Raw genomic sequence first — 72,089 nt, 5'->3', positions numbered from 1 at the left:
GTTCTCAAACCACTTTATTAATTTAAAAAGTATCAAAGGTTTGAATGAGTCAAAATTTTCTTTGAAAAGTACATCTTTAAATGAAAGGAAATCAGAGTATTTTGTGTTTAGGTGGGCATCCGTAATATTTGTTAACATATCTGATTCTGTGGCTCTGGAGATGAAAGTAGCATCACATATCATTAAAATCATAGCTTGGAACATTTGTATATAATGTCATAAAGTCTCAGCTTACACTACTGGACTATATCTTGTTTACTACTATAAATTTCATCAGCTTCATTAGAGCCGAGACTGAATTAGTTTCTGTATCAAAGATGTTGCTTTTTACAAAATGGGAGCAGAACATGTCATGTCTATGTGTAGAAATTTCCTAGATTTCCAGAGTAAAAGCCTTAAAGAACTTGATTGAATTTCAAGTAGAAGTTATATTTTTTATTGTGAGAAAAAAAAAAAGAAATTCCCTCTTAGAACAATTTGATGAGAAGGAGTTCTTTTATGGCAAGGTTTAATTAGAAGATTGTTTACTTAGACCAATGGGTTTTCAGTTGTAGTGTACAACAGAATCACCTGAGGGGCTTGTTAAAACATAGACTCTGGGTTCCACTCCCAGAGTTTTTGCTTCAGTAAGTTGGGGTGAGACCCAAGAATTAGCACTTTGATACCCACTGACTTTAGGCTATGTTTTGATTACATGAATAATGTATTCTTTATTTAAAACTCTGCATTCAGGTTTATGGATGGTGCTGATAAACTTAAGAGCTCTTTGACTGAAATACTACTCTGCAAAAGGAGATAAAATATTCCAGTGTTAGGGATACACCCTAGGATACACCAGGTTTGACAGTGATAACAGTCTTATCAATGCCTTTGGCAGGCAGAGAATTGCAGACACCTGAAAACGTCTTCCATTTTGTTAAGGTTACATTAAAATCAAATATGGAGTTAGCATAGAAAAGAGGCAAGCCTTGCCATAGGTGACCTCGCCGTTGACCTGAGGACAGAAAGCTATATGGCAAGTTAAAGCGACATGGCTTCAACTTGCAGTCTTGCTGAATTTTAGAAATAATATTACGCTTACATTGCAGAGTGAACTGAGAGAGGTTTCTCTGATCACATTTGCTCCTCAATATGTTTGAAACCAGTGTTTTCACCAGTGTTGGTAAAATTGAGAATGTTTTTCTGATTATACTGAAAAGATGATATGTGTACTGCCATTCAACTCTTTATTCAGTTCAAATAAATACAATTTCGTTAATCATTTTGAGCAAAATTAAATTATAATTTTTATTTGCCAATTTTGACTTTCTGGAGTATTTTCATCACTGGTTATTAATTTTTCATTTAAACATAAGATCAAGAGAATAAGTCTTTGTTTAGTTACTTCTTTGTATATATATTTTAATGATCTATTTATAGCTAGTAGAGACTTAAAAACTTGATATACGAATAGGCATATACATTTTATTTTTCTAACACTCTTTTTTTTTTTTTGCGGTACGCTGGCCTCTCACCGTTGTGGCCTCTCCCGTTGCGGAGCACAGGCTCTGGACGCGCAGGGCCAGCGGCCATGGCTCACGGGCCCAGCCGCTCCGCGGCATGTGGGATCTTTCCGGACCAGGGCACAAACCCGTGTCCCCTGCATCGGCAGGCGGACTCTCAACCACTGCGCCACCAGGGAAGCCCTCTAATACTCCTTTTGATCTCCTCAATTTCCTCAACGGCAACCAGTCCAAAATCTATCCTTGTATCTTGCCCCTTTCTTCCCACCTCAGTTTTTTCACAAAACTCTCAGATGTTTATGGTGTTCAGCTCCTACATCCCAGAAAGTTACAGAGCTACTTTCCATACCCTTTCTGCCAGTATTCCTCATGAGCCATGGACTCACTACTAAAGACTGTTCCTACATAGCAAAGGTTTTTATCACTGCTGAGGTGACTCCTTAGTGTCTAAATCTCAGCGTGGCTTGGCGTTTCTTCATAGAATGATCATTCTACTTCCTCAGTGATGCCCCATGCTTGGTGACTATGGCTCTACTCCTTAGCCCTCGCTGATTTTGGTTCACATGTTCTTCTCAGGGTAGAAGATACCTGCAAAAGGGCTGGACAAGATTGGTTCAACCAATTTCTTTCTTTTTTTTTTTTGACCAGTTGTTTTTTTTTTTAAATAGATCTTTATTGGACTATAATTTGTTCACAATACTGTGTTAGTTTCTGTTGCACAACAAAGCAGGTCAGCCATATGCATACTCATGTCCCCATATCCCCTCCCTCTTGAGCCACCCTCCAGTCCTCCGTATCCCACCCCTCTAGGTCATCGCAAAACACCGAGCTGATCTCCCTGTGCTATGCTGCTGCTTCCCACCAGCCAACTATTTTACAGTCGGTAGTGTATGTATGTCGATGGTACTCTCATTTCGCGCCAGCTTCGCCCTCCCACCCCATGTCCTCACGTCCATTCTCTATGTCTACCTCTTTATTCCTGCTCTGCCACTAGGTTCATCAGTACCATTTTTTTTTTTTAAGATTCCATATATATATGCGTTAGCATATGGCATTTATTTTTCTCTTTCTGACTTACTTCACTCTGTATGACAGACTCTAGGTCCATCCACCTCACTACAAATAACTCAATTTCATCTCTTTTTAGGGATGAGTAATATTCCATTGTATATATGTGCCACATCTTCTTTATCCATTCATCTGTCGATGGACACTTAGGTTGCTTCCATGTCCTGGCTATTGTAAATAGAGCTGCAATGAACATTGTGATACGTGACTCTTTGAATTATGGTTTTCCCAGGGTGTATGCGCAGTAGTGGGATTGCTGGGTCATATGGTAGTTTCATGGACATTTTTAAAGGGGAGGTTGCTCATACACTTGTTTTCTCAGATTTTCAAAGAGATCCATGACCAATAAGAAATTTATAACCAGTTGGTTAGATGGGTGTAACTTTAGAGACAGACATGTAATGGCAAGTTTTAGAAAGGAGTCAACAAAGAATAGCGAGGGTGTGTCAGAGATACAGGAAAAGAACAAGAGAAACTGACATCATGGAAGTCAGGGAAGAAGAGGGTTGAATGCCCGGATGAATCCAGGTAGGTGAAGAACACTGTGACCGCTGCTATTGGGGACATTTCCTGAGTGTTGCTGTTAAGGTTGTCACTTTCAGTGTGAATTACCTCCATCTATGCTGTCAATGAACACAGCCTCCAGGGAGAACCTCAGCAGCAGCAGTGGAGGAAGATGATAACTGAAAGGAAGCAGCAGGGGGTACAGAAACTCTCACTCACTCCTCATGGCTAATAAATAATTGAGAAGCAGCCCAACCATTCAGGCACACTTATGTGGTCTTATGCTACCTTGTCACTTCTACACATCCTCATTTATCACTTGTCACATGCTACTTTTCACCACAGCAGTTCTTTTCAAATTATTCATGGTTAAGAGGGGAATGGTGCTTTTCTCCCAGGTCTATTGTGGACCCATCTTTTTGTAAAATGCAATTAAAATAAATTAGAAAAATTTAATATAAAATGCAAACACCATTTTTTATTATTAGAATTCCAAAAGTTAACATACTGTAGGATTACATTTATAAAACCTGCCTATAGGGACAAAAATGGAGAACAAATTAGTAGTTGCCAGGGGTTAAGGAGAAGGCAGGGACAAGAGGGAAGTGGGTGTGAATAAATTTTTCTAATTTATATTTATTTTTCTCTACGCACCATTCAGAATGGTCTCCTTAAGTCACTAATCAGATATTATCCTTCTTTTTGAAAACTCTTTCCTCTTTTTTAAATTTTACTTTATTATTTTAAATTAATTTTTATTGGAGTACAGTTGCTTCACAATGTTGTTAGTTTCTACTGTACAGCAAAATGAATCAGCCATACATATACATGTATCCCCTCCCTTTTGGATTTCCTTCCCATTTGGGTCACCACAGTGCATTGACTTCCCTGTGCTAGACAGCATGTTCTCATTAGTTAAATAAGTATCCTCCTAAGTTTAAAAGGAAAGAGTTTTATACATACTATGTATCTTGGTCTATTTATCTTGTTCTGCAAGCCCTTTAATTGTCTGGCTCTCTTCTTCCAATTTACGTAGGGCCATGCTCCCTTCTCACCCCACTGCTTTGGTCAGAATTGTCCTTATTTGGTGCCTCAAACACGAAAGCCACAGGGATTTTGGAACATTTAATTCCACTCACTCCAACTTTCACCTGGAAAAAGTGAACATTGTGAACATTGTGTGGGTGTGAATATAAAAAGGCACCATGTGGGAACCTTTTGTGATGGACATGTTCTGTATTTTGACTACCAATTTCATTATTCTGGTTATGACATTGTATTATAGTTTTATAAGTTATTATGGCTGGGTTGGGTAATGTACACGTGGGATTTCACTCTATTATTTCTTACAACTGTATGCAAATGTATAATTATCTCAAATAAAACGTTTATTTAGTAAAAAAGAATAGACATAATACTCTATCAAGTACTACAGAGGTTTTTAAATACTTACTCTCATTTTCCATTTTTTGTCTCATTGAATGGTAAAATCCACTCAATCCACACTGGTCCACAGACCACACTTGGACTAACTGGCACTTTTTTTTTTTCCTATGTTTCAGTTCAAATTACTTCTGTATAAGCTCCCTTTAACTATTCTTCTGAAAACAGACTGCTCCTTCACATCACTCTAACTCCTCAGCCTCATTACACAGCTCCTTACTTTAGGCCGCCCGCCCTCAGTTTACCATGGGCCTCTGTATCTCTCTCCTTTGCTTAACTTCCTTATGCCTATTCTCTTCTCTGCTAAATCATATCTGCTTTCCCAAATCCATCTATCTTTTATGTGCCAGGATGACTCTCTTCATTCATAACCTTTCTCTAGATTCCACCACTCAGAATTAATATCTCCTGTTGCAGTTTTCTGAGAAGGTAAGGAGAACATTATACCCAGAAGTCACATAATAATTGTTGAAATACGTTAAACCAAATAGGAAGAATTACCAACATCTAGTTGGTGCCTGAGGAGGTCTCTGTCTGATGGAACATGTTCCCTAAAGTCAGTATGAGAAGCAGTGGCGGGTGACTTCAACTCACGGGATCTTTTGAATGTGTTGTATTTCAAGTTGGTTCTTTCTTGATAGTTCAGAGGAGGATTATCTGGAGGGAAAATAGCAAATCCCTATTAAGGATCATGGTGGGGTCGTAATTCTAGAAATTTAGGAGTTTGGGGACTTGAGACTACTGTAGTGACTTTATAGTAATTGAATATCTTAGCCCTCAAAATTCTGCTTGAGAATATCACTCAGGAAAAACATGCCACATTAACCTAGCAGAGCTACAGAAAATAGCAGGTTGGTAAAGAAAGCAATTACAATGAAAAATCCAACTGCTGATTAGGCAGCTTGATTTCTTATTTTCATTACGTATGCATGCATATAATCAATGTGATAACTGTAGTGATATAATTGGAAATAGCATCACAACCATTGCTTTAGCAAATGCTTTTTATTGATTTTAGTGTTTAGTTACATGTGATCCAAATAGCTTTCCTATTCCCCTAAAACCCATGAAAGCTTTTCACTTATTTATATGTACTGAATATTTACAGACTATTTATTAAAAGTAGTTTTCTGAAGGGTTAGAGCTTCAGGGGTGAAAACATGGCCCAGCTTGGCTCCCTCTTCTGTATTTCGTTTACCTGAGTTCAGGTTTCCATTTCTGTGATTAGTGCACACTGCCAGACTAACGGCTGTGCAAGTTGCCCTTCATCTTCCATAATAAATTTAGCTCCCCACGAAGATATATAATTACACTGGCCAGTGCAATCTGATTATCTGTCAAATATAAATGAGTCACCTTTCTACCTTCAAATACTAGTTCTCTGTGTCTACAATGAATTAAAACACCTCCGTCCTGGATGCGAAAGTGACAATAAAATCTCCATTCACTACACATTTACTGAATACCTGCTGTGAGCCAAGCAATCGTATGTGAAGAGCAGTTTTCAGATAAATTTTGTATAATTTTTTAACTGATCCTCAGAACAGCTCTCTATTCTGTAGAAGCAGAAACACTGGTCTCAATTTACAGATGAGGAAACAGTGCTTCAGAGAGGGAAGGTGATTTCTTGGGACTCACATGGTTTTAAATGGTATAGTTAAGAAAAAAAGTTGGGACTTCTGAGTCATCACCATTTAGTCCTTTTCACGTAGCACGCTTTGTTTCCAAGTATAAGGTGCTCTGTGCATGATAATGGAGGTCTGGTATCCTTTATGTGAATGTCTTTATTGTCAAATTGCTTATAATTATGAAAAATCTATTTTCCACTCCAAAAATATTAGCCCTGTGGGAGTCCAGCGAGAGTCATGTATCACAGATCTTTAAAATGAAATAAAAAGAAGTTGCAAACATTTCTGCAGGGAATAGCCCACTTGAACCTATGACAAAAAGATTTTTAATGATAGAAATAATCATGTTTTCACTGAATCCATAATGTTCTTCAGTATTAGCTCAAAAAATAATGTCTATCAAGATAAGCAAGTCCTTGCACACATAGTAAATGTACACACATTTCTTTATAATTAACCTTTCAAATGTCCCTTATATAATGTAACATTCTTCATTTTATAGCTAAGAATACCTAATCTAAGAAAAGCTGCCAGGATGAACAAGTGATTGCTTCAGATCTCGTGTGTTTGCTGTCATAGTACTGTCCTTTAATAAATATAGTTAAGACAGATAAAGTTCACTGGGATATAAACTACAAGAGGCAGAATTTTTGTCTGTTTAGTTCATTGCTATGTCTCCAACCCTAGAATAGTACCTGGCATATAGCGTGCAGTTAATAAATATTTGTTAAATGTATGCAAGACTTTGAAAAGAAGTCTGTTTTCATCTTGAGGCTTACCTGTTACATATATGTCTGTGATATTAGAGGTGTCTCAGAATAGTTTAAGTTTAATATGTGGTTAAGTGAAGTCAAAGCAGCATATTGATGGTCCTGTGACACCCAGTTAATTCACATTGTACCTCAGCCACAGTTTGCACCTGCTGTTCCAACAGCCATCTTTAAATAGAACAATAAACACTCCCCAATGGCACCAACAGAACTGAAAGCTTATGTTCCATTAACCATTGGCCAGGATTTCGCAGATACACAGAATAAAAGACAGCATATATTAAAGTTTCTAGCCCAGTGCTGGTCACAAGGGATGTGCAGTAAACATTAGGTGAACCTCCACTTGATTTTGTATCTCAGTAAACGAGAACTTGTCTGTGTATAATATAATACGGTCTTATATAATTCACATGATGGTAAGACTAAAACTCCTTATGATTTCATGTATGTATTTAATAATGTTTGAGGGACCTCTTTAGTATAGTAGTTAAGCTAAAAGAATTTTGAGATAGGAAGACCTTGGCTCATAGCTTGACTTTGTAAATTGCTAGCTTTCTAAAATTTGGCAAGTTATTCAGTTTTTCCAAGCTTAAATTTCCTTATCTTCAAAGCAAGGATAATAATAGTAACACCTTTATAAGGTGGTAGTGTGTAATAATTGAGGTACCTGCATTCAGGGGCCACAGGGAGTGTTGGGTCAATGAAAAGAGGGCAGGTCCAAACCTGCAATGATGGCTCAGGTGATTCTATTTATGTAAATCAGATACCAGTGAGGCCCATCTTGCTCCTGTAGATTTATATTTGATATTGGCTTGAATCCAGGTTCTACAATCCATAGAAATCCAAATTCCTCTTCAAGGTTATTAAGAATTCCGAAAGGTCACATTTTCATGGTGACCCCTTTACCTAGAGTGGTACTCCCATGCTTTTTAAAATTTTTTTGACTAAATGTTTTTATTGACAAAGATGAGAAAATGAGGCTCTTCCTAAAATTCTACCCACTTGCAAAAATACACATTCATACAAGGTATTAATGAAAAGACTTTAGTGAAGATCTTAGAATCAGAGGAAAGGGATCACATTAAAATAGCAAAACAGAATTAAAGTGTATATTACATATTGTTGTTTTTATTTCTATTTATTTTTTAGCTACCAAACATTTTGGGGTGCTCCTGGCCTTTCACACTGCATGTTTACCTAATTTCCTAAGATGTCATTTGCCCAACCTCCTCCCTTCTGTACTTTCCTCTCTCCCACCCACTTCTAAAAAAGTTTCTCATTACTCAAGCAAAACAGATTTACTATTTGTCTATTAATTTTGATGAAGATTTCCGTAGTAGTCATGATTTCAAGGTTTCACATTTTATTCCACGGAATTTAAGACTCCCCCCACCAATAAAAGGCAGTTCCTTTTCAAAGGGGAATATTGTACAAATGTTACAATAATGTGTCTCTCAGATCATTACGCTCCAGGCTAACTGCCAATGCCTCTTGTCAGGAGAACGACCAGATGTCTAGAACGACCAGATGTCTCTTGTTTGCTCGCTTTCTACTACAACTGTACTATATTTACTCCAGTTACTGCCACTAATTGGCCATGTAAAATAGTGACTTTACGTCTTATACTGGACCATTCTTCCAGACCGAAGTTGATATCTACAGGTAATGATTTTCTCCTCCGATGACAGTCAAAATTAAATTAAAAATATATTTATGCTTGTGTGTGTGTCTTTTGGGACTCCTGAGTTCTCCTCATGATGCTGAGCATATTTCCAATGATCCCGTTCTTCTAAAGGTGCTCTCTACGTCCTACAAACGTTTGTTTTCTTTTAAGCATTACTGGTCTCACCACCAAGTACCATGCGCTTTTCCTTTGGTATCATATTCCATCTTCCTAGTAAATCTTTTCACTCTTTGAGGGCTTTAATACTTTCCCGCTATTGCTCTCTCCCTCATAACTCCTGATTTCCTTTCACGTGAACATCACTTTTAGCAATCTGACACATCCCCTTGGTTAGTCTAAGGATTATTTTTTTCATCAAATTATACAGAAGCTTCTTTAAAATCACTACTGAAAACATTCCTTATTTTGACCGTGTCCTACTATCTATCCATACTCCAGTTCCTCTAATCTAATTGTTCATAACTCATTAAGATTGTCAACTAATTAAATATCCATTATCAATCGTTTGCCTTTAGTTCCCCTTTCCCAGCGTAGTTTTCATGATTTTATTTGCAATTAGTCTGTTAAAAATACCTTAAACTTTCTATTTTCCTATGGATTCTATATGGTTAAACATTAACATTAGATTATGTTATGATAGGCAACAGCTGCTGTATTAGTTAAGGTAGAACAATTCCTGTTTAAAAAAAACACCAGATCTCATTGGTTAATCACAATTAAATTTTATTACGTTCTCATCTCTGTCCCATGCAGTCTGATGGAAGAAGGAGAATAAAGACTTTCTCTCATGCAGTCTTTTCAGAGACTAATCAAACTCCTTCCGTTCAGGTTGCTAACAGCATGTGTGCTTTCTCCGAAGCACGTCTTTTCTTAACTGCTTTGTACCCCAAATAATATATTACTTCTTCTCACATTTAATTTGTGAGAACTGGTTGCATGGCCCCAACTTGATGCAGAGAATATTAAAAATGCAGTTTATCTGTGAGTCCAGAAACAGGAAAAATATTCGGCAATGCCAGACTAGGCCATGCTTGTATGGCCTCATCCAAGAAGCTGAGTTCTAATAATGAAAAACAAAAAGGCAAAATAGTAACTGGTATACGTATAGCCCTATAAATCTTTGACCCGCTCAGCAATTTTTCTGCTTTTCTCTAGTTTACTCTTCTTTTTTTGTGCTATTTATCTTTCATATGTTCTTTACTCTCTTCCAATTTCTGATCTTTATTTCTTCTTTTGTTTAATTATCATAGAGAAAAAAAAAAACTCCAAGTAGAAATTTTATCTATCTCTTGCTATCATATCTAAAAGCATTCCTGTATCTGAATCTTTCTCACTTCTGGCTTTATTTCATTGAAGGAATTGCCCATCTCCCATTTCAAAGACAATCCTCCAATGTACAGTATGCTACATCATTATACCTCTTGGTAAATAGACATTTCCCACTAACTTTTAACCATGCCAGTGACTCCCATCTTTAAGTCTCTTTGCAGTGATTTCAGCTATCCTCAACTCCTCTCATCTCTCTTCTCCCGTCCATACTGTAATAAAGCATCTGGAAAGGGTTTTCTGTATTGTGGCCTCTGCTTCTTGATACCTCAGGTACTCTTCAACCCACTTCAATCTGCCTTCTGCCCACAACACTTGATGGAAGTTACTCTTTCCAAGATTCCATTGACTTCTGTCCCAAAATCCAATAGTGACTTTTCATTTCATTTGTTATTTTACGCTTTATCAACCTTCAATACACTTGAAAATCCAGTCCTGTTTTAAACACTCTTTCCTTGTCTCACATTACCCTCCTTATCTTCCCCTTTCCTTCCAGCGCCGTGTTCAGGTCATCTTTTTTTGCTGGAACTTTAAATAGTGCAGCTCTTAAGACTCACCTTTAGTTCCTATTCAACCTTCTCCTTAAATGCAACTCAAACTGAATATATCCAAAAGCCAAATTTATGATTTCTTCATTTTCCTCTAAATCTACACTTCCTCCATATTCTCCCGTCTTGGTACCTCACTCACTAGGTCACATCAGATCTCTGAGAATCATGAGGATTTCTTCTCTGTCAGTCACCACATCAGATTAGTTATGAAGTCCCTTTTGTGGTAAAGTGATCTTTCCATTGTTTTCATCCTAACAAAAGCGACCACAACTTTCTCAACAACACTGCAAAAGCATAAAATTCTTCTAATTTTATTGAATGTATTATTAACTGCCATCTTTTTTTCTCTACGCACCATTCAGAATGGTCTCAAGTCACTAATCAGATATTATCCTTCTTTTTGAAAACTCTTTCCTCTTTTTTAAATTTTACTTTATTTTTTTAAATTAATTTTTATTGGAGTACAGTTGCTTCACAATATTGTTAGTTTCTACCGTACAGCAAAATGAATCAGCCATACATATACCTATACCCTTCCCTTTTGGATTTCCTTCCCGTTTGGGTCACCACAGTGCATTGACTTCCCTGTGCTAGACAGCATGTTCTCGTTAGTTAAATAAGTATCCTCCTAAGTTTAAAAGGAAAGAGCTTTATACATGCTATGTATCTTGGTCTATTTATCTTGTTCTGCAAGCCCTTTAATTGTCTGGCTCTCTCTTCTTCCAATTTATGTAGGGCCATGCTCCCTTCTCACCCCACTGCTTTAGTCAGAATTGTCCTTATTTGGTGCCTCAAACACGAAAGCCACAGGGATTTTGGAACATTTAATTCCACTCGCTCCAACTTTCACCTGGAAAATTTATCATAATTTTCTAGTTCTCAGTTCAATTTTAACTTTTCTAATGAAAAGCATGGCACATTCCATTTTATTAATTGATTTTAAAATCTCAGGATCAGCATCAAATACTTGCATTTATTCATAGTTTTAAAAACACATGTATATTATGTGATTTAGAGCTACTGTGGGTGTAGTGATCTACTATGAGCTTATGGTATTGTGTTCTTTCTGTTGAAGGGAACTGTCCTTGAACAGTAAAATTTTAGTCTTGTTGCAAGATTTCTACATGTGTCCCTTTTTCTCAGTTGTTACAGCTCTCTGTTCTTCTGTCCAATGCCATTACATTTTTCTCATGACTCTAGATTAAACAAAGTATTTCTTATCAAATATTTACATTTTTAAATTAGCAGGTTACATTAACATTGGAAATGCATTTTACATTCTAACACTTTAAACTACAATTCTTTTATAAAATTTTATTTTTTCCTCTTAAGGTAGTTTCCATGAGATGGGGTTTGAAGGAAATGAAATCACAGGGCATTTATTAGTCTGATTTTCTCATATAAAAGGAGTACTCTTGAGAGAACAATTGGAAAGTTCAGTAGCATTTTCTACAGATTATGTGTCAGCAGTTATTGCTTTACTTCAAGCTCTTTTAGTGCATTTTGCCAACAATAGAAGATAAAATCTATTGAGTGCTCAGGCCTCTCCACATGTGACTTCATTTCAACCTGAACGAACCTTAGAGTAGGTACTTTTAATACCATCTAATAAAGAAAATAAAGGTTAAAGAGAATATCTGCCCTGCTTAAAGTCATACAGCTCGTAAATGGGGCTGAGATAGGAAGCTAGACTCTGTGGCCGCAGGACTCTTACTTCTAATCAAGCTATGATATTTTGTTTTACTGTATAGCATACTCAGATGATATCATCTAGATGTTCTGTAGATGGGAAATTTTACCTTTCTCTATGCATGTCACTTAATCTTAATTGTAAAGTGTGAAGGAGGTTCAGCCCCCAGGGATCTAAAGATAACAATATCTAAAAAGGGTTGGGTTTTTTTTACTTCGAATTTTATAAAAATACCTATAAGATTTATTGAAATTTCACAAACTTCTTCTCAATAGGGAAAGTGTACAAAATGTATTATATATTTAGGGGAGCACTCTAAAGCTTATGAAGTTGCTTGTGCTATCAAAGTCCAGGGTACCCTCATTAAGAGCCCCTCCAGATCTTGCTTATGACTCAAGCCTATTTCTCCTCCCTACTCAAACTTTTTTGTTTGTTTGTTTCCTGGCCTGTATTATTCACCCCAGATAGTTACTAGTAATCGTTTATCTTTCGAATCTGGAAATTCTACAGGATATATCAGGATGTTATATACTCTCCAGGAGTTTGGGGTTCCCATGGAAAAGGGAGAATGTTTAGTATCCTGCTAGTGGAAAAAAATCTTCATGTCTTAGGCTTTAAAACTAAAACTCTACCAATTATATCATGTCATTTTTCATTACCTATGTGGTAGATCGTTGTAGTAATAGCCTCCAAGTTTGTCTTGCTTCCCTGCATTCTTCCTTGGGTCAGTCCTCCCTTACTCATTCTAGTCTTTTTTTTTTTTTTTTTTTTAACAACACACATTCATTTGTCACACTTCTGGAGACTGTGAAGTCCAAGATCAAGGCATCAAGATTTGATACCTGGTGAGGGCTTGCCTCCAGATTAATAGATGGCATCTTCTTGCTGTGTCCTAATGTGGTGGAAGGGGCAAGGGAGCTCTTTGAGGTCTTTTTTATAAGGGCACTAATCCCATTAGTGAGGGTTCCACCCTCATGACCTAATCACCTCTTAAAGGACCCACTTCCAAATAACATCATATTAGGGATTAGATGTCAACATATGAATTTGTGGAGAGACACAAACATTCAATCTATAACCATCTTTATAGTCTTTGGATAGGTCCTCCCTCTTTTATCCTAGTGTTCATAATGCAACTTACTTTGGTTAATGAAAAAAACCTAACATACGTGACACAGAAACTTGAAAAATGCTGATGTTTTAGGACTTGATTTGTCCTGTTGCTCTTGTAACTTTGAGTTTCCCATGGGAAAGCCCAGGCTAGCCTGCAGTGTGGCTCATGGCCCAGTTTCTCCAGTCTCCATGGCTAATCATCACTCAAATAGAGAAGCAGAGCCGCTTTATCTGATGACAGATAGAGAGCTGAGCCTAGCAGAGACTGAAGAAGCACTGCGCATCTAAGCCTAGCCCACCTGCTGATCAACAGAATTTTGAGTTTAGTGTTTTAAGCGGCTAAGTTTTGGTGTTTTGTTATACAGTAAAAGCTAACTGATGCAAGCATTCTCTCATTTACACTCACTACAGAGTTTACTGTTTAATTACTATTGGCCCTAGGGCATGTGAATTATACTACTACATTTTCATGATAGTAATATTCATTTTTATAGACATCACAGCTGGAGGAAGAATAGTACTTAGACAAGAAAGAGTAAAGAAAAACACATTAAAATTTAGTGCTCAGTCACTGCCAAGGGTCGTATTACGGCCTATACCCATATCATAAAACATATGTGTTTGTTCGGGGTAGCTCAGATGCCAGCAGGAGTCCAAGCATCAGTTATCTGGGTATGAAAAGAATGCAACTTTCTCCTTGGTTCCTCAGTTAAGGGACTTAACACCAAGTGTTTGGAATAATCGGCCTACACAATAGATATATGTCTGGATGAATAAGCAGAAAAGGAAAAGCTAGAAAGAGGTAAAAGGAGTCAGACTTAAAATCATACTTATCAGGAAAACAGTGTAGTTACTTTTGTTTAGTGCTAAAATGTCCCTGGATTTATACCAAAGGCGATGTAACGTTTAAGTATTTCTTTAGATTTTAAACACAAAGACTATGTGGTAATTGAAAGCAACCTAATGATAATTTCAAAGTAATAATTCTCTTTTGAAGAGTTCTATGATGTGTTAAATTAACACCTCATCATCCAATGTACAGCATGATGGATAGAAATACTTCTCTCCCACCTCTTACATACTAGGAAATTAAGTCTTGCAATGGACTAAAATTTCACAAATCCACTTATGTTCAAACTGTTCCCTTAAAGTCATTGATACCGTAGGAAGTTTCTCTTTCATGTGTCACCCTGCTGTGGGAGGTTTTTCGCCTACTTGTCAGACAGACAGTACCCTGAGCAGAAGGGATAGCAGCTAAAATAGAAAAGTTGCTAAGGCTAGTTCTTAAATAAACAGAATAATGAAACTTTGTAGATCATAATAAACTTAGGAAACTGAAAACATCATAATTTTTGATATTTTGATAACATTTCCTCTTTTTTTCTCCCTTATATGGTAAGTGGAAGTTTTCCAATATAAAGCAACTGATAAGGGTTTTCTCAGATGTTCATATTGTATAACTTTAAGAGAGTAAATCCTGAAATATTAAATTATTTGATTTGGTGAATTAGAATGTGAGGTTATATATTAGTTATAAATGGAGAGAATGGGATTAGTTGGTAATTAATGTAAAAAATTGGGCTGTCCATACTTTTTAATAGAGAATGAGAGTAACTTCACAATTGATGAAATTAGATTTGTTAATGTACCAGAAAGTAAGAGAGAGTTTTCAGTCTATTAGCATAAATCAAAGATTGTCCTTTTAAACTGTATCCAAAATATAACAATGAATGTTAAATATTTAATTTTAGCAAGTAGATGAGATACTTTAAATTGTCTAGCATCTGTACATATGAATACAAAATATTACTGCATATTTAAAGTTAATTTTGGAAGCAGGCATACTTTTACACTGCTTGTATAGCCTTGATTAGTTTCTTACTTCTTAAGATATTTTAAAATTTTCCTTCAGAATTCATTTTTCCCCAGAAAGCATGTTGTATAAATTATCCTGGTTTCTTTATATCACCTATTCTCCAGAAAGTTGCAGATTTTTATGAGGCAAAATTTCATCAAGTGATTTCTCACTTACCAGTATTTCTGTAGTAAAACATTTTTCATGTGTTGAGATTAAGTGAAGACATGGGACAATGTTCCAGAATATCTCCTTCCTCTAATGCAAGAAGATGATTAAAAGCTGAAACATGGGGTGGGGGGAAATGTGTCAGTATTATTACTTATTTAGCAATTATCAAAAGTCTATAGCTCTATATATGACTTTGTAAAAGTTTTTACATAGAAACCCTATATAGTTATTCATTTTAAAATACATAAGTACAGTGATTTACACAGTTATCTTACAGAAATTTTGGTAGAATAATATGTATTAAGGTTATAAAATAAAAGAATTTTTTTCATCTATCATTTAGGAACTAAAAAGATATAGAATTATAAATGATGAGAGTAGCACGATTTTAGGCTTGAAAAACATAAGTTTTACATTTGATTTTTGATTCTCAAGAGAGTAAAGACATACCACTGGTTTGAGTAAAAGAACAAGTGATGTGATTGAGGGGAATGACAACTCTTCTCTTGTCCAAATTGGTAATACTTAATCTGTAGCTAAAGTTTAAATGGTAAATAAATATGTAATAGAGTCCTAACTTCCCAAAGAAGATCAGTCTTGATATCACAGACAACGAGGAGGTGGTTATTGAGTACAGTTATGATATTGCTATTTAATACAGGTTATTCTTGCCTCATCATAAAGAATCAACTGAAACAATAGAGAAAGCTAATAGAGTAATGCTTGCATGAGAAGAGGAGTGCCTGGAATAAGGTGATAGCTATGGATATACAAATGAGGAGTTAAGTCTTAAAGATGTAGGAATAGATAAAACATGATTTAGTAGCTGAATGGAGGAAGGACGGTACCCTTAAAGCACTGAGGAACAGAAAACAGAAAAATCCAAAGCACCCACTGTGTGCTGAGTATGAGGCATGCTAATGAAGATAAAGAAATTCAGATGGATCATTAATTTGGATGAAAAAGATAATAAATATATTTCCAAGCAGAGAAGTTAGTTCGGTAAGAAACAGACAAAAAAGCCAGGGATACTGTGCTGGAGATTCAAATATCGGGAGTTACCTACTAACTAGTATCAGCAGAGGTTCCTAAAAAACCAAAACAGAGAGATGCCAGACACTGACAAAGGGAAGAAAGAGAGAGAGAGATGGAGAAAAATGCAAACAGTATCACAGAAAGCAAGAAAGGTGATTCAAGAAGGACAATAGTCAGGAATGGCAAATTTCAAAGATGAAATAAAGCAAGGCAGTTATCTTGTGGGAGAAAATTACAGGCAAAGTTATAGTTTGAATGTTGTTATTAGGAAGGAAACTAAATTCTAAAGGACTATGGAGGGAATATTCAATGAGAAGTTGGAGCTGACAGTAAAGAAAACTTATTTAAGAAGCTTAGATATAAAAAGAAATAACACAATATTTTCGTATCAAATGAAAGCTACTCTCCTCCTATTTCTCTGTCTCATTTTCCAATATAAGAAAAAAAAACCAAAAACTGTTTTGTTTCTTCTGTTATGGAGCGAAAAATACTTCTAAAAAGTGTGGGGAAAATTTAAGAGGAAGTATTGGAGGATAGGCAGAAGGAAAAGAGTGCAGGGAAGAGGAGGAGAAAGAAGAGAATCGGAGATGTTACGTATGAAAAAAGATAATGACTGCAAGAACTTTTCACCTCTTCTCAAGATGTGTAGTCAAATCAAAGCAAGGACTGAAAGCTGCTTGGGCTTAACAGAAAAACATTTCAAAAATCAAAGAGATGGGTTAGAGAATAGACTAACAATTGCTTGAAGGGACAGTGGTTGACTCAGCCTGGCCTTGGCTGGAGAAGAATTATCACTATTCATTCTGAAGCAGCTGTGAGTGAGGGCTAATGGATTGGCAGACTTCCTGTTGCATTATTGTCTAACATAGGTATAATAAATATGATGAAAATGTTGAATCTGTCTAGAATTGAGGTCCATGTCGTAGCATACGCTGAAGTCTATTGTTCTAAAACAGAGGGCAAGACATCAAGGAGTAAACAGGAAAGAATTGACATGTATACACTATCAAATGTAAAATAGATAGCTAGTGGGAAGCAGCCGCATAGCGCAGGGAGATCAGCTCCGTGCGTTGTGTCCACTTGGAGGGGTGGGATAGGGAGAGTGGAAGGGGGGAGACGCAAGAGGGAGGATATATGGGGATGTATGTGTATGTATAGCTGATACACTTTGTTATACAGCAGAAACTAACACACCATTGTAAAGCAATTATACTCCAATAAAGATGTTAAAAATAAATAAATAAAAAGAGAAAAAAAGAATGCATGTATCCTGGCTAGAAGGAGTGTTAGAAATCAGAATTTCATGGATAGAGTGATAATGACAAAGTGAGAATTATTAAGCTGGAGAATTGGGAGGAAATAAAGTTCATGACAAAAACTATAGAAAGCTTTAGGCCATGAAGGAAAATCTTATTTGGGGGGGTGATCCAGTGGAGAGGAAAAAAAGTTACATAGCAGAAATGCATGCAGGGTGTGGGGATAGCCAAAAGAAGAAAAAAATAAAAGAAATATTACATAAACACATATGCTCTAGTAAATATGTATAAAAAATTACATTAATATGCCTTTATGGATATTAACATACAGGTTTTATGAGAAGGATGTTCTCTGGGGTTAAAGTTATTAAATACTACAGACTTTTAAACACTGTATGTTATTAGCTTCTGCATCTTTTGTCCTTCTACATCAATATTTCTTCTAATGATAAAATTTGCTTCAGTTGGAGGTTTGAATAACAAATACCACTAAATATGCAAAATTTTACCTCACTAACCGTGGTGTCTATTTAGCACATGTATCTGTAAAAATATAAACAGCATCACTTGGAAATACAACTAAATCAATACTTCTTCAATAAATATTCTCCTTACTGCTTTCTGTCAATATATTTTTCCTACATTGACAATATTTTCTCAAATCAAAAACTACATGTTATTGCAAACTAATTTTATTAGATTATTTATTCCAGGCATAAACTGAACCATAATTATGCCAATAGGTTTATAGCATATCATATACAGTTTTAATAATGTGGCATATTGCCACTTTCACACCTAATACTGAGTCTTATTTTTCTTCTTCAAAAAAGTTAATATCTCAGGCTTTTAGATGGAGAGGGTATGAGGTGTAATCTGCAGAACAAAATATAACCAGATTTTGTTGGGAGGAGGAGAACTTCATAAAAACCTATTTTTGATTTATTATATTTCTATAAAAAAGCTATAATGAATATATATCATTACTTTGTTACATTATATCAATACATATAATATCCATGTATAACTGTAATGATATCAAAGTGGTAGCTCTCTCATGCTTCAGATAGTAGACATATTTGCCCATTGCATTTCTTCTTCTTGCCTGGAACACGTACCTGATACTGGGAGATAGAGTAACATCCTGTAACATTGGAGAAGCAAGCCATAAATTAAGAAAAAATAGAGAACCAGAGTAGGGGGGAGCTGGCTTGTGAGTAGTTGTGCCAGCCATAGCTGCTCATCCGCAAACTGTAAGTGACCTAAGAAAGGGCATCTGTGATACACAGCCAAAGATGATCACAATTGATATTTAGCTTTTGTTCTGAATCAATTATATTTTGGAAGACTTATACATCCAAATATTAAGATATGATATTAACGTAATATCAATTATTATTAAAGTGTGATAATGTAATATTAATTATTAGCCTATTATCAAACATGTTTATAGGTTTAAAAGAAGCCACTAAAACTAAAGTACAACCTGGCCAATATTCTCAAAAGAAAGATAATACCTTTTCTGACAGTTTTCAAAAGTTTCTCTACCTAAACTACTTGAAAGCACTCTGTATTTTGTTGCAGGGTCATTGGGCAAGACACATAGAAAGTTGAATTTTTTTTTTTTAAAAAGGTAGCAGTCTTAGATATTGACTGTTAAAAGTGTATTAGATGGAAAAGATAACTGAATTTCTCTTTTCAAACACCTCAGCACAGAATAAGCTCTAAAAATCATTAGCTCTCAGAGCCTTCTCGCTGGTTCCAAGACCTTCTTTGACTCCCTAAAGCCATAGATACTAAATTCATATTAGAGTCAGAATCTCAGGAGACCAGCTCATCCACTGAGGAGTTTCCTGGTGCTTCTACTACATCATAAATTAAATGACCGTTTTTTCACCCTTTTCATGGGGGGGGGCGTCTTATGAATATGGAATTGAGTATATACAAAGATGCATAACATACTTGGAGAAAATTTTGTTGGGTTATTTCTGGAACTCTCTCGATTTGCTTAGTGTTTAAGGTGAAATCCATGACTTTGACAATTATATAAATTCCACCATGCTCAGCTGATGCAGAACATGGTTTAAAGCCATTTTCCAAAGGCTTTAGGTACTTTAAAGTGAACAGTCTTTACTTCACAGCATGACTTCCTTATTGAAGAATAAAATAGAACTTGCAGAGCAGCAATAAAAATGATACCAAATAAAAGCTTGTGCTTTGTCGAGTGGGGTAAGAGCTCCGAGCAATACTTTAATTCAAGCAGAAAAGCAAAAGTTTCACATTATTGGTCTGACATACCACTTCATGCTCAAAGAGGCACATCTCTCCTGTGATGAATATATGCATAGCAAAGAGGCATCTCTCTCACGTCTTAGCCTCTGAGGAGGATTTTTAAAGACAGTGAGACTTCGAACATATAGGTTCTCTACTAAAAGAGAGAAAAGGAGGCACAGGATCGAAAAATTTGAGAAATACCAAAATGATATTCTTTTTAGTCACCAGTAAATAAACTCAGGGGGGGCTCAGATATTGGTGTGTCTTCATAGGTTTAACCTCACAAGCTTATACTGTTTCTGTCATATTATTTCTGTGTGTCAGGGCAGGTATTTTGTTTACTTACAAAATATTTATTTCTTGGGCAATGACAAGGAATTTCTAGCAGATGGGTATAATACCGTACTGAGGCATTAGAAAAGTTCTACTCATAGCCAGACTCTAGCTATAAATAATTACCTAAAATGTAAGAAAAAATTCTGAGGGAAAAGGAAAAAATTTAGAATGAATCATTTGATATATGGAGCATTGCAAATCAATTATTAGAATAATTTCATAGTGTTACTAGCTTCCTGAAAGTCAGAAAAATATGGAAAAGTCTAAAACTAGTATATCTCAAGAAGTAAAAGCTTTTCTTGCCTGTGCTTTTGGTACCATACCCACAAAATCATTGCCAAGACCAATGTTATAAAAAATTTCCTTGTGTTTTCTTCAAGAAATTTTAGTTTCAAGTCTTAAATTTAATTCTTTAATCCATTCTGTCAGGATGACTGTTATAAAACAAAACAAAACAAAAAAGTGTTGGCAAGGATGTGGGGAAATTGGAATTCTTGTTTCATTTTTAAGTTATCGTTCCAACCTAAAACAATCTCAGAACAATGAATGTGCAGTTAATATATCTGAAATGTGCGGCTAGCTGTGTTTGCAACCATAAATCTAGGATTTATTTGGCTGGGGGTTGAATTTTGTATTTATTTTTAATTCCTGAATTTATATTCTATTCCAAATTATGAAAGCTGAACAATTTAGATAGTCTGGAGAGACCATGGATGGTCACAGATAAGTCAGGCAAACTAGAGGATTGTCTTTTTCACTGTCTTTGTTTGTCCACATATCCTACTTAACTTTCTGTCTTAAAAATCCCAGAGTCAAATGGTGATCTTCAAACCTTCTAGTTGTGTACTATATAAATAAATTCTGAAATTTAACCCTGCTACATCCATACGAAAGATAGTCAAATCTATAATTCTAGCCCTATTCTCTAGAATTTTTTCTATCAACTTTAGAGTGGCCTACTTGACAACCAATAAAATTCAACAATATTTAGCATAAATGTTGATGCATTTGGACAGATGTATACAATCATGCAGTCATATAATCATTACCAAAATTATGAAAGGACATTTCTATCACTAAAAATATTCACTTCCATCTCTTTGCAGTCAATCTTCTTTCTATATCTCTCCCTGGATGCCTGATTTCCATTCTGTCACCATAGTTTTCCTTTACTAAAGTAAAAATGGAATTGTACAGTATGTGGTTGTCTATGCTTGTCCCTTTTCACTTAGCATGATGCTTTTTAGTTACATTCATGTGTTGGTGCAGCTGTAATCTATTCCTTTTTGTTATAGCGTTGTGTTCCATTGAACGGATAAATACATTTTTTAAAATTCATACACAAATTGATAGTCATTTGGGTTGTTTCCAGTTCTTATTACAAATGAAGCTGCTGTGAATATTTGAGTAAAAGTCTTTGTGTGGGCATAGGTTTTTATTTTTCTTTGGTATATACTTAGGAGTGGAATTACTAGGTCATATGGTAGATGTATTCTTAATTTTATAAAAATAAAGCAAAAATAAAATCTGTTCTCCAAAGTAGCTGTATCATTTTGACTTTCAACTAGGAATGTATAAGAGTTCCAGTTTCTCTACATTGTCTCCAACACTAGTTATTTTCATTATAGCCATTCTGGTAGGCTTGTAGTAGTGTCTCATTGCAGTTTTAGTTTGTACTGATGCATATATTTTTGACTCAAAAAAAATGCTCCACTCTACTCTCAAGGATGTGGATTGATGAATATGACAAGGTTACTCTTTGCAACAATATTTACAATAGAAAAATATTGGAAATAATGGTGTTAATCAGTAGTGTAGTAGTTAAATAACTTATGGCACATGTATTTGATGGAATACTTTGCACACAGTTAGCAAAAAAGAATGAAAACTCCTCAAGGACTGGTCAAAAATAAATTCTGATATAACTTGTTAAGGAAAAAAAGAGGTGTGACTGGCAGAAAAATAACACCTATATGGTGGAGGGAGGGGGTGAAAGAGACCCTTTTAAGTCTTCTCCACAAAATCCATGTGAGAAAATATTAATATAATTTTGTAAAACAATTTGAGGAAATTTTGACCCTTCCTAAAATTATACTCATTGAGCATAATCAATAGTTGTGCTTGCTAAATATTTCTGCAAATATTTGACAAAAAATTCTCTCCCATTCATGTCAAATAGTAGCAATGAACTTATTAACTCCCTTGGGTTTGAGTGGAGCCATGTGACTTGTTCTGGCCAATCACTTGAGAGTAAAAGTACCTGCATCACTCCCACATGAGTGCTCAAGTCAGATCCTCCAGTAGAACATTATCCAATGAAACTCTCCATGATGAGGGACACGTGCTTTCTACCACAGTAGTCATTAGCCACACGTGGCTATTGAACACTTGGGGTGTGGCTAGTGTGGCTCAGGAACTGAATTTTAATTTTAGGTAGCTTAAAATTAATAGTTGCATGTGGCTAGTGGCTGCTTTTTTAGACATTGCAGCTCTAGAACCTTCTTTTCCCTGTACTGTACTGATAAACCTCAGTTTGTCAGCCTTGGGCTTAGAATTGAGTACAATAAAAATAACACACTGCTGATCTGTTATGGACAATTATGGTGAGCTGAATTAAGGTTTGCTGTTTTAAGTAGCTGAGAATTTTTTCCTGGTTTCATTACAGAACAACCTGTCCTGATTTAGTGACCCAGGTAAGATCATTTTAATTTAACAGACAAAAATTCACACAATTGAATGAAGTCATTTTATATTAATAATATATTCTTCCTGAAGGAAAAAATAAAAGTCTGCCTGAAGGTTACATCTAGAAAAGCATAGGTTAAATCAAAGTAAAGAATGTAAAAGATTGACAAAAAGTCCTACTGATAAGCACTAATCAGCTAATATATAGACTATAATATATAGTATTAATATATATGATGTGTCTTTATGTGTATATTTATATTTTTCAATATATACCCTCATTAAGTCATCGAATCTTAATATTTATTAATATAGAAACCTAGAGAACTAGGAGAATAAAACGTTGTTAGAAAGATTGTAAACACAAAAAATAAATGCTACAAGCAACAAAAATGAGGATATGAGAATCGAGAACTATATAAACCTAAAATTGGTATTCATTTAAAAATTCTGAGCATAGGAGTTGGGTTTCTACCATATACAATTGAAGCATGTAATTACAAGGAATATAATGACAATAATACTTTTAAAATGTTTCCACCTTCCACATTTTTCATCTTCTGGTTCATCTCATAGTCTCCAGTTTTGGTTTTTTTGTGTTTTTTTTTTGCGGTACGCGGGCCTCTCAATGCTGTGGCCTCTCCCGTTGTGGAGCACAGGCTCCGGACGCGCAGGCTCAGCGGCCATGGCTCAAGGGCCCAGCCGCTCCGCGGCACGTGGGATCTTCCCGCACCGGGGCACGAACCCACGTTCCCTGCATCGGCAGGCGGACTCGCAACCACTCCAGTTTTTATATTACTGTCGTTGACACCTCAAATGTCTTAATCTCCAGATTTAAACATTTACTACTGTCTTTCATCTGTTTCTATTGCTAACATTCATTTCCAAAGTAAGTGATCCTGCCATTGTTTTCTCAGAAAATTTCTAATATTTTTGTCTTTAATTTCCATCTCACTCATATTATTAGGGCTGCATTCACTTATTCTTCTCATAATTGCCTGACATCGAAAGTGGATCCATAATTGTCATGGGGATTAATGTTAAATGATAAACACAGATAGCCTCCTCCTGCTTTCAGTAGTTTTTATCACACTTTTATTTTCAACAACCAGACAATAGGTTTCAAATAATCTTCTTAATGTTACAGCCATTCTTCAGGTCTAACATAGATCACATTTCTCTGCAAGAATTTGCAATTCACCTATCCTAATCTCATCCTTCTGGGTCATCCTTGAATGAGTCTCCATTCTACCGGTTTTATAAGATAATCATTTTTATCCTCACTTAACCTATGAGAAGACAGGAGATTAGAAAAATCTCAATGCTTGTCACACAGCTAATGCATGGTAAACCCAACCTTTAAATCCAGGTGAGCCAGCCACAGAGCCTCCAATAAGCAAATTGTTAATAAAGACTATAAATGAATAAGTGATAAATTTGCTTTATAGGACTCTCCCTCGAGGCAGGGAATCAGGAAGCATATGTCTAAAAAGACAAATAGAAACACGAAATAGGATGCTTCTAATTCAGACAACAGAGGACCACCTTTCACTACAAGCCCCCAAATGTGCTGGACAAAATATGACAAGGAAAAAGTGCACCCAGCCAGGTGCACAAGAAATAGAGGAAATCTGTTACTAGGAGCAAAAAGAAAATGGAAAGCTGAGGGAGAAAATCCCCAAGTAAATAGTACATTGACCCTGCGTGTTTAAGGGAAAAGGATGAAAGATGCAGAAATTAATTGCTAAGTGATTGGAGTTATTTTTTATTTTAGTTTTTTATAAATTTTAATTTTGAAATCATCTAAATTTATAGAAAGTTTACAGAAACAAATATTTGCCAATTATCAACATTTTTGGCTATTTTATTATTTTCTATTTATCTATACACATATATGTAAATCTATGAAAATCTATACATATGTGTGGTTTTTGAAACTTTTGAGAATAACACAGTTTTTATACCCCTTTATTCATAAATATTTTAGTGTGCATTTCTTAAGAACAGGGTATATTTTTTATGACTAAAATACAATTAGCAAAATCAGGAAATTTAATATTGGTTAATACTGATAACAGTAATCCACAACCCGAATTCAAACTTTGCCAATTGTCCTACTAATGTTCTCAGTAGGATTTTCCTCCCTGCAATAGGAGCCAATTCAGGATCATTAATTGGATTTAATTGTCATGTCTTTCCAGCCTTCTTTAATTTAGAATATTTCTTTAACTGTTTTTTTATTTTCATGGTCTTGACATTTTCAAAAGTACTAGCAGGTTATTTTGTAGCTGATCCCTCAATATCAGTTTGTCTGATGTTTTCTTATTATATTTGGATTATATATTTTCAAAATTATTTTTCACAAGAATATCACAGATGGGAAGTGATCTACTCAGTGCACCATAAACAGGAAACATGTGAAGTCAGTTTGCCTAATGATTGGTGATATTCAATTTAATCACTTAAGTTTTTGAAAGCCACATTCCTCCACTGTAAAGTTATAATTTTCCCTTTACAATTCATAATTTACAGGGAGATACTTTTGAGACTCTGTGATATCTTGTTCATCACATTTTCCCTATTTTTAGCATCCATCCACTGATAATTTTTGTCTTAACCAGTTATGACTATATTGCTGAAGAATAGGATTTTCAAATTCCATCATTTCTTCTGTGTTATTAGTTAGATTTTACTATAAAAGATCTCTCTTCTACCCCATTTATGTGTATGTATAAATGCATTTATGTATTATTGATTGACTGGATTTTAGTATCCTTTCTAGGATTGGGCAAGAGGCTTTAGAAATGTGCAAAGTTTTGTCATTGGAACTGAAAATCCCTGTATTCTGAGATTCTCCAAGCACTGAATCTTTAACTTAAGGAAAACCAGAAAACCTGAACATCAGCTAGGCAAGACCGTCAAAAGATTTTCTCTGCCCAGGGCTCCACATAAATAAATGAGCTTCCTGTAATAAGTAATAAGAATTAAAAATATGCATGCTTGGGGCTTCCCTGGTGGCGCAGTGGTTGAGAGTCTGCCTGCCGATGCAGGAGACGCGGGTTCGTGCCCTGGTCCGGGAGGATCCCCCATGCAGCGGAGCGGCTGGGCCTGTGAGCCATGGCCGCTGGGCCTGCGCGCCCAGAGCCTGTGCTCCGCGGTGGGAGAGGCCACGGCAGTGGGAGGCCCGCGTACTGCAAAAAAAAAAAAAAAAAAAAAAAAAAAAAATGCATGCTTGTGTTAGCTACAGATTTTGGATCTGACTTTGTATAAATCTGCATGGTGCAGAAATATCGAAACTTCAAAAGTAACATAAAATTGTCATTAGTCTAATGAAATCCCTGAATACATGGAAGAAGCCAGCAGATGCCATCCTTTCATAACTATGGAAGCTGAGTATTCTTAAAGAAAAACAATAACAATTTCATAACAAACAGTGAAAATTAAACATAATGGAGTCAGAAAATACAGCCAAACAGGAGTGGTATTAATAACCCGCAAGAACCCCTTATAGTCAATAAATGTGTTTAAAGTAACTAAAGAAATAAAAGAAAAAATGGAGATGACGAGCAAAGAATTTTATAGTATGCAAAATGCAGTCAGTATGGAAAAACTTCAAAAAAAATGAAAACCAGAGCCATTTGAAATTAATAGGCAGAGGACTGATTGGAAAATACATCATGCACCTAGAAGGCAACTGGAAGATAGATCAGAGGACATTAACCTTAATGAGCAGAGATTGAAATGAGTTTAAAGCGTGAAAGAAAGAGTTCAAGGGCCAAAAAAAAAGAACAGTGAAAGAGATTAGACAAACATGGAGAAGGGAGTGTGTTAAACATTCAGGTTAAACTAGAAATACATGTATAACTTTGTCAAATAAAACAAATGTGGACTTAGGTAAGGAGAGACTTTAATGGAAAGAATAATTACAATGGGGCAAAAGGACTAATACAATAAGGGAAAGGAGACTACTGCAATAGAAGAATGCTCCAACCCTAAGGTCTGCAAGCATCTCTTTTCTTTGACAAGCAGGAGTCAAGAACACTAGAAAGAACCAGGTGTGAGGGAGTAGGTGGTATGACCAGACAGTTAGCAGGGAAGGCTTGTGGGCAGCCAGTTTGTGCTGGATCAGGCTGAGCATGGGTCCAAACTCAGGGGCCAAGAAGCTTAATCAAAGTTTGGTCTAGTCAGTTATTTTGTGCAGATTGGTCAGTGGATACAAATACATTAATTCATCATTGATGATGCTGAGAACGGAATTTGGAGGATATGTGTTTAGCTTTGTCACAGGTAAACAAGGAAGTATCTCTGATTCTTACCTAAATCATATTGGGAACATAAAGGGTGAGGGCATTTCTTTAATCATCACTGTTTTCTAGGATCACAGGACTCCAATAAAGTTCAATACTGTCAACTTTTAAACCAATATAAGCAAAAAACCCAAAAAGAAAATGGAGAAATATACAGCTACAGCAGTTTATGCTTAAGGGCAGAGTGAGCGATACAGGCAAACATAATGCACAATTTCCTATTCAATAAACTTCTATCAGCTGGCGGTTATGTACAGTGTAACACTGCAAGTCCATGAGTGAAATGGATAATGTCCATGACTTCGAAGTGAGCCCATCTAATTTTTTGAGGCCTATAGCATAACTTCTATAATTTAGATCTAAACTAAAAGCTTTTGTAGCCCAGAGGGGAAAATAGATTCTTCTTAGATGTGGGATTCAGAAATACTTCCTAAATGAGTTATATTTGAGTTGGCTCAATCTAATTGCTCTTTACAAATTGCTTTCATATATGTAATCTCGCTTGAAAATCACAAAACATCATGAGTTAATTACAGCAGGTATTGTTTTCCTCATTTTCCAACTGGGAAAATACAGCCAATAAATGATGGAATTAATTCTCTAGGCTTTGGTTTGATTGACTGAAAGTACCACGTTTTCCCTCTTCTGTATTATACTTTAAGGGCAGTCGAGGTTAGGGTGTACCTAAAAGAAGTAGAGCTTACTCAGTATGGAAAGGAAAGTTAAAAAGAGGAAAAAGAGAATAAATAAACTAGTAAAGGTGGAAATATATACCATTGAACATAGGATTTAGAAAGAAAACTAATGAAGAAATCTGGGAGGATAGATGGGAATACCACTGATTATGGCCTTACATGACATAATAGAATTTACCACTATGCAATAGAGTATCTGAAAATTTCTGGAAATACTTATACAATCTCTTTCTTTTTTATCAAATCTAGCCCGAAATCAATTTCTCTTTAGAAACCTTGTTTTTCAGCCTTGTTGGTCTCCTGTATTTCTCTTTCAGTAACTCATTAAATTTTCTTCTGTAAAACAAATTTTCATTTTTTCCTGTTTTTCATGAACTTGCGTTTTATTTTCCTTTCCAGGTTTATTGAGGTATAAGTGACAAAATCTATATATTTAAGGTGTGTCATGTAATGATTTGATATACCTATACATTATGAAATTATTACTACTATCAAGTTAACACATCCGTCACTTCACAGAGTTACTTTTATTTATTGTTTTGTCATGTGTGGTGAGAACACTTAAGATCTATTCTCTTAGTAAATTTCAAGTATACAATACTGTATTATTAACTATAGTCATCGTGCTGTCCTTTAGATCCCAGAACTTATTCATCTTATAACTGAAAATTTGTATCCTTTGACCAACATCTTCCCATTTCCCCCAACACCCCAAAAGGACTTGAGTGTGTGTTTGTGCATATGTATGTACTTGTATACATGTATGTATAGCTACAAAATAATTATACTGAGAAATATTGCAAAAAAAAAAACCTGAAGAAGGGCTTACAGCTGATACTGAAACAATATTATATTGAGGACTATCTTGCAGTTTTAGCAGTTTGTCACAATAATCTACTAATAAAGACAAATAAATATAAATGTAACATTACTGATATAAAACAAAACACTGAGGATTTTTACAGGGAATGAGTCTATTGCCTTTTTAAAAGAATTATTAAGTTTCATGTAATAATGGAATGATCTTCAGTGAATTGTAAAATAAATTATTCAAGCTTGTGGTGAGAACATCTCATCATTTACATGATTGCACCTTAAGGAAACACATTTGATTAGTAATATTCAAGGCTGGGCTGTGTCATTAGATGAAAAAGAATCACTTTTTGAAAACGTAATCTAGATTATTTATTTGTGTTTATTGGAGTATTCTTTATTCAAGAAGGTAAGTTAGACATAAATTAATCATGTATTGATAAAGATAGAATTGCAATAAAAAAATGAAACGTTTGCTCACAAATGTTCCTTTTTTTTCCTTGCTAAATATCAAACTCACTACACCCTCACTATAGCTACAGTAACTATGGTAAAAGCCAGAAGAAAAAAAAATTATTTTGCTATAAAAATCTATAGTGTCACATACAAAAAATTAAAACAATATGCATAAGTTTAGTCTTCACCATGTGAAGAACTTGAAGGAGCTATAATTAAAATATCCTGAAAAAGAATTGACATTTTCATTTGCCAGTACCTTGTGGCAGACACACTGGCTGGCAGAGACAGAATATAAGTATTAAGGAACACACATAAAGGGGAGAGCTTAAGTGATCCAAGAAAAGAAGCTGCTGAAGAGAGCCAAATACTTTATATAGTAAGTTGAAAATCTTGGCAATTATATTCCTATAGAAGTCATAGGTTTCTTATATATAAGTGGGAAAATGAAACCCAAATGGGCAAATAATAATGTTTTCTCATTTTGCACAATACTAAAATAACTTTAAAAACCTATAATCTAACCTATAACCTAAGTATGATATCATGTAAAAGATAAGTGCTAATTAATTTGAAATATGAATTAACAAATATGGACTAAGCAATGACTATGTTCAGTGCTTGCTACCGAGCAGGCACCAAAAGACACAGTATGTGAACCAGCCCCGCTGTTCAGAACCTTGTCATCTATTGAAACAGAGAAGGAATAAGTGCATTAAATGGTTAACAGCTTTGCAATTATTAAAATGACACATGTAGTAGAGATCTTGGTTGCTTTGTCCAGAGCCAAAGTGATCTCTTTTAAAGTCTGTATGTCTGTCCTTCACCTTTTGAGAGCCTGTTTCTACTGTCTGACCTGTACCATCTTGGAAGATTACCACTGTGCTGTTGAAGCTACATGACTCAGAGAAGCCTGCCCAACCCCAGCCCAGCCCAGCCCACCTGAGTCCTCAGAGTGGCCAGGGGTTACTAAACACTGAATGACTGCTATAGTGTTATGGACCATCTCATTCACCTGGAGATGAGATAAACTCTGCTGTAGATTTTATACACTAGACTTCCCCAGGAACTTTAAGAGAAGCTGGGTTTTCATCTCAAATAATGCCTTTGCTCGATTTCTTCCATTTGCACACAAATCCTTGTCTCAGAAGCTGGCCTAAGAAAATAAATCCAAGAGATATTGTATGATAGTACATTATTAATTGAAAATAACAAGTAAAAAAATACATATATATTTTGACATATCAGAAGAGAGAGACACCATTGTGTGCTGGAATAGGCTAGTTTTTTCTATGGAGAGTCTTTGGAGTTTGAAACAAGGATAGGGTTGGACAGGTGGAAGAAATGAACTATTCTGGCACAGGAAACAATGTAAAAAAGTCTTCCAGACAGAGTGCTTAAGTTTTTTTTCAGGGTGAGGAGAGCCATTCTGCTAGAGTAAAAACCTTGATGATACATGGTGATTTGCCTACAAATAAATTATGAAGGTCCTTAAACCAAAAAATAATTTTATTTACAGAAAAAAATACTATATAACCTAAAATATGTTCTCTAGAATTGGAAGAATCCTTTAACATTTAGGAATACAGGAGTGGTATAATTACAGTGGTGTTTCAAGGTTCAGCTAGTGGTTCTGTGCTATATAATTTGAAGAACAGAGAGGTAAGACCAAACAGTTTGGAGCCTAGGACAAGACGTACAAACACGAAGTAGCCAGTGAACCTAAAACTAGAGTTTGGGGGTGGGGCCATTAATAAGGAATGAAAGTGGAAGGTAGTTAGAATGACGAATGCTCTAAAAAGTTATACAGAATCATTTATAAGGTTCTATGACTAACCTGATGAGAGATGGGAGAGGAGTGAACAAGGATTTTTTTGGAACAAGTTTTAAAAATACCAGGAGAGTAAACATGAATCCAGTGAGACACTTTGTTTCTTAGAGACTAAGCAATAAATAGCAACATCATGAGAAGTAGGCATACATAAAGTCAGGGTTCTAGTGGAAAGAGCACAAAATGAGAATTCAGGGATCATGCATTTTAGTACTAATTCTATATTCAAACCCTCCACATAAACTCAGGTAAATCATAAACTTTCCTGGGCTTTAAAAATCCCTCCTCAGATAATTCTGATGGCCATATTTGTTGTCAAATTATCTTCCGACTTTTATGATACCAGGGAGAAGATAAATAATTTTAACTTAGATTTTTTTTTCGTTAGAGAGGATGTTAGGGCATGCACGTAGAATTTTCTAGAGAGTAGTTGCAAGAAATATGGGCATGATCCTGAGAAGAAGGTTGGATTCGAGCAACAGTTTTTGATAATGCCTGGGGACATTTTTGCTTGCCACGATTGCTACTGGCATCCAGCGGGTAGAGGCCAGGGACGCTGCTAAAGTCCTAGAAAGCCCCACAGCAAAGAATCTTCCAGTCTCTTAGGTTGAGAAATACTAGACTAAGTGGCACCATCCCCTTCAGTTAGATCCATTGAAGTTGCCCATAAACAGACCAGACCGATTTGAGCTGACTGTGAAGAGTAATGGTTTCAAATACGCCTCATATTCTTTCTCGCATTACATATCTCCTACTTATCTACTTGATGTTTTAGAGTTGTGAATCACTATTCACAACACCCCAAACTGTAATCTTCATGCATTCAACGCTGTCAGTGCTTGGCATTATGCCTAACCAATGTTGGACAAGGGAAATATAGTTGTGAAATAAATAAGGAAAATAATTTTTATTATGCTCAATATTATATTTCTTTTTAAACTCTCTTACAAGATGGTGGACATGTTTTTAGGAATAAATATGAATTATGTATATGTTCCTAAACTAGACACTGATATGCTAATTAAAATTAATGAGTGGTACATGGCACATATTGGATGTTCGATATATGTTTATTTAAAGCATACTTGTGTGGAACAGGTAGACTAGGAAGCTTAAGGAATTATATTTTCAGATCAAGATAAAGGTATTTAAAGACTTTAAAAACAGGAAGTAGTAGATATAATGTTGACTGTCATTAGCTATCTTAATCCCAGTTTCATTGATATGACACCAAATCATCATCTTTATTTGTATACTATGAACTTTTGTAAGATATAGTGACGGCAAGGTTGAAAACTCATAACCATATATCTATTTGACGTTACTAACAAGATCATTTAATAAGCATCTCAATTTTACCATGCCTAAAACTGATTCCTATTCTCCCCCAACATATTCCTTTCTGATTCTCACCCATTTTGGAACACGGCATTATCCAGTGCTCTCTGGAGCTTAAGCTCAAAACCCCAAAGTTATTTTGCTCTTCCTCTCATCCTACAATCCAAAGACTGAGTACCTTTGTTGGTAAAAATCTCCAAGTATAGAAGAGATCAGTTTACCTCTATCCATCACTTTTTACCAATCCCTAAATCAATATGTCATTGCCTCCTCTGTGTATTACTGCAATAACCTCTTAACTGCTCTCCCTGATAGTACATTTGCTCTCAACTTTCCATTCTCCATAGAGCAGCTTAAACTATGTACAAATATTGCAAGTTAATTTATGGCGTTTCTGCTTAAAAATCTATAACTCTTTTTACTGCATTTAGTACAAACCCAGTAGTACAGCACAGAGGATTACTTGGCTGCCTTTCTAACATCGTTCTCTATCTTTTCCATGGAGGATTCCTGTAGTGCCAGGGAAAGTGACTCTACCTTTTCTCCAGGGTAGGAACATGAAACTAAAAAAGAAATATAGAAACTCCTGCCATCACATGTTACATGAATGACCACATGGATTAATGAGGAGAGGTTATGTGACCTAAACCTATCTAATCAAAGTGAATTTCAGAGAAATTGCTGGGAACTGTGAAAAACAAACTTTGCTACAGATAGGAGAGCTCGAATCCCTTCAGCTATTTTGTTAGTTATGTATTTTATATATAGTGGTGTGTATATGCCAATCCCTTGAAGCCAGGAAGAAAGTGAGAATCTGAGGGCACAGCCAGTGCATGTAGGCAGAGAACTGAGGGAATTGCAGAGAACAGAATCCAACAAACAAGTGTCTAAAGTGTGTGCTACCTCTGACTTCCTGGTTACAGGAGTCAAGAAATTTCTTACTTGTTTAAATTGGTTATGATTGGATTTTGTGAGCAAAAGCGTGCTAAAGCAGGAGGCATTAAACACTGTGGTCTCAGGACCCTTCTGCCCTCTTAAAAATCATTGAGACCGCCACAGAGCTTTTGCCTATGTAATATCTACTATATTAGATTTAATATAATGAATGTTTAATCAATAGATTGAATGTAATAATATCATTAATACATTATTTTAAAATATTTATAAACACATTACTTGTTAACATAAATAACATGTTTTTATAAAAGTAACTGTATTTTCCAAAACAATATACTGAGTGAATAAATGGCCTTATTTTAAATGTTTGCAAATCTCTATACATCTGGCTTAATAAAAAAGACAGGTAGAGTCTCATATCTGCTTCTGCATTCAATCTGTTGAAATATATATATATTTTTTTACCTTCATGGAGAAAATCTGAGGTCACCAGGATGTGTGACTGAAGAAAGAATGAATATGTTAATAGCCTTTCATATTACTGGATATGGATGGCCTTTGTTGATGCTACACCAAAACTTAACAAGTGGTAGTTTCTTAAAGGTTAATTGCAGGGTGGGATCTGAAAGCATAGATAAAGTTTTCATTATTGTTATTTAAAAAACAGTCTATATATCACCTGGAATAGAGCTGTTATCCATAAAATATTTTGCAATATCATGCATTGATCATTAAGAAATACTAGTGCTTTACGGGTTTTTGCAGATCTTCTAAATTTTAATATATTCTACAACAATGTCAAAATTGCATATGTTAATATTATCACACATAGTATCAGTGTTTTTATGCCTGGGGAAGCTTTCACTCTCATTGTGGCAAAAACAAATTTTTCAAAATATAATTTCAGGGCTTCCCTGGTGGCGCAGTGGTTGAGAGTCCGCCTGCCGTTGCAGGGGACACGGGTTTGTGCCCCGGTCCGGGAAGATCCCACATGCCGCGGAGCGGCTAGGCCCATGAGCCATGGCCGCTGAGCCTGCACGTCCAGAGCCTGTGCTCTGCAACAAGAGAGGCCACAACAGTGAGAGGCCCGCATAACGCAAAAAAAAAAAAAAAAATATATATATATATATATATATATATATACACATATATATAATTTCATCTAATTTTCACTTAGAAGTATGGATTTTATCACTGGCCACAAATGTCAGTTACCTTAAATTGACAGTTTTTCTTACTTTATATTTTAAATAATCATAGTTTTCCTGCCAGTCATTCTTTCAGTTAGAAATTATGTTTTATGGTAAAAGAGGAAGTTCAACTCAAGAATAAAAATAATCTCTCAAGTGATTTTTTTTTTTGAGGCAATCAGCATACTTTGGTTTACAGCAGAAGAAAGGGTTTCCATTTAAACACGCAGAACATTAGAAAATGGGGTACCCAATGGTTGAGATTTAAGAAAATTAGTAATTTTTTACTGCCTCATGAAAGCCAGCCTTAACTGCAGCTGACATTTATCTTAACACAAGTGCATGGCACTTAAGAATACAAAGATCATTAGTGCAGTACTGCCCTGATTTGTACAAAGTCACCAGCAAATTGCTATTAATTTTGCACCATCAGTGCAAATGTGAAAACAGTGAAAAGGGAAAATAATGTCTTAACATTGTTTTGAAAATCTTTTTGACCTTGCACATTCCCTTAAATGTCTTGGGGACTCCCAGGGTCTGGGAAAAGCTGCTCTAATCATTTCCATGGTCTATAACCCCCTATATTATCACACCATTGCTATTAGCCAACCTACTCCTTACCTTTTTCTCCTTTATTCACTAAAAACTTTGACTATGTTTCTTGAACACATTAAGGACCTTTGCACATGTTGTTGCAACCTTCTAATACTTTGTGTCTACTGACTTTTATATTGTCTTCTACTCATAATTTAATTCTCAAACCAAGTGCTGCATCTTCAGAGGGGTTTCCCTTGATGGCCACACTATATATTACTCCTCTTCATGTATAAAAGGCACTTTTTAAAATTGCATTACTCTCTTTTTATCCCAACATTTGGAATACAATTGGGCACATGGTGGGCATATAATTATCATTTATTAAATAAGGTAACAAGCTTGTATAAAGTGCCATTTATTTGACTAGCTTCTCTATTTTTATAAATATATAATATTTTTATACAACTTAACTAGGAGCAATTATTTTTGCACCAAAGAAACAGTAACCCCTCTCAGCCCCCAGTCACCTCTTCCAGAGTTGAGTTCAATCTATTCTCTTAAATCACATCTTTATCCTAAAAATATGGTTTCTAACTATTCTTATAACTGGCTAGGAGAAATATTTATTTATTTATTTATTTATATTGCCACTTTAGTCTGTTGACTTATTCAATAGATGAAAAAAAAAACCCAACACTGAAATGTACTGACACTTGCCACCAAATTTTGATGTAGAAGGTGATGAATTTTGGACAGGGAAAATGTAGAAATTAAACCCTCCTCTACAAAATATTGTAATAAAATAGACGTTTCCCTTGCCTGTTAAGATCATCCACTTCTTTCACTGAGTAGGAGAAACAAGCTTACTTGATAGCAGCGGTGGGTAGAAGATATGATTCACTTCACTATCACTATTCAGTTGATTCTTTTCTTCCATTTCAGTTACTTTAAGTTAGTTAACTGAAGAGTAAATTAATGGATCAGGTAGCACAAAGAAAGAATCAAAACCAGAAGTCCTAGCAGAATTAAAGAATGATTTGTGACTGTCACAAACTGCTAGGAAAAAAAGAAAAACACGGGGCTTCCCTGGTGGCGCAGTGGTTGAGAGTCCGCCTGCCGATGCAGGGGACGCGGGTTCCTGCCCCGGTCCGGGAGGATCACACATGCCGCGGAGCGGCTGGGCCCATTAGCCATGGCCGCTGAGCCTGCGCGTCTGGAGCCTGTGCTCTGCAACGGGAGAGGCCACAACAGTGAGAGGCCCGCGTACCGAAAAAAAAAAAAAAAAAAGACGACCACATCCTGACGCAAAGGAAATTCTATACGGTAATTTACATTCATTATAATGGCATCTAGGTCCTAGACTCTTTTGGATCTGAATAAGAGGAGCAATATCTCAACACTTAGAATTGTTTGATGAAAATTGTCCTATACCGATGAGACCAGAAGTAAAGCCATTGTTATTTTTCCTAGATAAGGCAACATAAAGTCAGACAACATCTGTGGTCTTACCTCAGTCACGTGTGGCTTGTTAGAGGGGAAATAATGGTGCTAGTACTCTACAATTCACATTTCTGCTACAAAAGGGCACAATGATTTTTTGTTCTACAAAAGTAGTCATTATTAGTCTTGTCATACAAAACCATTTAACACAGTTGATTTGGTGTTATGTCACTAAAATTTCAAATAAAATAACTATTCTCATGCCAGCATCAGGCTACATTGTGAACATTTTTTCTGGCTTTTTTTTTTTAACATCTTTATTGGAGTATAATTGCTTTACAATAGTGTGTTAGTTTCTGCTTTATAACAAAGTGAATCAGTTATACATATACACATGTTCTCATATCTCTTCCCTCTTGCGTCTCCCTCCCTCCCACCCTCCCTATCCCACCCCTCTAGGTGGTCACAAAGCACTGAGCTGATCTCCCTGTGCTATGTGGCTGCTTCCCACTAGCTATCTATTCTACGTTTGGTAGTGAATATATGTCCATGCCACTCTCTCACTTTGTCACAGTCTACCCTTCCCCCTCCCCACATCCTCAAGTCCATTCTCTAGTAGGTCTGTGTCTTTATTCCCGTGTTACCCCTAGATTCTTCATGACTCTTTTTTTTTTCTTAGATTCCATATATATGTGTTAGCATACGGTATTTGTTTTTCTCTTTCTGACTTACTTCACTCTGTACGACAGACTCTAGGTCCATCCACCTCACCACAAATAACTCAATTCCATTTCTTTTTATGGCTGAGTAATATTCCATTGTATATATGTGCCACATATTGTTTTGTACTCATGAAAGAAGCATGGGAAGAGGAGGAAATATGTACATACACACACGCACACACACACACACACACACACACACCAAATACTTCTAAATTATTCAGGTAACTGAAAATCTTGTGTTTGCCAGCAAACAAGCAGTGCTAACACTTAATACTCTATTTTCTCTGCTTCACTTCTTCAGATAAAACCAAACTGGACATTAGGAGTTACATTTTATGTGCACTGCATAGGGAATTAGCCCTGCAATTTTCAGGGAAAACAGCAAAAATTGTGTGCTGGATTTCCTTTGTGTCATTTAAAGTGACTCAGACATTTCCAAGTAAGCTGATTTAGGGAAATTGAATATATTTCTTAAGTGGTTAAATAGGGATAGGAAATTGTTTTGTATTTTGTGTCATTTTGTAATAGTCTACCATTAGAACCTTTGTCTTATAGAATTTTTATTTTCAAATTCAAAATAATTGTTGCAAATACTGTAGTTACATGTCCAAAAAGAGCAAATAATTTTTCCTTTATGATGTTGATGTTAAAGAAATAAGTAGGAGCTAGTGCTTACAATGAGAAAGCTTTTTTTTTCTTTGTAATGTGAGGTTTAGAAGGCATTTCTACATGCTTTTGAAGAGCATTTTTTTAAATTTAATTTAAGCTTAAAGGTGTAATGATTTGCCTGTTACTGGCCATGATAGCCCTGCTCTGACCTCAAAGTACCTGCTCAATGAAAGCTCTACTCAGTCTTTTCTTTCTTTGTAATCTAATTAGTGACTTCATAAATGCTCTCCTTCTTCATTACCAAAATATTCCTGAACTAAAGAGTGAAAGGACAAGGAAGAGAATAATAAATTACAAAAAAGTAGTCATAAGGAAACAAGGTATTTAACATAATGTGTATGATTTAGCAAAAAGGCTTAAGAATTACCAAAAAGAAACCGAAAACAGTGATATCTCATGTAGTATGTATTGCACTTCAAAACCCACAATTAAGCTGAGACAGAGAGAGAGAGAGAGGGAGAGAGAGGAGCAACCCAGCCAACTTGAAATGTTATAACCTGGAGTCGACATGATGATGAATAATCATCTACTCTGAACACACAATATAATTGATTCACAATGATCTGGTCTGTTGTCAAAGCCACGTCATCATAGTCAAACATCTGACCTCATTATGAAGTGTTATATCTTTTTTTTTTTTTTTTTTTTGTGGTACGCAGACCTCTCACTGTTGTGGCCTCTCCCGTTGCGGAGCACAGGCTCCGGACGCGCAGGGTCAGCGGCCATGGCTCACGGGCCCAGCCGCTCCGCGGCATGTGGGATCTTCCCGGACCGGGACACGAACCCGCGTCCCCTGCATCGGCAGGCGGACTCTCAACCACTGCGCCACCAGGGAAGCCCCTGAAGTGTTATATCTTTTAAAACCCAGTATTTCCCGTATATTTGTATATCCCATAGTCTTTGACTCTTAGGAAAACTATGAAAATATTGTTTTACTCAACAGCTGAAAGAGAGATAAGGTGAAGGTAGAATCCACTCAAAATTGAACACTTCATATCACATACATTGTGAAATAGATGGCACTAACAACGGCACAGATCTTTGTGAGTTGACAGTTACTAGGGTCTGTAGTGAAGTTATAACACTTTTTCCTCAGTACATATACACACATACATATTATATATAGTATATAATATAGTATTATATAATACATATCAATATATACGTATATATAGTATATCATGTATAATATATATTATACATATAGGATAGAGAATGCTTCGTATCTGGAAACTTGATTCTGGATTTCAGATAAAACTTCCTAAGAAGACTACATGAGAATATTTGCTTGCTTTTTTTAAATTTGTGGAGATTATAAGTTATGTAACTGATCGTGTAGCCTTCCAGATTTAGATATTGTGTAAGGTTTTCTACTGACAACATATTTTCTGTGTAGCAACTGCTGCTTTACCTGTTACAATTTTGCATCTCTTTTTTCTTTACCCTAATTAAAGACAAAGCAAAACAATTTATACTCTGACCTTATCCTAAAATCCTTTTTGAAATGAGGCAGATAAAAGTACATTAACATGAATTTTAGACATATTTTTTTTCAAATGTATTCATGTTTATAGAATAATTCTTGGTAATCTGAATACCACATACTGAGTGCCACATTGAATGCAGAATTAATGATCCCAAATTGTTTTATGATGCCAGACCAATCAGATCTTAGTTTTGATTATGTCTATATCCAAATTTATTAGTCTAATTCTAGCCCTGACCTCAAATTAACTGCAGACAACAAAAATGGGCCCCCAGAGCTCTGGCTGGTATATAGGAATAATCTGAGGATGAAGAGAAGGACAAACTTTATACAAGTCATTTATTTGCTTGGGATCCACTCCATTTAAAGACAGTATCATTTATCACTGCTCTAATAAATAGATAATACAGAAACTTCTTCTGCAGTGCTGCAAAACCCATATTTTTTAATGTAGAGACTGTGATTTATATAGAAAGATATATTGAATAATGAGAATCTGAAACTTAACAGGATTGGTACAATAAAAAGGAATAAATTACATTTATATGAGGTATAAATAAAATAAAAATTCTTGAATTTTACCTAAACAAGCTACTGTGAAAATATTTGAAAAGGTATAAAAACTGAAATATGTTGCTTTATAGTAATCTTTCAGAACTGCTCTAAATAAAATTAAGAAACTGATATAAATAACTGGAAACTAAACTGGTTTTCAGAAAAATGGGAACAAAGGTTTCCTCAGAATGTATATTAACTATATTTCATTTCATAATAAAATATTGGCATTTTTCAATATATAAAAGAAAATAATATTTCATATCTTCTGAGAATATAGCTTTCATTTAAATCATATTTGAACTATGATAATTAGTTTAATCTTAAATCTAAAGTAGTTAGAAATTTCATGCATAATTAATATAAATGAATAATATCTGAAAATAATAATATATAATAAGCAGAAAATATATGTTATTGAGTATTAGATTACAAAAAATGGATGCAATAGTTCTAGAATATTGGACCATTTGTTAATTTAACAAAGACTCATCTACCACCTACTATATAAAAGGGTGCTGGATTTTGTTTGTTGTTACATGACAAAACTTCTTCACCTTTAATCTCTGATATGATGGTTAAAAGTGAAAATAGACATAAAGGTAGAATAAAATATATTTTTTAAATAAATATTTTTCTTTTACCTAGAGTTTTAAATGTATTCATATTAATGTTGCTAATATTCACAAAGTAAAATTTTAAACTATTTTCACCTAATTTGGGTGAATAAAAATATAAATATTTAAAGGTGTTTCTTCTTTATACTTATTAAATTATAATGTTTAATAAATTCTACACCAAATTCCAAATTAAAATTAATTAGTTAATTAACTAGCACATTGAAGTAGGTCGATACCCACTTGGACAAGACAAAACAAAACCAGAAAACAACAAAAACCCCCCCACACATACCAGGAATATAAATTAGAAAATATGAGTAACATGTCTCTTCAACAATAATAGCAAAAATAATATCCCTTAAAATTATGTATAGCAATAGATAAATAGGACTCACATTAAAGAAGTAAAAATACATATTTTTGTGGAATACAGAATAAGTTTTGCACATACTAAAAACATGTTCCTCCTGCCAAGAACTGCAACAAACAAACTGGAAAGCCACACCAGATAAAAATCACTCAAGCAAAACATAGAGACATTTATTCAAATCGCCTGAAGAATAATGATAGAGTATCTATTTACCTGAACACTGTGATATGCAAGAGAAATAAACCATTCTCTATCTTTAGGAATTGTCCCTCAAATGAAATATATTTTTTAAAAAGGTCTTTGAAGCTCTCCTTTAGTTCTCATAAGAAAATATCATATATAAAAATAAACTCAAATTTATTAAAGACCTAAATGTATGACCTGAAACCATAAAACTTAATAGAAGAAAATGTAGGCAGTATACTCTTTGACATCAGTCTTAGCAATATTTTTTTGGATCTGCCTCCTCAGGCAAGGGCACAGAAACAAAAATAAACAAATGGGACTCCATCAGACTAAAAAATTTTGCACGGCAAAAGAAACCATCAACAAAATGAAAAGCCAACCTACTAAGTGGGAAAAGATATTTGCAAATGTTATGTCCAATAAGAAGTTAATATCCAAAATATATAAAGAAGTCGTACAACTCAATATCAAGAAAAGAAAAAAAAAAAGGAAGCAATCCAATTAAAAAATGGGCAGATGACCTGAATAGACATTTTCCAAAGAAGACATACAGATGACCAAGAGGCACATGAAAAGCTGCTCAACATCACTAATCATCAGGGAAGTACAAATCAAAACTGCAATGAGGCATCACCTCACACCCATCAGAATGGCTATTATCAAAAAGACAACAAATAACAAGTCTTGGCAAGGATGTGGAGAAAGGGAAGCCTCGTGCACTCTTGGTGGGAATGTAAATTGGTATAACCACTATGGAAAATAGTATGGAGGTTACTCAAAAAATTAAAAACAGAACTGTTATATGATCCAGGGATTCCACTCCTGGGTATTTATTCAAAGAAAACAAAAACACTAATTCATAAAGATATATACACCCCAATGTTCACCGCAGCATTATTAACAATGGCCAAGATTTGGAAGCAACCTAAGTGTCCAATGATAGGAGAAGGGGTAAAGAAGAGGTAGTATACACATATATATATATACATATATATATATATATAGAGAGAGAGAGAGAGAGAGAGAGAGAGAGAGAATGAAAACTTACCATTTGAGACAACATGGATAAACCTAGAGGGTATTACGCTAAGCAAAATAAGTCAGACAGAGGAAGACAAATACCATATGATTTCACGTATACGTGGAATCTTAAAAAAAGAAAAAATAAGAACAAACATAACAAAACAGAAACAGACTCATAGATACAGAGAACAAACTGATGGTTGCAGAGGAAAGGAGGTGGCGAGTGGGCAAAATAGGTGAAGGGGATTAAGAGGTACAAACTTCCTGTTACAAATAAGTCAAGGAGAGGTAGTGTATAGTTTAGGGAATATAGTTAATAATATTGTAGTAACTTTGTATGGTGACAGTTACTAGATTTATCTGAGTGATCATTTCATAATGAATGAAAATACCAGGTCACTATGTTGTACTCTTGAAACTAATATAATATTGTCAGTCATATTATATTGTAAGTCATGATGTATTAAAAGAAAGAATTATAGGTGTTATTTCACTTTATTTGATAAGTTCATGTTCACGGCGGTGAGGCTGTGGGAAAAAATGTCCCTGAGGCAAAGAATGATGTGAATCAGGTGTGCTACTGCTTCAGAAAGCCCTGGGGAGACTAGTAGTGCTCTCAGGGGTTCTGTGAATTAGGCCTTGTAGGGCATCCCTGCTAAGGTTGAAAGGTGGAACTACATCTTAGAGAATTCTACCAAGGAGGGTAAGGAGAGGATATTTAACTGACCAACTCCCCTCCTACCTCCTGTTTTTGATTGATTAAAGTTGACGTTCCTCTAACCCCACCTCTGGCAGCTCACTTACACTGCTGTGTTCTTCATCTGGCTCTGACTGGCCACCTGGGATGTCAGATCCCATGTGCCCCAGCGTGTTGTTTCATCTCCATCTGAAGTAGAGGGACATCCAGGGCTGTGTGTTCACCTTCACAGAGAAAGCAAGAGGCAATCCAGCACATCTGAGAGAGTGCAGCAGCTTTACATCTAATACAAAATTTTTCATAATATTGTAAATAACATCTTTAAATTGATGCCATTTCAAAATGATTTGATATCATTTTTCCAGTGATAATCTCTTGAAATTTTGCTGAAACATTATCAGTTGCAAAAATCAAACTATTGTCCCTCTAGTGAAATATTCTTTCCATTTTTATCAATATAATGACTAGTTTAGTCATATTAAATATAAATTAATAGCCTTTTATGCTTGTACCCAATTGTATGTATTCTGACTGAAAAGCAATTAATAACATGAAAGTGAACAAATACATTTTAAACCTTAAGTTTTCAAAGTTAAGAAACATTGATTTCAGATAAAATTTTATGAACCTTTTGATCTCACTATTCTCCTTCTGTCTCTGTCATTCTCTCTCTCTCTGTTTCTTATGTGTGTGTGTATTCATATGTATACTGTCGTATGTATGTACTACTGTTCATATATGTACACACGTGTATATATGTTATGTGTGTTGACTATGAAGTTAACATATATTTTTTTAATTTCTCATGGCTCCACCTATAATCTCTTTCAAATGTATAAAATACTACAGTACTCATACCACAAAATTAAAAAAAATAAATGTCTATGTCTCTCTGGTGATTTTTATATACCTTAATCTAATAGATAGAACATTGGCCTGGAATTGGGTTATAGTAGTGTTTGTCACCATCTCCTCCTTAACTCAATTTTCTTATTTTGTCTTAACTTAGATATCTTAACTTCTTCTAGAATAGTGGCTCAAAATTAAATGATTTCTAGTTTTTGTTGGAGCCCTAAGATTGTGTTCAACTGAATTTTGCTTTTGATGGGAATCACAGGTCCTATTTATTTCCAGTTTAGGTCTAAGATCCTAAATGAAATTCAGGAAAGGTCATATATAAACTCCTCAGATGCCAAGTTTATTTTACTGATTGATCTTAATAAGAATCAGTTTCACTTTAGATAGTGATAAAAATTATAAGATCAAGAAAAGTATAATTTGTTGGCTATTTGCTGTGGGTACATAATTTGGCTAAGGAACTTAATTTCTTTATCTTTTTTTCCTTTTGTAGAATATGTTTTATTCAAAAAAGTACTAGTGGTATATAGAGTCTAGTGTATATTTTTCTTTACATCAACAGGATATATGGTGGGAAAATTACCAAGTATGAGTGGATTTATCTGACATGCTCTATTTCTGAGATGCTCTGGTTCAGGGTCTCCAAACTTTTGTTCATGGATCCCTACCTACAAAAAATATAAGGAACTCCACATTTATAAACGTATTGAAAGTTATACATTTATTTATATTCTGCGTATTAATATGTCATGTAAATTATAAAGTGTATATATATTTATATAAAGCATAATTAGAATTATAAATTATATTAGTTTCTCACATTTCATTAAATCTTTTTTTTTTTTTTTTTTTTCGGTACACGGGCCTCTCACTGTTGTGGCCTCTCCCGTTGCGGAGCACAGGCTCCGGACGCGCAGGCTCAGCGGCCATGGCTCACGGGCCCAGCCGCTCTGCGGCATGTGGGATCTTCCTGGACCGGGGCACGAACCCACGTCCCCTGCATAGGCAGGCGGACTCTCAACCACTGTGCCACCAGGGAAGCCCTCATTAAATCATTTTGTATAAAACCAGGAATGCACATACTCTGATTTAGTGTTCACTACTCCAAAGTGATTTTAACCCCTATATATTTATGCACTCATTCATCAAATCAATGAATATGTCCTGAGAACCTATGGGCAGGGCACAATGATTAGCACCAATTACCTGTATTTTCTTACCCTCTTATGAGAATACAGTGTTCTCATATTATCATATTCTCTGTTATTATATGATGTGAACAAGAGTGTATGTGGTACTCAGATAATCTATCTGGACACATCTTAGTTCTTCTCTGCCCAGTTTTGAAAACAAATGCAACAGCCACAACCTGAGAAGACCATGGTGACCAGAGGGCAGGTGTCACAAGGATGGGTGTATTTGTCACCCTGCCAGACTTATGTATGATATAAGAAAAAACATTAAAATCAACATTTTAACACATGAAAAGATGGAAGTTAAGTAATTTGCCTCAAATTACATTGAAGTGAGTGGAAGTCATGGGAGATATACCCAAACAGTTGCATTCTAGAATATTTGTTCTTAACCATTATACTATCCAGCCTCTAAAGGGTGACTTGGTCTCAGCCTGTGATTCTCACTACATGTGACTAACCTGGTATTTTATTCCCAGAACTCAGTTCCTAATTTGAGTTCTACATTTGAGTTAATATCCCTGTATGGCAGATCTACCAACAAACAAACAAAAACAAAAATACAATCTCCCCCCAAAAACTGAACTGCCTTACATGTTCTAAAAGCTAGCCAATACCTAATGTACAGGTCTTCCTGGATATGCAGTCATGGACTTTTCATTGTCTAAGCTATTTGACAACCATCTGAACTCCTATCATGGCCCAGGGGCTGTTAGCAATCTAATTTTCACTCTGAAAGAAAAACAGATTCCACCAAACAAAGACGATAGGAAATGAACCATAATGATACTGCCTATAAGAGAATTTCCCTATAATTAGTATGGACATATTTTAGAAACATATCACTAGATGGAATAAGTTTTCTGAACAATAGAAACATTATTTCTAGGAGCAAATTGTATCCATGAGGATTACATTTCTATGATAAGAATAGAGTACATACAGACCGGAGCATCAGTTTATCTGAGTGTTATTTATACTGAGTTTCCAGAATGTCTGGAGGCCCAGTTTTGGTATGTACTAAACTTGAGCAAGGTAATCTAATGTACTTTGGGTAGAAAGCTTTGCTAAAGGGCAGATGGTCAGAATTCTCAGAAGGCATAGACCCAGGCATGCAGGGCGCATTCTTGCAAGCAGTAAAAACTCATTGCCAGTGAAACCAGCTGTCCCAGCATCTGTGTGTGTTTCCAGTGAATGAAAAGGATGAGCAAATGAGTATTGAACTCTGCGTCCATGATTCTGCAGCAAACAATGCTAGAATTTTGACTTTAGGCATCTTATTTTTAGACCCTGCTTTTTAATGCCTGTGACCAGAAGTCTCAGAAAAGACGAGGGATATTCAAGAAATTCTTTAAAACCTCCTCTGATCTGATTCTATTCAGATTTTTCCCGAGTATGGGAGGTGGTATAAAGCCTAGGATGAATAACTAGACACTTTCTGTACCTGACCATCATGGCGTACTCAACCCAATGCAATATAGTTCTAATCTCCTGGTTCACCAGGCCTGGGACAACCAAGGAGCTTCTACCACAGACACCTTGATGAGCCTTTGGTGCTCAGAAGCAGAGCAGAATTCTAGAGAAAATCTGAAACTGATCTATCTTTAATGTGCCTAATAGGTTGTGCTTGTCAAATGGCCAGGCTGTCTCAAAATAAGCAAAGCTGTATGAGTAACGTGGTTTCCCACAGCAGGTCAGTGATCAATGATGAGTAATCCTTGACAATCAGGAATTCACACAATCCATATCTGGAAAGTCTTTCGTAGAACAAAATATGGCCTTTGGAATGAAAGTTCAGAGGTAAGGACCTGGGGCTTAGAATTTCAAGTTAGAAGCAAAATAGTGACCAGAACTCAAGAAAATAGCAAACATTCACTTGAAGAAATAGGTCATTAATTTATGATCAAACTCGCAAAAAGATAATTTTTATGCTGAACCTGGAGCAAATTAACAGAATTTCTAAATTATCTCCCACTAAGGCCAGAATAGAGTCAGTCCTATTATGCCAAGATCGGACTCAACTCACTTTTGATCATCGATTGGCACCATCTGTAGAAGAAATAGAATGCAGAGATCAGAGGAAAATCAAACAAGACTGATAGGATCTGGCAAATTCCAAAGCTATTTTGAACTTTATCCTCTGTAGTCATTCAAGAAGTCCCATTTTGTTTATTGCTTTTACGTCTTGATATCCCATGTACCCATGTACAGATTTTAAATCAAGTCCTTGAGGTGAGTTGCAGAAAAAAAAAAAAAAAAAAGATCAAAATTCACAGGGTCAGACAGTAGATTTTGGCTGTCATTATTCTGGATAGTGACTTTGGTCCTAGGCTGTAAGGCAGATGAGGATGATAGAACAGGATAGAGAAGGGCCACTGGCATGGAAAAGGACTAAAAGTTGCAGATCCTTGAGAAAAGGATTATAGCTCCGTTTCACTCAAGCAATGGCATAATTGATCACTGAGATAATTACTGTGTTAACTTGCATTTGTGTTGTGTTGGAAAGGCATGTTTTGACATTGATACAGAAATTCATATATGCCAACAATGTTGTATGAGTTATAATGTGTCCATGTTATATACTTTCTCTGCATTTTTTTCAAGGCTGCTTCATCTTCTCTGCATTAGGATGAAATGTCATTGAATTAATCTGACATACTCACTTTTGCATCCTTCAAAATGCTAGAACACTGCTTTTGTCTATGTTCTATATACTTGTGTAGCTAAATAAATGGGTGCATAGATACAGAGATGATTAGATAGAAGATAGACAAAAATAAATCCCACAAGGAAAAAACTTAATTAAAACAGGATGATTAATGTAGATACAGGTTAAGAACCGTATGTTAAAGAACTTGTCCAAGACAACGGCTGAATTCAGTATTCTCAAGAGTTTTTCTCAGTTACAAGGATTACACTAATATTCTATTAATACCAATGTTCTATTTCTCTTAAGCCACCTGGAATGAGTTTAAAAATTAGGTGTATGGAGTAGTGGGCCTTGGATACTATGTTGTCATGTAATTATTCTATTCATATCACAAAAATGTGTGGGCTTACAGCAGTCTAGATTTTCATTTTATTTATTTATGTATATTTTACTAAAATTCAGTGTGTTTATGGTGATTTTTAAAATATCCCCAGCTCCACACATGCTCATATATCAAATTGTCAGTTAATGTTATGTTACTACATTTTTCAAAACCATCCATGCAGAGTAACTTCCTGATTCTTGTAGGTACTTCAGAATAATTTAGCTATTAAAGTAAATTATGGATGATTTATTTTCTATGCAAAAGTAGAGCTCTCCATTTGAAAGAAGAGCATAGGAAAATCATTACCTTCTTCAGTGAAAGAATTTTAAAACTAGGACATGTTTGTGTTATTTAGTAACACAACTTTAATAACACTCATTATAATGGAAAACAACTGGCTAAGAACCTTTGATGCAAAATACTATATTTGCTTTCACACATCAATTAACATTATTATTTTAAAATATTTTTAAATTAAAATATTATTAATTTAAAAATGAAAGTAAGTCTCTCTGCCAGAGATCTCTCTGCTGATATAATGGTGTTATTTCTCAAGTCAAAACGCACTGAGAGAAAAGCATCGTGATGGTGATTAATGCAAGGCCATACCTGGAGACTGTCTACCTGGGTGGAAATCCTTGCTGGATGACTTCTAGTCTTGTGACATTGTACAGAGCCCTTGCCATCTTCATACCTAAGTTTCCATATTTGTAAAATCTAGACAATGATGGGTTATTTTGAGAATTAAATGAATTAATATGTATAAAGCAAAGAATTATTTTGACTGTTACAGAGCAAAAAGAATCTAAGCCATTGCTTAGACAGGCGTTGTTATAATAAGTAACACAAAGCTTAAACTTAACACATAGTGACTGCTCATATCATTAAACTTAACACATAGTGTTAAATGTAAGATCCTGGCACAGTGGTGAGGGCATTCCACTAGGAATATATGCAGATTTTATTGCTTTTCCTGAAATGTCGGTTAACAAAAAAAAAACTGTTCTTTAAAATAAAAAGCCAACTTCAATATTAGTACAGGCTACGTAACTTTGCTTTTCTGAACCATTCTAAGTCTCAATTTCCTCACCTGCAAATTTATTGCAATCTACCTTGTAGGATTACTGTGAGAACTAAGTGACATAATACATTTAAAGCCCTGAGTAGAGAGCCTGATATATGTAAATTTTCAAAGTAAAACTTGCTTTTATTACTAGCACAGTTACATAACACGCTCCTTTCCTAACACATTCCTAAACACGGAATAAAACTACTGTAAAACATGACTTAACGCGGTTCTCTAGAGATCAGAATAATCTCTCTTTCTATTAAAATACTAATATCCTGGTTCTTGCTCTTGAACTCTGAACGGGATATGCTTTTTCCCTGTGACTATTGCAGACGTTCAGCCAAAGAACTTGAATTATCTGCTAGGCTAGCACATTACAGTACCTACAGTCTCTGAGGAAAGGAAATGAATTGTAATTGAGAACATAAAGAAAGTTTCCATGGCAAAATCTGTTCAGTACAAGGATATAAACATGTATACACACATATTCTTACATTTATTATGTGTGTGTCTATTCTTACACTGACTAAATAATGAGGAACAGTATATATTTTATATAATTATAGTGTTATATACCTTTCCTTATGATTTAAGTAGTCAATAGAAGAATAGTAGTTGTGTTTACCTCCAGCTTTCCGTTTCAAAATAAAACTATTAAAAGAGAACATTTCAATTTAATGTAGTTAATATTGTGCATTTGAAGACTGGACAACATCTAGATATCTGTTTATTTTTATTCCATATTATCTTATGTTCTATCCACCTTACATTTTATCTCTTTTTGTAGCGAAACTTAGAAAACCAGATGTCACTTTAAACTCAATAATGAAAAGATAATAACATATAGAAATGTAGTTTTGTTATTAAATGATTTCTACAGTAATATTATTCTTCTTGTTTAATAGCTTTTTGTGTAATTGGCAAGCAAAACCATAATTATACTTTTGCTTTGCACATGACCAAAACATGAGGAATTACTCATCCCTTTTAAACACAGATCTTTTTAAATAATAAAATAAACTTTAGTATTTCAAGCTACACTGTAATATTTGATACTTTGGAAAGATGACATAGCTCATCTAGATCTGGTAGCCTTTTTTACACTTGATTAGTTTAAGGCATTAGTCAAGGTAATATTTATTTAGATCACACTCAAAAAGCATTCTACTATGGGACAAAGAAAATACCACTTATCTTGAGAAAATAATACTCCAGTTTCTCTCTATATCCTTGCAAATTTTTACGGCTTCTCACAGCGTCTCCATAAATGTAACAAGTAAAGAAACTGTGTTTAGAGAGATGAAATAACCTGTCCAAGTTCACACAGGAGCCAAGAGGCAGTCAAAAGATATAAACTTGTTATTTGTGTCCACTCCCCCAGGACTCTGTCCATTATAACAAACACTATTAGTTTATTGGTAATGTACTGAGAGGATTGGGGAGGGACTGAACGATAGCCAAAGTTGTTGTATAATTACCTATAATGTAATATATTTACTAAATCTTGCACTCATTTAAAGAAAAGTCATTTCACTAAGAATATGATAGGTGTGGTAATAGTGGGAAATCCTTCAATTTCAGATTTCTTAGGTAAACAAATCAAAAAGTGATCTTAAATTGGTTAAGAGATTTAGATTAGGTAGGTGAAATAACATTTTAAACATGAAAAAGATTCTAAAATGTTTTTTATCAAAGAAGCCTAGGAGAAAAAGAGCTTCAGTTCAGTCTTTTGCAGAAGGGACAAGCTCTTCTGAGAAACTTCATTCTGTTGTTAGAAGTCTCCTTTCATGTCGCCCTTGGGTATGTAAAGAATTGTGTTTAAAAATAATTTGTTTCTACTATATAGAAACAAATGAGATGGAGAAGAAAATCACCCTTTCCTTTGGATATATATTCAGAAGTGATAGCTCTTTCCATGTAGAAGGGAAGGAGGCTACAATTGCCTGCCCCAAAGTCTGATCTTCAGACCTAATCAATGAAATCGTGCCTAAAAGTACACAAGAATATAGTAAGAGCAAACTCACAGTTCCCTTCCTCAAAACACAGTGAAAACTCAGGAAGTAAGCACAGAAGACCTTCTTAGAAACTTGGAACAAAGTATGATAGGGAAGCCAGGGGATCTATACTCCACATTCACATAAACCATATTTGCAAGCAGCTGTTTTAAATATCCAACTACATCACAAGACTAAATCTGCAGGGGAAGGCCAGTCACAGCCTCATCAAGTACCTGACTATTCACTGACGCCAAAACAAAAAGTAGATTAGGAAAGCTTCTCTCCATTACAGTGGCTTAATCAGAAAGCCTGAGTGACTTTATTCTGCCCACATTTCTCTCTTCTACTCTGCAGGCTGCTGGGCCGTTGCATATTGTTTCAAATGTTTAACAAACAACATGCAAGAAAGAGAAAATCTCCATTCTCCACCGTATTAAATATAAAGGATTGAAGCAAAACTAATTTATAAAGTTTAAAACAAATATAAGGCTAGATCATTTCTTTTATATCAATATATATGAATCTATGAAAATTTTATGTAATAAGAAAGAAAGAAAACATACCATGGAGAGATGTCTCACTTTTGAATGTAAAGGAAAACAGAGTAATATTTAGATAGAACTATAGACATTTTGAAGAACATATAAACAGAAAAATGTCGTGAGTTTCAATATGCCAGTGCCATCCAAGGAAAGACATTCAGGAATACCATGCAGTTATACAAATTTGGAGTATTTACTTGTCGAAGCAAGGATGAAAACACAACAAGAGAAAGTGCTAAAAGGGTCTTGTAGTTGGATTCAGCTTGTGATGGTAATTTGGGGGAGGATTCAAGGAAGCAGGGATTTGGTCTTGATAGGGTGCTCTCAGCAAGTAGGAACCAACCAGTAATTAGATGTGCAAAAGTTTTCTATCTAGAAGGCAGGAGAAATGGAGCATGGTAAACTGTAACTGGTAAAGAAGCAGCAATCACTCACATTTCCTGGCAGAAGTGGGAATTTGGTCCTTTCTTTGGTGTGCAGTGTTACTGTTTTTGTATGTGTACAGCTAAGACTATGGAGTGTTCTTCTTATGTACTTATTCCTGGGCACGGAATGACCTTGCAGAGAAATAACACAGCCTAACTGTGAATGCCATGCCATCTCCCAGGGAAAAGTAGCCTGGGCTGCTTTTCTCTTTCTTTAAGAAGTACTCCAAAACAGGAAACTACAGAGAAAAAAATAAAAAGAGAGTGGAAAAAAAAAAAAAAAACAATGAGAAGAAATTATGGCTTTTGAGGGTTCAGAACTGAGATTTATCTTCTAGTAAGGACAAACTGAGTAAAAACAATTCTCAAACTAAAATAAGGCAACAATTGTGGTCTTGGAAGAATAAAAAAATCAGCATCAAAAAGAAGGTTGTACTTACAAACAAGAATCATTTGAAAGATACAACATAAAGTTTTATTTTAACACATATTAGAATTTTAAAAACATGACTTCTTCCTAGCTACAAAAGATGAAAAATATGAAAAACTTTCATTATCTTTTTTGCAAAATAACAATCAGATAAAAGAACCTGGCCACTGAAAATTAAGAATATATTCAATATATGGTTCAAAAAGTCAAAAATATTCATAGAATATTTGTAATGCCATAATACTTGAACCAGTACAAATTTTTTGCCAGCATAGCCAGATTAATAGAATAAAATAGAAAAACTGACTGCAAAATTGGGAATATTCACGTATTTATATAGGTAGCATTTTAATCAATGGTATCAGGAGAAGAATATCATAATGATAATGAGAAAATTTGCTAAAAAACTTGGGGAGGGCTTCCCTGGTGGCGCAGTGGTTGAGAGTCCGCCTGCCGATGCAGGCGACACGGGTTCGTGCCCCGGTCCGGGAGGGTCCCACGTGCCGCGGAGCGGCTGGGCCCGCGCGTCCGGAGCCTGTGCTCCGCAGCGGGAGAGGCCGCAACAGTGAGAGGCCTGCGTACCGCAAAAAAATTAAAAAGAAAAATAAACTTGGGGGAAATTATAATACAAATGATTCCTATATGTCATTTACAACAAAGTAAAATTAAGGTGAATTAAAAAGTTAAAAGTAAAGGAAAAAGTTTTAAACGGAAGTAAACATTAGTAAATGTATATCTGATGATGGTACAGATCTTTTTAAGCATTAAAAGAGTGGTAGAAACTAGAAAAAGAGAACTGTGAATTGTCTCTTAGGAGTAAAAATAATATGAACAATATTTTTATATATAATAATAGTGAATTTAATGTATAATACCATTTCAATAACAGATATCACAAACAAGTGTTGACATCATCCCTGTGTTACCCATTTTCCATTTGAGAAGAAATGCGTATATTCTGTATCAATTATTTTGTAGACATTTGCAAATTAATTACCATCAAACCAAAAACTTAAAAGGCTTTTATACTGTCTGTAATAGCGAAACCCCATTCCATTGCTTCCTAAGTTATTTTCAAATACTAAATTATTTTCAAAGTTTTGACCCCTAAGTAGCCTTTGAAGGCTCTCATCAGAGAGAACACCTCTACACTATTCAATAACATGTAAATCTGAATGTTTATGGAGTGCTTTTTGTGTGCGGTTGGTTGGCTGCTGTTGGTTTGCTTTTGTTTTCATTTCATCATTTACGTGCTGTTTCTTTACTTTCTACACTGGTTTCTTATTCATCTGCATCTCCCTGGGAGAAAGAAAGCATCTTATGTATAAGTTGTGGAATCAGGCTATTACCCACCTCCTATGCTTCGTCTGGTGCTCTTTCAAGGGAAGGGTCTGATGGCTTTTGTTTAGCTTGGTTGGGCAGTTATTCTTCATCTTATTGCTCTACTACACATTTCTAAAGAGACGCCTTGGTATCTACAATACAATTAAGTCTATCTTTCTGTGATGTAATCTTTCCCTTCCCTACCTATTTTGTGCCTGAGTTTCTGCTGAGTGCTTTATTAAGTTCCTGCTGTAAATCTTCTGAAGGCAGAATGGAGATAAGCTAAAATCCTCTTATATGACCATACAATGGGAAAAGGAGGGAGTACAAAATTGTCTATCTACAGTTGCTCTATAGATTTTTTTACCCACTTTTTTTCTCCACAGCAGTCTCCTTACTCCTAATTTTCTATCTTTTCAGAGGTACTTTTGAGCTTTAAAAACAAAACAACAACAAAAAACCCTTAAAATCAGTATAAAATTCTGTATAGAACTTAAAAATATAGCTAACATAACTATCTATCCTAAAGTTCTCCAAGCCAGATTCCACAAATTTCTATTTGATGTATTTTCTATCTTAATCACTCATTATCAAAACAATATGATCTGTGCACATTCCTAATAGAGTACATGTTAAGAACACCAGATTAAAAATAAGATATTTAATTTCTTATCCTGGCTCTGTAATGAATTGTTCTGAAGATTTTGGACTAATGCTATTTGTTTCCTTTTCTCGTATATGAAATAGGGTTGATGATATCCACTTGTAGGGAAGAATAAACTATGACCTTTGATGGATTCATGCTTTCTACTTTTACTGTTGCTTTGTTTCAACTGTGTTCTAGTTCCTCCACTGATTGTTGGAGAAAAGAAAGCCACTTCTAGGAGACGAGAGTTTTGTAAAGGAGGAAGTAGGTGATAAATTAAAATACAAAGTGGTAAATATGATTCAGAGATCTTCATAAAGTAACTTCAAACTGTATCTTAAAAGATAATTAGGAATTTTCCAGGTGAAGTAGATAGGATATTCTAGACAAAGTAGAAACAATATATAAAGATAGAGGTAATAAAGGGCATACTGTGTTTAGGAAATAATTAGAACTTCAGTGTGGTAAAAGTTCAGGGATAGGTTAAAAGAGAATCCGAAGATAAAAGCACAAAGGTAGATGTGGATCATTTTGTGATAGAGCTGTTATACTAAGCTAAAGAATGTTAATTTATACTGTAGGCAATCTATATCACAGGAATGAGATTATTGAAGTTTCTTGGAATATGATTCTGGAGGCAATATGCAAAACACACAAAATTTTTGCCATGGAATCCAACAGAAAGTTATTACAGTATCTCAAGCAAAAGATAATGGGGTCTTAAAATGAGGCAGTAAAGCAACTATCAAGAGGCTAAAGTAGATTATACAATTACTTTTAATAGATGTGATTAGATTTTTTGACTAACTCTATGTGAGGAGAGAATGATGAGACAAGGAAGGATACCTTACAATTTACTGTTTTAAGGGACAAGGTGACAATGCTAATGAAAATCAAGAACAGGTAGATTATCTGACATGTTATGTTACTTTGCAATTTGGCTGGACCGTGATGAGTTACTGGAGTCTAGTGAGATTTTCATTTGGGTATGTCTAAAGCTAGGAGAGAAATAAGATGGGGATTGAGGTATTAGTGTCATAGTGAAACTGAGGTTGAACACTCGAATTTAAGTTTTGAGAGCATGATAAATGTGAAAAAAAAGAAAACCAAAGACAGACTCTCAAGGCACAATAGCTATTAAAGGGTGGATAGAAAAAAATGGAACAACAAATATGGAAAATTAATATTCAGAGATGAAGGAAAATAATCATGAAATATTTTTGCACTTGGAACCAGGAGAGAATTTTAAAATTAAAAGTGGTCCATAGTGTCTCAAAGCTATTCTTACAGTATATAAATAAACAATTATATCAGGTATGTAGTTTTCCTGAATATTGGATTCATATACTAAGCACAAGTCTAGTGAGATTGGGTATATCAGTGAAAAAAAAAAAAAACTTGACTGTAGAATGGAGAGTGCTCAGTGTGTACAGATAAGTAATTGGGACAAGAGACTGAAAATAAAATAATCCACAGGCTCAAAGCTGCCAAAGAAGAAATTATTAGAAATTAGATGGTAAAACTTTATTGTTGTATGAGAAAGCATGAAATCATAATGAGATAATTAAAAACAGAGGGTACTTGTCTGTTAGTGTGTAATAGCCATTCAATTAATTTCAATATCTTCTTAGTATCTATCATGTAAATTTATCATAGGTAATGCAGACATGTAAAACCCAATATTATTCTCAAAGGGCTTACCATGTAAAAGGAAAAAAAGAAATGCATGAATGTGTGTAAGAGGCAGAACGAGTGATCTAGACAATAGATAGATGAGAAATGTAGAGGCAGCAGAGAGTAATAAAGTTAAGTGATACTCCACAAAAGAATAGGGAATTAATTATACTTTGATGGTAGTGGATTGCTAAAGAAAGTGTAAAAGACAAGATAAAGACAGTGAGCCTAAGGCATGGATGAGAGTAATAAGAGTAAAAAGCTGACCTGTGTGAAGTTGGGTTGATGAAGTGAAGATCTGTATTAGAGAGTCTGAAGAGATAATGTCTAACTGATAAAGTCTGGGGCCATATCATAGTAAGCCTTGAAAGTAAGTGTGAGATGCTGACATGGAATCATAGACCCAAGATCAACATATCAACTTGGGTGAGATGGCGGGCCCACTTATTTTATTTCTGCCATTCTATAGGCACTGTGAGGTTGACACTCGCCGGGCATAAATGAGCTTCTTTTTAATCTACAATATCTTTTATTAAATTTTAGCCAAAGAATTCTTCATTTTTATGGTTATATTTTAACCAGTATCCCAAACAATCCCTGAACACAGAGAATATGGGTGTAACTGATAAAACTGCTTGTGAAGATACTGCTAAATTGCTGTGTAATCAGGGTCTGATTGGGTCTGATTATGAAAGCTCTTTAATGAATACAAATGCTTGCTAGGCTGTTCAAATTCCTTCTTATATTATTACGTATTCACTATAAAATGTTCTTTTGTGAGGTGCTGAAAAACTTCATCTATTTTGAGTCTCGCATGCATGACTTTTCAGTTTAAAAAGTGTTAAAAATAAATATTAATGAACTTGCGTGGTTCCCTTTAAAAATAATTAACCAGTAGGCTGGGGCACAAGTATTCAAACAACTGGTTATAATTACGTAGTATCAAGTGTCCTCTTAGCAAATAGCTTATGCAGGTTATTTATGCATATGTAAGTCAAATTATGCTCCACAAACAAGAGGTGGGAATACTAATGCTGATGAATTTTCTTTTCATATAAAGAAGAATATGCACTTTAGCTAGAATCATCTTTCTAGTCCATAAACTATAGATTCATGACACAGAATACATGGTAATGAAGATATGTGTGTGTCTATGGTCAACAGGATTGTTATCCTGTAGGGTCAACTTAATATTGCTCAGAAAAAGAAGAATCTCAGAAAGCTAGGCTCTTTTTAAAAATTACAAATGAAAGTAATTCATATAGAATTACTGTTTAATAATAGTAACTTTACCGTTACTGACTTTAAATTTACCAATTTAATGTAAATTGCCTTTTCTGTAAAGTTTGCCCATCCCTCTAAGATTCCCATCTCCTCTGGCCTTTTGAGGAACTTTCTTCCAAATTTTATACCCTTCTTCTCTAGTAAATCTCTTGAAGTACATTCATCCCTGCCTTCAAACATACATACATCTCCCAAGTCTCGATTCTACCACCCAGAATATATCCAGATTTCTAACCTACACCCTCATGGTTATCCTCCATATTGTCTGAACCACTGCTCTGAGCAAGAACTTCTTTGCTAGAATGAATATAATAATATCTAGAATATAAGTTGTTCACATAAAAATAGGATAAGGTCTATTTAGAGCACTTAGCTCAGTTACGGACAAGTAGGAAAAGCTCACAACACTTTAGATTTCTTCCTTTCCCTGATTTTCCTTTTATGTCCAAACTTTACAAATAAATGTCTAGAGATATTGCATCAAATTTTTTTCATCATCAGTTTTAAATCTGCTTCACTATTCCATGTTCTACAAAAATATCTTTATTTAAATCACTGGTGACCTGACTATAGTCTCAGCCCATCTTTTCTAATTCTCTCCCTGGGCTTTCCAATGCAGTTCACACTCTTAATTATTGTTTCTTTCCTGAAAAGCTCTTCTCCTTTGGTTTCCATTACTCTATTTTCCTTCTCTTACTCCATATTCTCTGTCTGTTCTTACTGTGTCTAGAGAATTCATTGGATAAAGTGTGATTTTGTAAAGGGTTGTTAGGGTTATAAAGAAATCGAAAGTAACTGTGCAATTTTGTTGAATTATTCACTTTTGTGTCTTACCTTTATGTATATGTAAAATGCGTTAGCCCAGTACTATTCAGATCTAAAATTCTTTTAGTAGAAGTAGAGAATTGTGGAGAACAAAGTTGTTTTCAGTTTCCATTCAAAATTCATCATCTAAATGTCATGTAATTTATTTAGAGAGAAAGATCATGCCCTAGGAAATTTGACCGACAATGTAAGGAATGTACAAAATGTTAAACTATTGATACAGTGGGGGAAATAAGACATAGATTTGTTATCAGAACATCACCTTCATACAAGAATCCTCCATGTGGTTCTTTTGGACATCACTTGAATACCATACACTCACTCATAAAATCATAGATCAACTAAAACCTTTCCTCCTGACTTCATCCAGCCTCAAATTACTCTTTTTAATTACTGTCATCAGTATTACTCCCCTATAGTCACAATGAAATATTTGTTTATTAATTCTAAACATAGTCATAAACACTAATGAACTCGATTTACCTTTAAATATTTTTACTTAAGATCTTAAATATACAAGTCTTCATAGAGATACAATTTACTGATTGACTCAATAAATATTAATAACACCTGTATGAGTGGTTCTAAGCTTTAGCATACATATAAAATTTCTGGAGAGTTTGTTAAAAATGCTGATCCCATGTTCTTCTGGTGTGAAGCTCCCAAATCTAGTTTTGTAGCTAAGCACCTTAGGATCACTTTTGCCTTGTATTGTGTTCTCGTTGTGTCATAAGGATAAACCAATTATATGACATTAAACTTGGGAGCAGTGTAGTTAACAATACAAGAAAACAACTCTAACACTAAGTGATAAAGGGGAGGGTCAGGAAAAGTGCAATAGGAGTACAAGGCTAAAGTTTTGTTAGGAAGGAAAAGATTATACCAAGTGAGAGAAACTTGGAGTAGGACATAGAGAAATTCTGAAGAGAATGAAGAGGTAGATTCCAACTTTTGGATCAACCTAAGGAGTAGCACATGGTCAGGGAGCCGCAGAAGTATATAGAGAGGATGGTTCACTGTGGCTGGACTAACTCACACCTTATAGCATCCAATTCCCCCACGAAAAGGTCACTGATCATTATCCCTATTGTGACAGGTCTCATATACATATTCTTACTTAATCTTCCCCATAACTTTCTGAGATATCTTTGTTATCCCCATTTTATAGGTGAGGAAGTTGAAGCTTAGAGTGTTTAAGTAGCCAGGATTCAAATTGTGATCTCAGCTTTTCAAAGATAATGCTAATTGCGATAGTTTATTTTATAACCATATAGGTAAATAACCATATAAATAAATACACGCAGACACATATATTTACTCATATATCTTCTTCCACTTTCTTACTGCCAACCACTTAGTCCAAACCCTCATATCTTTTTCTTGCTTTCTGCAGTTCTCCATTTCTACTGATAGAATTTTAGATCTGGATAATACTAGAAAAACCCATTTTATAGATACATACAGGTAAGTTCAGAAGTAAAGCGGTTCAACAATCACTTGTTAGATATTGTCAATAACCACAGTCCAGAGTGGAAGCTCTTACATCTCTTAGCTTTAGTAATCTTTCCACTTTTACTCTCCTATTTACTTTATCTCTGTAAGATGTGGCAGCCAGTAATGTCCCCCAAACTGCTTTTATCATGATATTTTCCGACTGAATCCCGATACAGAGGCCTGTTTCTTGTCATAAGGGGAACAGCTATTTAATGCAGACCATCAGCCCTCTCTCTCTTTGCATCCTGTTTTGTGCAACATGTTTCAGGAACCGCCATTTCAACCACTCATTTTTCATGGAAATAACAAATGAATGCGTAAGATGAAAAGGACCTCAGTATTCTGAACCCAAATTCAAACAAACATTTGTCTGTCCCCAGCCTTTGCTCTGTCCAACCCTGACAGCAATGGAAGGGATCTTCCTCCTCTCTCTTTCCACTGGTGTTTTCAGTCGCACACCCTGCCATCTGCTCTATCACCCACTCTCTTTCCTGCAACCTGCCTTATCTAAATTTTGGAATCATTTTAAACAACTTCAAATCTCACTCAACTCAAAGGAGACAGCCAGAGAGAGAGAGAACAAGACTGAGCAAGCGCAGTGGAGTTTCTCCAGCTATCACTATATTCTTCACATCTTTTTATCATTCAACTTTTTTGGTGGATATATTTACACCCACTGTCTTCATTTCCTCACATCCCACTAATTCCACAGTCTTCCCTAACATGGAGTCCAACCTCATACTTCACTATCAATACTTGTGATTGGGATTGACATATATACACCACTATGTATGAAATAGATAACTAATAAGAACCTGCTGTATAAAAAAAATAAAATAAGTACTTGTGATATAGTAACAATAATCTCAGACTGAAAACAGTCCTCATTTTCCTTTATTTCTTAAAATAGGAGATATATTTGACCATTTCCTCCCTTCTGAAATGCTATTTTGTTCACTTCCACACCACAGCACTCATCTAGTTTGACTTTTTACTTCTTTGAACTCTTACCTCAGTCTCCATTCCCAACTTTTGCTCTTGTACCACATCGTTTAATGTCAGAATTTCTTGGAGCTCTAAATTCTTCCTCTACTTGAGGTTCTTTCAGTCACTCCTGTGGCTTTGGTCATCATTTATACTTCAATGCCAGCTATTTTTTTTTAAAGAGATTCCAAGTTTTATATCCAACTTCTTGCTCCACTCGAATGCTCTGTAAGTAACACAAATTAAACTGTGTTAAAAACTTAATTTATTATCATTTATTTTCCAGATACTTCAACTTCCTCTGTCCCCTTTCTCAGGAAATAGCTTTACCCTTCATCTAGCTTTTCTAAGTCTGAACCTGGATGATCATTCTTCATATTTTCTGATTTACCTTCTCATTCACTCAGTCGCCGTGTTCTATTCATCCTAAGTAGCTTCAGACTAATCACGTCCTGTCAGCCTCAATCTCCCACACTAGAATAAAGGTTTGAACATGGTGACACCTTTAAATAAAATTTGCCTAAGCTGCTGAATTCCTATCCATTTGCTACCTATGCTCTCTCCTCATCTTGGGGCAACTCTTCCACTCACTTTCCTGGACTGCTTTTTGTATCACCCGAGAAGTCATTATCGGGGCTTCCCTGGTGGCGCAGTGGTTGAGAATCTGCCTGCCAATGCAGGGGACATGGGTTTGAGCCCTGGTCCAGGAGGTATCCCACATGCCGCAGAGCAACTAAGCCCAGGCACCACAACTACTGAGCCTGTGCTCTAGAGCCTGTGAGCCACAACTACTGAGCCTGCATGGCACACCTACCGAAGCCCGTGTGCCTAGAACCCGTGCTCCACAATGAGAAGCCACCACAATGAGGAGCCCGTGCACTGCAATGAGGAGTGGCCCCCGCTCACTGCAACTAGAGGAAGCCCAAGCATAGCAACGAAGACCCAACGAAGCCAAAGATAAATTAAATAAATTAATTAATTAAAAAAAAAAGAAGTCATTATCTCTGTTTTCCAATCTCTTTTGGTATGCTGTTTTCTCTGGTTATAGCCCATCACCCTCCTATTCCAACTCTTCCCCTGCACATTCACCCTCATCCCAAATGATCCCTCAAAATAGGAAGTCCAGTTAAATTTGAATTTCAGATAGACAATAAATGTTTTTTTTAATAAAATATGAAACATTTATATTAAGCAATTTTCCATTGCTATATGAAATGCAAATTTAACTGTATCATTTATTTTTCCTCCTAAATCTGGCAACCCTATATCACAGTGCATCTCATTTCTTTTCTATGGTGCGCACTCCATGAAGGTGAGAACTGTGTGACTTAGTTAATGCCGCTATTCCACTGCTACCAAATGTGTACACACACTTAATATACCTTAGCCGAATTCATTTTTTATGTGCTGTTCACATTCTCTGAAAGTTAGTACTTATCTGCCTATACACGTTCGCCCCTTTCTAATATTACCTTTTTGCTACTCACCTTAGGCATTTTCACTCACATGTGTTCATTCAAACCTATGAACTTTACTCCCACTGCTGCTTCTTGAAAATGCCTACACATTACAAATTGAAAACATAAGCTTCTGCTAAAGCCATATTGAAGATGAGACCCATCTGCCCCATGATACCTTTTTAAAAATACTTCTGATCATCTCTAAGTTCAGCTATTATGCTCAAACTACAGAACACTCAAAATTCACAGGAAAAAAATAGTTTCACTCTTAAAGAAAAACCATTGGAAGTATCTAAGAAACTGAAAACACACATTCCTGTTTTTAAGTTACTGCCAAGGTAACTGTTGCCCTCTGTGGAGTTTGCATTTATCTGCAACAGGTCCAAATTGGTCCTGGGGTGTTTGTGTGTGTGTGTGTGTGTGTGTGTGTGTGTGTGTGTGTGTGTGTCTGTGTGTGTATATCTGTCTTTTGGGGAGAGAAAGTGGACTGATAATAGAAAATATTGGCTCTCTGTTCGACATTTTCCAGGGCACCAAACACTATAGTCAGAGTAGAACTTGCTATTTTGTATGCTAATCACACAAAGGTCTATACAATGGAACACTGAAAATTTTATTGAAATAAAAATGACCTCTTGATCAAAATAATCTGTTCCTATAAGGGTTTTGATTTTATATCTAAGATGTTCCTAGCTTGCAATAGAGATTTTGATAAAGAATACACTTTATCTCTTATTGGGCATCTTCTATACACTAGTTAATGGAGATTCCAAATTATTAGATGCTTTTGGTTAGTTAAGTCTTAAAATTATATACTGTATATGTCAATTTTTTAGTAAGTAAATACACTTCTCCCTTTTAAAATATAACTGAAACATTAATAATCTTGGTAATATTTTTTTTTATTTTTTTCTTCCCATTTGCCAATCCCACAATTCTAAACCATTAATCATTAAATAGTTCAGACACTTTAATGAAGATTTAATGTGCCATGTCAAGGTCACTCCACTCCTCATTTACCAGAACCTTTATTACCACAACTATTCAGACCCTGCATTGCTGTCATTATTTGGGCTTTGTCAGTAATTATAGACAGATTCCTGAGGAAGCCATTCTTAAGTCTATCATTTTTATGGTATCAGTAAAGTTTACATAAAGCAAGAACAACACTTCACTTGAGGTGGACTTTGTAATAGGTTAGGGGCCCAAAGAATAATACTTACTTGCCCTAAGATGCATAAAATGAGGCTCTCTTGACCCAGAGGAGGACCACAGAGGGAACAACAAGATACAAACAGCCCAGAGGGAATACAGCCAGCATTTCTTTAACTTGGGTTATTTTGTCCTGGGTTTGTCCTCTGTTATATAATAATTTTTACAAATTATATACCAAGGAACAGGATACTTTCAGTATTGTAACAACAAACTTTATATCACTCTGTATTTAATACCTCTTCCTAGATTTTTGTTTAATTTTTAAATTTATCTTTCAAATAACCAAGCTAATCCTGAATTACTTGTGCTATTTTGTACAGAAATGGTCTTGTTTAGCTTAATGGTAATGTTTTAAAAAATAATTTTGGGGGAAAATTCCTGTGTTTTCAGTATGGTATGGTGTCCTGATCACTGTAATTCACAATTTCATATCTCTCTTTTTGAAAGTTTTTCTGAAGTATTTGCCTAATATCTTTGCTACAATAAGTATTTGCTCTATATTTCCAGTTTTATGTCTACTTATAAATAAAGTATAACTAGACCTAGCAAACACATAACTGATTCTTTGCCACCTTTAAATATCAGAGAATAGAATAAGTCTGCACTCTGCCATTTGTCATGACAGATTGATTGCCTCAGTGTTCCATTTGGGGCAGGACCTTGAAGAACAGTCCTGGCCTTTGGCCAATGTCAGGAACTTACAGTTATGAGATTGGCGACATCACTTAATCATTTGATTATACACACATAATCCCCAGACACCATTTACCAGTTAATCCTCTTTGATTGAGAATTTTACATTTACATTCAGTAATATTATAACCTCTCATGGAGATAGTGTTTGGTGTGTAGCATATTATTACAGATTTTAGATTTATAGAATTAAAGATATATTAAAACACATGAATTTTGAAGCATTTAAGTTCTAACTGAATGAAATCTTCTATATTCACTACAGTAGTATATTTCCCTAAAACACCACTCTTTTATTTTTCTCCCACTTATCTCCAAAATCTGTCATTATAAAAAAATATATTATATAATTGCTTATGTTAACAAAATCTCATCAATTTGGCAATGTTTTAATTCTCATAAAATAAATAATGAATATTTGCCTGTGTCATCCAGTTGTGGCCAGAATTTGGGAGAAAGTTCTTTTTCTTCTATTATCCACTTCTATTTTCTTCTATTAAGGTCTTCTATTAAGATTATATTAAGAATGAAAAGACGGGAGTGTTTTTTTCTTAATGAATCAGTTGTACCAGTTATCTGCAATTCTCTTACCTACCTAATCAGAATAGCAATTAATGATTATGCTTTAAAAGATATGACAGTTTATGTGGGTATATTCCTTAGAAACAAACTAGTGTGTAAGTTATTTACTGTGTGTACTTTAGGCCATCAGTAAATACAAGTTGAGCTGATAAGATTATTTTATGGATTATATTTTACTATTCAAATAATCTATGAATTGCATGGTTCAAAAGGACTTAGGAAGCATCTGGTTCAACTACCTTATATATTATTTCACTAAATATTTATTTCAGAATTTATTTTTGTAAATGAGAAAACTGGAGCTCTGAGACACAAAGTGATTTGTTGTCCAAGGTCAGTGAATAAGTTAGTCACAGAGCCAACAGACAAAGTAATATATACTGAACAATCTCTGTGTACCAGAACCTGTGCAAAACGGCTAATATCCAATCTGTTCTTTGCTCTTCCTAACAAATCTGTGAAGTAATTAAGATTATCCGCATTTTGCAAATGTAAAGAGACTAACACCGAGGACATGAGGCATCTGAACCAAGTTCACCTAGATGGTATACAGTGGAAATTGTTATTCAGTTCTGTCTGAAAACAAAGTCTTTGATCGTACACAACATGATACAATTCATAAGTGGTATAGCTTAAAGGAATTTGACTAGAAAACGAGAATGAAAGTAAGGAAGCAAAACCACGTGTATGTGCTCTACACTTAACTCATATTCATTTCTAGTACCTAGGGGAATTGCCACTACAGAAGAGGCAATGAAGGTCATTTTATACTCCTCCCACTTCTCCTCCTCCTTCTATCATTACTGCTGCTGCTACTCTTACTACCACTACTGTTATTGAAATGATGCTATAATAGCTTAAAAATATTGAGCACAGTATTTGCCAGGCAGGTTTCTAAGTTCTTTCCACTTAAAACTTACATGCATCATACGAGGCAGATAGGGTTTTTATCCCCTTTTTATGTAAGAGACAAGCACATAGAGGTTAAATGAATTGCTTGAGGATATGATAGATGTTACAGCCACACGGCAAATTGTGGCAGAATGCCGATAGAGCCTGCAGTAGAAATGACCACAGTCTAACACCAAAATTGTCCTCATGCATGTATGCAGAGAAACATAGAATTACTTCCCTGGATTCAATTGCACTTTTGCTGCTCATAAATGCCATGGATTTGATCAAATTATATTTGAACTTTTTCAGGATTCTTTGTGTTTTCTATGAACTAGGGATAATACTGATTTCATAGGATTATGTTTAATATTAAATTAAATACTAAGCACTTTAATCATACTTTGTCTATGGTACATATTTTAAAAAACAGGTAAAATTTTATGAGAATATGGAGATTGGTAATACAATTAAGTAGGGGTGTGTGTGTGTGTGTGTGTGTGTGTGTGTGTGTGTGTGTAAAATTCTTAGTTTACATGTATGAGAAATTGATACTTCTAAAAAAACTTTGGAATAGCATTTTGTTATAGTCCTCACCTCACATTTTAGAGAGATATACTAGGATCTGAGGAAAGAAATAGAATAAAAATGCATAGCAAACATTAAAGTAATATCTTATCATTACTATAAAAACTGTCAGGAAAAATATATATCCTGGGGACTACAGCACATGCCACCCAAACTACTACCTTTAAAATGAGCTATGTCATTTCAGAGTACAGTTCAAAGACCAGATTACAAACATAAATGAACAGTTTTCCTATCACAAAACCAGCCTCTTTGGAACTGTAAAATTATTCATGAGAAAATTTTAAATCCTTTTAGATATACTTCCAAAAACTTCATGTCATTTCAAGAAAGTTATAAAAAAAAAAAAAGTGAACCAACTGCTACTTCCTAACCTTCTTTGTTTGTTAAATATTTTTATCTGAAGTGCCTTTCATAGAATAACCAGATTCATAGCAATTTTTAAGTCAATTCATTGTAACAGCCAGGAAACCAAAATGATTAATGTGTATCTCTTAATATATTCAAAGTGTTGTGTCTACATGCAAAATGTTCTTTCTCAGTTCTGCATTTAATATATGCCACAACACCTTGCCAAATACAAAGATTGAATCCTAATAAAGTGCAGAATTTATCAGAGTAATAAGACAGCATAGCTTTTCATAACAAGGACCTTCAAGGAACATGAACTTTAACTATGAAATATTGTTTTTTTAAATTCAAACATATGTCACAAAAGCTTGTGGAACAATCTTATTAAGTGTAATTTTTCAGTATTGAGGTATAATTTTCTTCAGAGAGTTTATGTATAGTTGCCTTATTTTCTACATTCTGTACAATTTCAATAAAATATTTTATTTTATTTTTTCAAATGGAAAATGATAACATTTTATTGAAGGACGTGAAGGAAGACTTTTAAAATATGATATAATATATTCATGGATAGGAACACTCAATACTGAAAAAATATCAATTCTTTTCAACATACATATATTTTTCAGACATATTGTGTTTTAATTCCAAAAAAATTCCTAAGAGCATTCTTTAAGAAATTTAGCAAGCTGATTCTAAAATATATATGAAAGACCAAAGGGCCAGAAATAGTCAAGACACTTAAGAAGAAGAATTAGGTTAGGAGACTTATAAACATATTGTGACTTATTATAATGTATCCAGTACAGTATAGTTTTGACTCGGGGTAAAATAGCAGACCAGTTATGCAGCATAGTGGATCCAGAAATGGATTCGGGACAAACAGAGAATCCATAAATGGATCCCAGGTAAATAGAGGATCCAGAAATGGATCCTTGATGTATGACAGCAACAATGGAGAAAGATGGTTTGTTCAGAAAACTGCGCTGTTGTACAATTGAATAACCACATAGGAAGAAAATGAATCCTAAATTTGTACCATACAAAAATAAGAGTTCCAGATAGATACTTTTAGAAAACAAAGTAGGACTTGTTAAACAAAACGTACTGAAAACACAAACCTAAGAGAAAACGTTGACTAAATGGAATATGTTAGAATCAAGAATTTATGTCCATTAAAAAAAAGTCAGAAAATGAAAATACAAACCACAAACTGGTGTAGAAACTTAATCGATTTTGTATATTTTCTATATTGATCCAGCAAACTTTTGTAAGGTTCTTACTATTTCTAATAATTTGTCAATAGATTTCAGAATTTTGCAAATAGACAATCACTCTATCTACTAATAATTATAGTTTTATTTTTTATTTCCAAAGACATTGTAGTATATAATAGAATGTTACATGTCAGGTGCAAGATGCAATAACTCTTCCTATCCCTTCAAAGGAATATCCCAGCCATAGGTCACTCTGTGGGAAGATTGAAAGAAATTGCTGCTGTATAACTCTTCCCATGGCATTATAGTTTCTATCCTCAAGAGGTCATAGACTCCACTGTATTTGATAGACTCTGGGTCTAAGACTGGCTCAGGTCTGGAATCTGAGAGAGGGATTGCGATTTTTCAATAGCAGCTATCAGCCAAGAGAATTAACTGTTAAACTATGAAAAGCAATAAGAGTTTGGTAATTTTACTGAATAAAACACCAACACACTAACAATCAGAGATTTTCTTATATATCTTTTTTTATTTTTCAAGGTAACAGCAGTGTTTTTTTTTAATTGCACACATGTCTATAAACCTAATAAATAGGTTTTTTCTATTTTTTTCAATAAAATATTTTAAAAGCTCCTAAATCTGAAAAATAAAAGGGGAGAAGTAAAGACAAACTTAATGAGCACCATCCAGTATAGAAAATAAGGTTCAATTCATGTTTATGTGTGTCTGAATTTCTTCATGTTTATGTATGTTTATATGTTTATATATGTTTTTACTATGTTTATATATGTTTATGTATGTGTATATCAGATTTGGAGAGACTGCCATTTCTTCCCTAGGCTCTTCTGAAAACATGTTATAATTCGTTACTCATTTTGCTTCTGAGGATATAAATTCAGATTTTAGTCCAATTAACAAATGGAAATGTAACCTTGTTATAAAACTGTGATAAGTAGATTCTATTTGAGTAAAATTTATTTTTGTTTAATAGAAATCAAATCAGTTGTTGCCTCAGGCAATGGATGGGAATACTGACCTGGAAGGGGCAGGAGAGAATGTTTTGAATGATGGAACTATTCCATATCTTGACTAGAGTAGAGAATATACAAATTATATATATATACATATATATGTTTATGTATCTATGTGTCAAAACTCATCAAAATGGACACACAAAATGGATACATTTTGTTATATGTAAATTATACATGAAAAAATTGTGATTAAAAATAATTGAATGCATAGTATGTGCCAAACTGGCGTGTAATTCCTCAGTTCTAAATTTAGATATAGTTTGGAAAGTGACCTAGTAGAAGCTATTGCCTTTCTGTAGTTTGGAGTAGTACAAAATATGTGCATCTCTTTTTTACAGTAGCATTACTTTAGTGAAAATCTGAGTCTGTCTCAGGCTACCTTAATTTAGTTATTTGGCATTCATACGGGCAGAACACTCTACTAAGTTTTGGGAGAAGGCATAAAAAACATAAAACCCATGTACCTGCCTTCAAAGAGTTGAAAATTTAGTGGAAGATTAAAAAGATTTAACAACCTTTAAAAAGCAGGAAATAAATGAGGGCAAATTAACATAGCACAGCTACTATGCAGGTTCTGAAGTGAAGTAAACAGAAAAAGCAATCAGAGTGAGTTGGGGTTAATCAGAAGAGGTGCCACAGTGATTTATGTTTTCAGCCAGGTAGTAAAGGAGATGAGAGATAGATTGGGGGAGAAAAGGAGGGAGGTTGTTTTTGGACAGATGAGCACATTGAAAAGAAGTTTCTAGGGTAGAAAAGAAAGAGCTGTCCTTGCTGTATTCAGTTGGCTCCATTGAGGTCCATCACCTCAGTTCATCTCTAGCCCCATCAGGATTCCATCCACACCAGCTGCAGGAACAAGGGAGGTTTGTGGCCTGCAGGGGATTTTGAGTCCTCTCACTATTCTGAAGCACAGCATTTCCATCATTATTTTCTTGTTACAGCTGAGTAAAAAGACATTTTAAAAAACTTATTAGTTTAAAAAATCTATGGGAAAATAAAACAACATTAACAATTTCCAAAATATCTTAAAACATTTTTCTGAGTAGAAGATGACTTCAGTCTAATCATAGGACCATTTACTGATATAAGGCATTGAATAATACACTGTGCCTTGTTTCTTTCCTTATCCCATCTAGAAACCTCCCAGTCTGAATTATTTTCAGATTTTCCCAGCGCTTCAGATAATTTCACTAGGATGCACAGTGCAACCAAATACTGAGTACAAACCCCACACTGGTTATAATCGCAGATTTGTCCACAGTACCTCTTCCCAATGTTGCTTTTCTCATCTGTCTTTTATTTAGATCTCTTTGGGTGCAAGGAATAGAGAGCTACTCAAGATTTCCAGAGAGAGGAGTGTTCATTGCACCTATGTGCCATAGTACAAAAGGCGTGTTTTAACTATTTAGCACACATTACATATGTATTTGGGCATATGTACATATTGTATTATAAATACACGTTGGTAATATTATATCAGTTATGTGCAACCAGGAAACTGGTTCTGCTTCTCCGTCAACTGATGTGCTAGTGGAAACTCGAAAATGGGTGTACTGTATTAGATGTCAGAGAACCAGCAGTTACCAAGATAAACATGGTCCTTGAGTTTACGGAATGCCACATCTAAAAGGGAAGATTGACAGTGAGGAAAGCATTATCCAGAGATACTGTAAAAGTGTACAGCAGCAAATCCTAAAGAGTGTGGGGTATGTTTTCTCTGGGAAAGTAAGTTAAAGTAGTGGGCCAAGAATGAGTAAAAGTTAGTTTCAAAGTGATTGAAGAATATCTTAAGGGCGCTACAAGTAGTTCCTGCAAACAGGTTTTTGTTTGTTTGCTTGTTTTGGTTTTTAGCTGTTTCAGAAGAGCAATGGAAAATCTCCAAGCACCCAAAACAAAAATTGACACCAGAAACTCCAGCTCCATTTTTATGAAACTTAATAGTAATTTTTAAAGAATTGTTGAATTTGAAGTTTAATATAGTAAACTCATTGATTCATTCATTCAGTAAATAGTTATTAAGCATCTCCTATGTGTCTAACATTACTGCAGGTGAAAGAAAGCAAGAGTGAACAGCCAGGAGGACCAGACATTCTAGGTCTGGTCTGTCCCATTGCCAGGGACTCTCCCAGTTACAGCCCTGAAATTCCCACATTTTGAGAAAACCCTAGTCTCACACAAACCGGAACATTTGATCACCCTAAAATAGAATATACAGCTTCCCTGCCTTCATAGAACTTAAATTCCAGCTGAACATACAGATTATAAACATACGCTTCTGTATGTGTGAGATGATGATAAATGCAATGCAGAAAAGTACAGCAAGACAATGGAAAAGAGAATAGCAGGGACTGAAATTTTGATGTGTTATTCAAATAAAGCCTCTCTAAGAAAGTGATATTTAAGCAGGAATGCAAATAAAATGAGGGATCCAGCTATGGAAGTATCCGGGGAAATTTTATAAAAAGAATGGAAAGGGCAAACTTTCTGAAGAAGCAGAAGGTTTAGTAAGCTGAAGACAGGTCAGTGAGATTAGAAGTAAACGGAGGCCAGCCCAGTCCAAGCCTTGTTTGGATGTTGATTATATTCTCAGTGCAATAGGAAGCCATTGAAGGATCTGAATGAGGACTCCATCGTGAACTAATGATACGCTGCTTTTAAAAGTTCAAATTTGTTCAAAGTAGTGCTTAAGAAACAAGTGTTTTCTTATTTCACCTCATCTTTATTTATATAAAATTCTTTTTTGTGGTGTTTTAACTGAAAAATCAGGCCTTCACAACTTCTACTTCAAGTTTCCAATCTCTTCTTATCAGCATAATAGAATAGTTTATTTTTTACTATTTTGATAAATATGCCATATAGAGTCAAATAACATTCTAAAAACAGGTGCACATAAAAAGCTGTGTGTGGTTTATAGACACTGAATATGTTATAAAAGACAGTATTAGGCAATAAATAGTGATTACCTCATGGAGAGAAGTGAGTAAAATGATAATAGTGATTATTATAACAAAATCATACTTGCTTTTATATACTTATAAATATAATTTTCTACAGACGTGCAGGCTCAGCGGGCATGGCTCATGGGCCCAGCCGCTCCGTGGCATGTGGGATCTTCCCAGACCGGGGCACGAACCCATGTCCCTTGCATCAGCAGGCAGACTCTCAACCACTGCACCACCAGGGAAGCCCTATGTGGAACCTTTTAAATGTGTTATCATCCTTGTCCTCATTCTTCTTTCTCACATCATAACAGATATACAAGACAGTATCAGCAAAGTGAAAAACCAAAAATAAATAAAAATCTACAGCTCTCCAAGATAAAAATCACCTAATAAAAATCAATCTTTTCAAAATTGCCCATATAAATACACATTTTACATAACTAAAAATCTAATTTGATATTATACATTTTTACTTAGTATTTTAGTGTATGCATTTTTCAAATTTTGTATATGATTTTTAAAATATGTGTTATTTGTGTGAGCAACATTGAAAATATTAATTTTATTAGGTAAGTTTGCTTTGGATATTGTTATTTGAATATTGTTTTACA

Source organism: Stenella coeruleoalba (assembly GCF_951394435.1).
Source record: "Stenella coeruleoalba genome assembly, chromosome: 18".
NCBI lineage: Eukaryota > Metazoa > Chordata > Mammalia > Artiodactyla > Delphinidae > Stenella > Stenella coeruleoalba.
Note: the sequence above shows the minus strand (reverse complement) of the source record.